This window comes from Camarhynchus parvulus, chromosome 11 (assembly GCF_901933205.1).
Source record: "Camarhynchus parvulus chromosome 11, STF_HiC, whole genome shotgun sequence".
Lineage (NCBI taxonomy): Eukaryota > Metazoa > Chordata > Aves > Passeriformes > Thraupidae > Camarhynchus > Camarhynchus parvulus.
The window spans coordinates 8,817,696-8,884,997 of NC_044581.1; the positions used below are offsets into that span (position 1 = coordinate 8,817,696).

At 39.8% G+C, this 67,302-nt stretch overlaps 3 protein-coding genes across 10 annotated transcripts; 2 read left to right on the top strand and 1 right to left on the bottom strand.

Annotated features, from left to right (window-relative positions):
* The first annotated feature begins 9,931 nt into the window (after nt 1-9,931).
* On the top strand, nt 9,932-36,827 carry SLC7A6 (solute carrier family 7 member 6). Of its 3 annotated transcripts, none has more exons than XM_030955751.1 (10): nt 9,932-10,165; nt 15,788-16,349; nt 20,174-20,299; nt 22,035-22,179; nt 24,640-24,763; nt 31,462-31,565; nt 32,615-32,801; nt 33,365-33,514; nt 34,221-34,404; nt 35,568-36,827. In XM_030955751.1, exons 1-10 carry the CDS (start codon nt 10,157-10,159, stop codon nt 35,660-35,662), a joined length of 1,686 nt encoding a protein of 561 aa, XP_030811611.1. In that variant the 5' UTR covers nt 9,932-10,156; the 3' UTR covers nt 35,663-36,827. The 3 variants fall into 3 exon arrangements, with proteins under 3 accessions (XP_030811611.1, XP_030811614.1, XP_030811612.1); XM_030955754.1 differs by having other exon boundaries at nt 9,934-10,165; nt 32,615-32,711; XM_030955752.1 differs by lacking the exon at nt 9,932-10,165 and adding an exon at nt 10,305-10,395.
* On the bottom strand, nt 36,574-41,174 carry SLC7A6OS (solute carrier family 7 member 6 opposite strand). Of its 2 annotated transcripts, none has more exons than XM_030955755.1 (5): nt 40,793-41,174; nt 39,644-40,021; nt 39,109-39,309; nt 38,127-38,250; nt 36,574-37,665 (listed from the first exon to the last, which is right to left on the bottom strand). In XM_030955755.1, the coding sequence occupies exons 1-5, from the start codon at nt 41,105-41,107 to the stop codon at nt 37,544-37,546; spliced, it is 1,140 nt and encodes a 379-aa protein (XP_030811615.1). In that variant the 5' UTR covers nt 41,108-41,174; the 3' UTR covers nt 36,574-37,543. The 2 variants fall into 2 exon arrangements, with proteins under 2 accessions (XP_030811615.1, XP_030811616.1); XM_030955756.1 differs by having other exon boundaries at nt 36,576-37,665; nt 39,109-39,306; nt 40,793-41,169.
* On the top strand, nt 40,400-58,265 carry PRMT7 (protein arginine methyltransferase 7). 5 transcript variants are annotated; one of them, XM_030955749.1, is made up of 18 exons: nt 40,400-40,937; nt 41,636-41,811; nt 42,561-42,597; nt 43,909-44,058; nt 44,612-44,720; nt 45,400-45,512; nt 46,725-46,966; nt 47,126-47,303; nt 48,376-48,503; nt 49,295-49,454; nt 49,872-49,955; nt 50,957-51,004; nt 51,802-51,891; nt 52,485-52,646; nt 55,541-55,615; nt 56,025-56,185; nt 57,384-57,480; nt 58,048-58,265. In XM_030955749.1, the coding sequence occupies exons 2-18, from the start codon at nt 41,717-41,719 to the stop codon at nt 58,201-58,203; spliced, it is 2,085 nt and encodes a 694-aa protein (XP_030811609.1). In that variant the 5' UTR covers nt 40,400-40,937; nt 41,636-41,716; the 3' UTR covers nt 58,204-58,265. The 5 variants fall into 5 exon arrangements, with proteins under 5 accessions (XP_030811609.1, XP_030811608.1, XP_030811610.1 ...); XM_030955748.1 differs by having other exon boundaries at nt 40,400-40,825; XM_030955750.1 differs by having other exon boundaries at nt 40,937-41,018.
* The last annotated feature ends 9,037 nt before the right edge of the window (nt 58,266-67,302 follow it).

The window sequence follows — 67,302 nt, forward strand, 5'->3', positions numbered from 1 at the left end:
CTGCAGTGTAAGAATGTCTGCACTAGAATTTGTCTGAAGTTGATTTGTGGAAAATTAATCAGAGGTACTGGAATGAAATGTTTAAGAGATTAGTCCTTCCAGTGGAGAGCAAGGCAAACAAAGCTATAAATACCACTCAAATGTTCTTACCAGTGCCTGTTAAAAACAGTTCCAGAGAACATCAGAGGAAGATAACAAGTGCATATTCACAAAATACTAATTTACAAAATTTCAAAAAATGCATTAATGGACTGCTAACATATACAGAAGAACTTTACACCACATAAGTAGTCTAAAATGCATAAAACCTAAAGCACTAATGAAAACATGCTAAACCTCAAGGGTTCTTAGTTTATTGTTTCAAGTCTGAGTCCTACATAACCTTGTAAAATTCTCATGCTTGACCAGGCTTAGTCACTTGAGCATCACATGTGAAGATTTTTAAGGAAGGTTAAGTGCATAAATAAATACTTGTGGGCCTGATATGTTAGGGAAGGACCCAAACATCATCAAGACAGGCACAGGAAATTTAGATTTCTTTATTGCTATTTATTGATTTCAGAGCTATACAGATATTAACTATGCTCTCCTCCAGTAATACATATTGTCTCAAGGATTGCTGGGGTCTTCTATGCCTAAGGAAATCGTGCCTTGCACTGTATTCCCTTTCATTCCTTTCCTGCACACAGCCATGCCCGGCCCTCTCTGCCTTTGCAAAATACTTTACTGGTGCTCAAAAGGCCCTAGCACAGTTTGATTTTGTTCCTTTTCTAGAGAAGCAATTCCTTCATTGCCTGCCTGGAACTACATTCCCTTAAGTGAGCACATGCTTGACTTGACAGATGGTATGTCAGCTGAGTTAAACAAAACTCCTGGATTTTGAAGGTAAATCCACCATAAATTAAACTACCTGACAAGGTCTGAAAAGAACTTATTTAATGAATTAATTGGGCAACATTACATTCAGCACAGCTGCAAGAACATACTAATTGCAAGCATTTTGCTTAACCCCAGCAAAAATGGTAGATCAGAAGCTTAGACATAGTATTTCCAGCTTTTGTGCTGATACAATTTGTGATCAGTATTTTATTTCCTGCCTTCATTTCTCTTTGCCAAGAATACATGCCAAGTAATATTATAGAAATCTGTAGCCTCAAACTGCCATTTTCCCTGGGCTTTAAGAATGACCTTTCTTCTTTCAGAGAAGACATGCATTGGTAAAGAACTTTTGGACTCCTTCAACCAGGGTGAATTAAATGGCAGTAATTTAGAATAAGAACTTACCCCTTAAAATGTGCTAACATGCCAAAGTATCTCAACACCTATTGTTAGGGACCAGCTGATAAAATTGTGTGTGTTCAGTCTAGCAAACAGGAGATGAAGGGCACACAACAGAGTCTGGAGCAGAGGCACTGAACATGCAGTGAGGAAATAGAGTACCTGGTCTGTTCTTGTGCTTTGTCAATCTGGCCTGGCTTTCAAGCAGGGGCTTAAAAAATATTTAAAGGCCTTCATGAATACAGGCTCCTTCCCCATACCCAGAGAAATTAGCAAGATTCATGGAACTTTCTCTTGATCAAGAGTTCTTTAGTTGACAAAATTCATGCAAACAACAGAGATTTACTAAACCTTTTCCCTCAGCCTGTTCAGTTTATTTATGCAAGCTATAAACATTTGAAGTGATTTAAGGGAAAAATTAACTTGTTTTTGCTTGGAGCTAAACAACATGGATATTTATAACTGCCTGTAACTCAATCACTATTCACTCCACTAACACCCACCTATCAAGGCATGGGTCTGTTATCAGGTCAGCTGTTGGGACAATGGAATAGAGATAACTTGAACTGAAGAGCCCTGGAGATTATTTCCACCCTTTACAGTGTTGTTATGAATTCTTAAAAGAAAAGAAGGCTCTTCTACATTTTTTGCTTTGCAGCAGATCATAGTTGGTCATCTTCTCTCAAATACAATGAAAATGTTTCCATTTTTATTAAATTGCAATCTTTATCCAGCAAGATTTCTGTCCAGTCCCTTAAATGTTTGCTGAGAGAGCTACTTCACATTCATGTATTTTCTTCCCTCTTTTCACATGAAACCACAGGAACATTTAAAAAGAACCCCTTATGACACACAATATCAAAATGCAAACAAACAGAAAAAAATAGGTTGTTACTTGTGCTGAACAGGTATGAGCTCACAGAGAAATTCAGTTGTTTTTCTGATAGACTGCATGTCTTGGACAGGTTTTATTAAACACCGTATGAGACTAAAAGATTTACAGCCAAAGAAATATTTCAACTCAGGGAGGCTTTCTGCAAAACAAGGCATTGCTCTGCTCTCCTCCCTTCTGCTCTGACTCCTGCAGAGCTGGTTCAAATGCAGTCTGGCAACTCTGGCTAAAACCTTTTCTCTCCACTGCAATCGATCATGTACTGGTATTCCAACCTGCAGATTTATTTGTTTACAGAAAACTTTCCCTTACACAGAGAATTCATGACATGAACAAGAGAGGAGAGATTTGGATGCTGTTTTATATTATGTCTTTCAAAACTCAAGTTACATTTAATTTTCTGTAAGATACATAATAGCATTTTAACTCCTCAGCTGTTGCATTTTGATGTGTTTAGTAAGAATGTTTCCCTGTATTCCACTTACTAGCACATCAATATAGCAATTTAATTAATTCTTAAAATCAGAGAAGCACTTAGATTGAAAAGACCTTTACGATCACTAAGTATAAACCTAACACTGCCAAGTCCACTGCATTCTTAGGTGGTCTGAGGCTATTTATTTTGGTTTAAATCTTATGGTAACTGTCAGCTTCTTCACCCAAATTAGACCCTATCAGTGGAAGCTGTCATTTCTTGTTCAGTGTTCTTTATGTCCATCTTCAGTAGCAAGAGAAGGAGCACTGGCCTGTGGCCAGGCCTCTCCTGCTTGTTACAGTGCCAAGGAACTCTCCCAGTCTCTGTGCACAGACACAGCTGCAGAGGAAAAGGTGCACTCAGCATTTGAGACATCAAGATACGCTTGGGCATGTAGACGGGATTATTCTTGTTTGTTTTTGCAGCTGGCTATTTAATCACAGGTGTTTTTCTTGGACAAAGGTAGCCTTTTTAAGGAACAAAATAAGAGGCAATTATCAGGATTTCACAGCTGTAATTTTACTGTATGCTATACATTGGATTGAACTCCAACAGCATGCAATGTAGCTGCCTCCCAATTGTTTCAGTACAACCACCTAATCTAAATCTTTGGGTTTTGTTTTAATGACACAGCCTCATTTTTATCTACAATGTATGTCATTCTAGCATAGAATAATACAAAATAACAATTTCCCCAATGATACAACATTTCAGCAATAAAATTTGTCCTTTTTAGTAAGGATAAATACAGAGTTGTTTGCGGAGTGTGACACTGAGCACGCTACATGGCGAAGTGACCAATGTGTGGGGTGAGGACACTTGCAGGACTCCAGCCATAAGGTTTGTTGCAGGAGATTACACTGATGACACATTTTAGCAAATAACTTGGCCATCTCCTATAGTTTCCACTTAAGCTGAGGTGTTCCACATTTTCCCATAGTAGTGACACTGAGGTAAAAATAGCTCCCTGACCTCCAGAGTGTAATGTGACACATGAGGTTTAGTTTCCTTTATCCTCCTACCTAAGCTCTAACAGTAAAGCCCAAGTGTTTGCTCTCACTTCACTTTGTCTTCCAGACTCATGTAAAAGTAAAGACGACCATGTCACCAACGTCACCAATATGTGATAATGTGTTATTAAATCAATGTTACTGGTATTCAGAATGTTCATAGCCTGTGGGATTTCAGCTGAGAAAAAACAGTACTAAAAAACCTAGTAGAAAACTTTAACAAAAGTAAGCACTTTCTTCTGGAACTAAAGTATACCTGTGAGTGTCTGAAGCACAGCTTTCAGTGTTTTCAAAAGTTTGATTTATGGCACTTCACAGTGTGTGACTGGGAATCTGAAAAGGCTTTTCATAGTTCTGGGGATCTTGCATAACTTGAGAAACTCTTGGTAGTTCTTAATTAGTCCACTACGATTTGCTCTGTGGGACACTGTACACACCAAGTAATCACGAGCCAAGTGGGGAACAAAGGAGCAAAGTGCAAAACACTCACAAATAGCCTGCTGAGAAATCATTTCTGAAAAGTTAGCAAAGTCAACCATAATTTTAATTTTAGGGCTGGATGCCTTCTAATAATAGCAAAGAATGGATTTGAAATTGGAACAACTATGCTGGCAGACAAAAGACTAATAAACCCATTAATAGGGCTATCCTATTTACTGCAAAGGTAAATGGACTGGCAATAAATCCCTACTCTTAAAGGTTCTTTTAGCATTAAGATATTATACATCTCAGTTCTTAAGGTGTACTTTTAAATAGTGAGACATTCTGAAAATCTTGCTCATGGAACATGAAGTTCTTTGGGCAAGAATTGGAGTGAAAACTTCAAAGGTGTTCTGATCTTATTTTGTGAAACAACATGGTTTTTGTTCTTTTACAAAGCTTGCTAATTAGAACTTACTTGTCACTCTTACCACATGTACACACTAGTCTGTTCCTCTTAGAGGCAAAATGTATGAGATCAACATGCATTGGCATATTTGATTAGCACACACTGTGCAGAATCTATACAGAGAGGTCTTTGAGATTATTTTTTTGAAAACTTTACTTTTGGATCAAATACAACTACAGAATCTCCCAGAAGTCTGAAAGTTTAGGGAATAAAGGTTGTCTTTACTTCTGTTCATCCAACAACTGTTCCTACACTGTAAAGTATTGAGTTATTATAAGGTCTCTAAATAAAATAGCAGAGAACTTTTACTAAAGGCCCAAATTTATTTGTATTGTATAAACATTTCGGGGTAATTCAGTAAGTAAGAGAAAAGTAACAGGAGTGCACTAAAAGCAATGATGGAAGAGTGGGATCAGCACTGATGCGGTTGTACTGTAATATTCTGCATTCAAAATGGCTCTGCTAAGGAACATCTGGTTGTATTTAAATGGCAAAGTTTGGACTCAGCATGATAATACAAACAAAATGATGACATTGGCTTCAGCCTCTAGTAACCAGCTGCTTGCAAACAGAGTGTCAATGCAACTACTGCTGAGTAGGGTCAGAATCTCAGAATACTCCTGCTTTTAATCAGAGAGAGAGACAGGTACCACAAGTATATCAACAAAGGACTGACAATAACACAGGGGAATCTATAACAGAGAGGAACTTTACTGTTTTGAAGAAAGTCTGAGCAGTTGCATTAGAAGGCCAGAGTTACTTAAGATAAAAGAACAACCCAACCCAACAGATGTCTTTTAACTGTCTCATCCAGAAGAAATGTATTTAAATGCTGTTGAACTCGGTTACAAACATTATAGCTAAGGACTTCATATTCTTCAGTCATAGTACCCACATGCTAATTTGGGACCTGAAACAAGAAAAAAATACTTATCCTTAAGATGCTATTTTTTACAGCTACAAACCCTCCTTAGTTTGTTTTTATACATAATTACTTTTAATAGCCTTCAAATTAGACATGGACAAAGAGCATTATCTTAAAATATCCCTGCAGTGTTATAAGACTTGTGAAACAATGATTCTAACTCCCATGTTGTTTTCCAGGAAAACAAAGACTGTGATTCATTCATTCTCATTAATAAATAGCCAGATGCTCATGAAGTAATTCAACATAGATAAAACAATTTGTATAATCAAAGGGTAGGGTCTCAAAGCTGAATGGTTTCATTGTCTAAAACATTAAGTCAAACCATATGTTTTAAAACAAGTATTATGTACAAGGGACTATTTTTTCCAAATAAACTCCCAAAATTGACTGGGAAAAATTTTATGGACTGCTCATTTCCCTTTTAATAGAGAAGATTACACAAGCAAGAGAAATGTAAAATTAAAATACAAAGTTTGTGGCATTAATCAAAATAGTGATAAAAAAGTCCTAGAGATTTTTGAAGTTTACCTGAAGATAGACATATTTTTGCTGGTGTTTTTTGCCCTCCTAGCAAAGTTAACATTTGAAAACTTGTCCATGTTTTAGAAGACATCTATTCCCACTTCTGCATTGCAGCAGGGACAGCACTGAACAAAACCAGCTTGCTATAATGTGCAACAAAGATATGTGTAAGCAAATAATAAACTTTGGTGAGAGTAGATAAGGCAGTGAAAACAAAAAGGCACCTGAAAGGCAACAGAACCAGATAGGACAAATGAAATTAAAAGATGGGATGTCAAAGCTCATTTTACAATCTGTTTTTAAAAACTTTAGTATATAGAAGCTAAGTTTTCCATAAAAGAAGGACTAATGTTAATCTTCAGAGTATTAAATAACTGCAGTTGGAAAAGACAGAGACATCCCACTGTTTCTGTTCCTTAAAGGGATATTTTCTACTACCTCCTCCTCTGCTCCTAGCCTACTCCATGTTTGTACTTATGTGATTTTGATACTAGAAAACCAACCTTCATAAAAGTATTGTTTTCTGCCAGCTTAGTGAGCAGAACTGCCTTACAGAGGGGGCTGGGCAAGTGCCAGCACCAGTCAATTGCTGAAGGCCGCTGGAGTAGGAGGAGACATGCTGCTCGGAGCAGGAGAAGGTAAATAGAAAGCTAAATTTAGACCTTTACCTTTAATTGCATAGCACTTTGGTGCTTATAGTCACTCTCATCTGTAAGTCACACTTACCCTGCTTAAACCACCTCCTGCAGAAATTTGTGTGATAGAAAGGTGAAGGTAAAAACAAAGGGCAAAGGATCAGTGAATTTGTTTTTGTAAACAAAGTCACAGCTTTAGCCAAAGAAAAGAAACAGGTGCACTTACATTTGTTTTTGAACTGATTCTGTTCCCTGAAATACATGGTTGATACTGTGTTTGTTGTTTGAAATGATTAGGGTCGAAAAACTAACAAAAATAATGTTTGCTTTTAAGTGATTATAAAAATTGTCATTTGCTGGAATCTGGCTAAACTTACAGATTTACTGTCCTGAATAATTTCATGACCCCTGTGAATAACTCCTGTGTCAACAGAATGTACATTTCAAAACGAACATCAAAGTAGTTGCAGGACTCAATCTGTATGGTAGAATTTCTAAAGGAACCAGCATAAACCATCAGACACATGGCTGGAAGCAATATTTCCATCATAAACTCCAAGCTGCAATGAATACTGCTTACATTTACACAGCACCCCTTCAGTGCTGACCCTTAAGGAGCTCAGTGCACTCTCATTCCATTAATTAAGTGCATGAGCAACACATTCTTGGGGGACTTATGCTGTGAGGATATGCTTGAACTCACCAGAATGACCTTGTGAACAAGCACAAAGCTGATGTATAAGGTTCAAAACTCACTCCGATTTAATAGCAATTTTTACCTTGGTTTTGTTTCATGTTCTAAAACCATTTCATGAATATTGTGTGGATTTGGTTTCCCATAATCTGATGCTATTTCAATTTGGTTTGTTCAGGGGTATTTAATTGGTTTATTCTTCAAGCTTTTTGATTTGAATTACACTTTCTAAGATGTATCTAGTGGCAATATTAGTCAGAAACAAAAAAGCAGATAGGGCAAAACTCACAGACTTAACCAAACTCAGTCTGACTTTGTTCTCATTAACTGAAGGAGATAAGATCTTAACTTGATTAAATTAGTATCAGATAAAACTCTAGTGGAAACAAAATCTTTTTTAGCTGTTTTTGGTCTAGCACTTAGAGAATACACACTCCTGTATAAACATAACTTACCAGTGGCCATTTATGGAGCATCAAGGAAGAGCCACACAATTGATGTAATCTGTAACAAGAGAAGAAATAAAGGAGTCCAGACTTACATTTCACTTCCATAGTAAAATGGAAAAAGTAATTTATAAAATATGAACCTTACCAAAATGAACAAAAATATCTACCTGCATGATTATTCTGAGATTTGCTTCTGCTCACATGCAAACATTTCAGAAGCATTGTCTAGCCTTATGATACTGTCCTAACTTGGATCTCTCATATCAACCTCTACCGTGTTTTAAGTTCTCATAATCCAGGTGGTGAACTTCTATTTTGAAACCCCCAAATGGACACTTTTTCTAATAAGTATTTTTCAAAGTTCTAAGGTAAAATGTAATTTTCTATACTTCCAGCATATGCCTAATAATTTGTTTCCTATGCCTTGTCTATTCTCATCTATTTCTTGTTTCTAAAGGCAATTTTATAATTAGCTCACATTTTATGAGTCCATTTTTTTTGAGGAGTCATTGCTGTCTACAGTAGATTCAGTCATGGGAGAGCTTAAAATGCAGCCTACCAACAACTGAAATCAGCTGCATTTTTTACATTCACACACAATCCACCTTTTGATTAACGTGTGAGACTGTTTCAAACACCCTGAAAATCCTGCACTACAGAACACAGGGCACCAGCACATTTGTAAATCACTTAGCACTATTACCATCTAATGTCTGCTTTCTGGTTCATATTATCTTTGGAACAACAATCAGTTTCATATTGTAAGGATTTGATTATATTCTGGGGATGTCATCTATGTTTTTATCTTCTATCAGTGTTGTATAACTGGCTTAAAAACAAAGATGTCACCTATCAGGGCTGTTAAGCTCCCAGAAGGCAGCAGACTGGTTTTGTTTGCTGCTTTGCAACACTGTCAGTAGCTTCAGCAGGTAATAGATTTAGAATAGTTTGTGTTTGACAAAAGCCAAACAAAGAGTTGAGACAAACATAATTAAAGAGCTGAGAAGATCAAGCTCCTGCAAATGAGAGTTTGTTTTGCTATGGTGCTTTATAGTTTAGAAATAAAGTCTAATGGTATTATCTTCTTTGTGTGCACTTAAAAAGCAAACTTTAAACAAAAATAAACCCAAACAACTTTCTTAATTCATTTTTATCCAAACACGGTGTAATGAATATCTGGAGATCTAGATGAGTGCAGCAGTTGCTTGGTAGCTAGATTGTGACAACGAAGGAAAACAACTCCTTGATAAAACACACAAACTTTGAGAGAGGAAACATAATGGAAATCAGAAACGTAAGCCTTGTGGCAATAAAACTGGGCTCCACTATTGCATTTACTAGCACATTTATGGGTATGACAGTGAGTCCATAGTTCGCGTTTCTCTTTTTTCTTACAGCCTTTTAATTTTCATTTGCCCCTAAGATTTTTTTACCCTCTTGAAAAACTTCATGTCTTACTTATCTGTGTCAGAGGGTAGATAATAACCGTGGACCAGGGAAGGGACGAATAATTAAATCATTTAGAGTGAGACTACCCTGGTTCTGTTGTCCTTCTAGGCACTGAACCATCCCTTTGCCTCGCAGGGAGCAGAAAAAAGGCAATCACAGAACATTAAAAGGGGGCTGCGGCCTGGGGTTCACTCGCTTAGACGGTAGAACTATTAATCTGCTAGTGGAAGCCAAGGAAGCTTTCATTACACCCCAGATAAATCTGCTGAATGGCCAATTCCTTACTATTATAATCAAGGCACCTTGGATCACTTTTAATCACGATTCTGGGAAGTCCATTACTATTTTAACAAAGCCAAATTTTGGGTGTAGCTATGCCCCTCTTGGAGGCTGGAACACACCAATGCTACCGTTTTATTTTCATTTCCATATCCGGTATGACTGGCGCATAGGACCTATGGGCAGAAACCCAAAACATCACCAGATTTTAGGGTTTCCACCCTCTCAGGCCCCTCAGTCTCAAGCCTGAGGGTCTTTCAGACGTAACTAATGCGGGTGTAAGTCGTGTGGATGTAACTTTGTGCGGCGGCCGCCGGGGCTCCACGAGAGCTCCGCGCCCCCGGGGCCCTCAGGGAGCGCGGGGTGAGGGCAGGGCCCCCAGCCCGGCTGGCAGTGCCGTACCGTCAGCGCTAGGGCTCCTCTCCATCCTGCCCCCGCGGGGAAGGGGGAGCCTGGTCCCCCGCTCCGGCTGCGGCGGGGGAGGCGATCGCGGCTCCCCTCACCCACCGGTAGCGGAGGGGCCGACGCGAACTCCGCGGGGCGGGGGGGAGCTCCGGCCCGGCAAACACTTCCCTGCGCACCAGCGGGTGCCGGAGGGTCCCGCGCAACCCCCGCGGAGCCGGTGGGCGCCTTGCGGCTTCTCCCTCGGGGCGACCATGCGGGAGGTAGCGGATTTCTGCCGGGGAAGGGCGAGGAGGAGACGGAGGAGGCGACGGAGGCGGTGACGGAGGCGGCGGGGCCGGGGCGGCGGGGCGGCGCGGCGGCGACGGCGATGCCGGCGCGGGGGGGCGGGGTTGAGGGGCCGCCATCGCGTGTCGGGTGGCAACGGGCGGGGAGCATCCCGAGACAGCTCCGCGGGAGCGGAGGTAACGCGGTTCCGGCCAGCACGCCCCGGGTGAGGTTTTGGCTTCTTTTCCCGCTTTCCTTCAGCTCCCTTCACTTGAGGGAAGGCGGGCAGGGAGCGGCCTCAGTGCAGGGGCTGCGGCGGCAGCGCCTGCCCTGCGGAGCATCTGGGGCGGCGGCTTTGGCGATCCGGGCTGCCGAAGTGTGCGGTGGGAGCCGGATGAATGCCGTGTGTGTTTCTGTACTGTCCTTAAAGGGCGCCCCGACTCTGACAGCCCCCGTCTGAGGCGAGTGCCTGCAGCTACTTCCTCCCCGGGGCTGTGTGAACCTCGCTAATTTTATAAGGATAAAGAGGGCCACCACCGCTTGTGGGGAGCGGAGCGGCCTCCGAGGGTGGCGATGACACCTCGGGAAATGCCACCCCTGCTGCAGGAGCCCTCAGGCCGGCGGCCACAGCCCTGGGGTCACGCTTATGGCGACTCGAGGGTGGCTTTGTCAAGCCACGTGTTCCTGTAGTGCCTTTGGTGATGGGTGCAGAGAGCCGGCACACCTTTTCTTGCAGACGTTTAGTAGTGATTTTGGTTGTTTTGTGTTTTTAAACGGAGGGTATTAACTACAATCTGATCAGGTGCCACCTAAAGAGTACACATGGGTGTAGCGTGTGTCTTTTGGCGTTATTTTTCCTCCTTTGAAGAGGTTTCCGCTTTTCTGCCCCAGCATGAAAAATAGTGAAAAAAAGGTGAATTACTTTAACAAACTCTACGATTGTTCCTTCTGTCTTTACCTGGGGCTTATTGTATAAATTTCACCAGATGTTCCTCTCACTGCAGCAGCCTCGTGCAGTCCCAGCCTAAATCAAGACTGATCAAAGTCCCTGTTGTGAGCTTCTGATTTTTTCCTTGGAAGTATGAAAATAATTAAAAATACGAAAAATATGAAAATATTACTTAATTACCATACTGATAAACTATCAAGTGAAAAGACTGTCATAGTCCTTTTTTTACATGATAAAAATACCTTGTCCTTTTTTTTTTAAAGGATGTTACAACCAATTCTATTTGATCAAATGTTTATTGGTAGGATTTCTTTTTTATTGTGCTAAAGATGGTGTGTTTGTATTTGCAAGCATAAAATACTTGGTTGAACAAATCTTTACAGTGGGAATTGTTTTTGTTGCACGGGCTTCCTGTCTGTTAAGTGTATATATGGTAGGGCAGTGATTCTTCTCTCAGCAGAAAAAGAAAAACATGTCCTAGACAAACTCTAAGCCTTTCCCATGTAAATGTTCAGACTGTGAGGTGCCTAAATATATACAGTGCAATGAATAAGCATTTGCTCTGTTGGAGCTTTACTCCCTGAAGACTTTGATGCTGTTTGCTTGTATAGAGTAATCTTGAATATTGCTTATGGGGCCAGTCATTGTGTTCAGGAATAGTAGTCTTACATCTGGTATATGTGAGCAGCCAATGTAAAGCTGTGTTACTGTGGGAGTTGTTTTATGCAATCAAGAGCTAAGGAAGACAGAATCAAGAGCACCAGAAATCTTTGCTAATGACCAGGTATTGTATAAAAGCACAGCAAACACAGTAAGCTTTTAGCAGTTTGATACTTCACCTTGGTCATTAAATCACTTGCAGGTTCATCCCAGGTCAAACAACTAACGGGTCTTCTGCTCAGCGGGAGAAAGGGGATCTTGGCAGATGGTTCCTCTTTCCCTCCCCTTGAAGGAGGGCCACCCTGTAATGCAGTGTTAGTACACTGCTAATTGCATGTTAACCTTCATCTGCTCCTCGGGTACCTGGCTGCAGTGTGCTAGGCCTCACCAGAAGATACATTTTTGGTGAAACAGTGAAGCGATCCTAGTTTCAGGTCACTCTGCCCTGGTTTCATACCATAGCTTTCGATACCAACAGCAGAGTCATTTCAGTAAAAAAAAAATCTACATATATCAGCAAAAAGATTCCTCACAGCTGCAGTGATCAGCAAAAAAAAAAAAGAAAAAAAGAGTTGAAGACACTGTGTTGCACAAGGGTGAGCGATGAGGAAATCTGTGTTGGTTAGCTTGTGTGGAGGCAGAACTCTGTGTTAACCATAGCACTCCTGTGGTCTCCCGTTGGAGATTGTTCTGAAAGTATTTTTAGCTGCTGTATATTAGGATTATTGTATGTTAGAAGATGTATACTATTTGTCTCTGGTTCTCCTCCTCCAAGCCTCTTTTCTGTTTCCACTGAAATAATTATCTTGGGACAGAATAATGGATTTTGATACATGTGTTTTTTCTCTGACATAGCTTCAGTTTTCTGTAGTCTCTGCTTTGCCTCTTTCTTGGTAAGTTTTTTCCAAGTGGTCAAAGTTGCAGATTCTAATTCCACTTAAAATTAAGTGAAGTACTTGAGAGAAAAACCTGCCAACAGTTTTGATTTTGTCCGAGGTGGTGGTAAGGCAAACAAGCAATTCTGCCCTAAAGGCTTTAAAAGGCATATAAAACAAACAAGACTAGGGAGGAGAATGAAGTATCAAATCTCCATTGAGCTGCTGTACACACCCTCAGGCAAATCCTAGTTTCCAAAATTGGGAATAACAAAAGAGACAAAACTGGAAGAAAAGAGTCTAGGTTGAGAGATACTGCGATTGCTCTTTCCTGGGTGGAGATAGTAGGGCAAGAAACAGTCAAGGTCGTGGGTAACAAAACTGTATAGAACTGCAGTCATGTGCTGCTGGTTGAGGTGGATGCATTTGAAGGGTGACTGAATCTGCAGTTGCAAGTAATTAAATGCACCTCTGAACTCCAGACCATGAGGTAAATCAATCATGGTTACTCTGTGCAAAACTGGCTATAAATTAACACACCAGGTTTAAATGGGATTTGAATTATTAATTGACTTAAATCATCAAAATGCCTGAGTATTCCAAGTAATGTGGATGCTGCTGATGAATTTGTACTTTGGAAGGTGTTTAGGAGGAAACAGAAATGATGCTTAGGATACGTGAGCAAGAAACCCTAAAGCTGTGTAGTTACCACCAAAATGGTGTTTTACATTCATGATCAGTTCTTAACATATTTATGCAGTTTTGTCCTTTGGCTGTAAGAGCTGAAAAGAACATGGCATGTTTTCAAATGGCAGCTGGATGTCATAATAATAGCTGTAGTATTCTTGTTTCTTCTGCTGACATTTGTTCAGGGTGAATTGCCTTCTAAAAAACATTTGCAACTAGTGTCCTGTCCCGAGTTCTTTTCATGGAAATTAAAAGACTCGGTTTGGAGTTGAATTATATTTTTATGGGTCACAAGTGTTTTTTTAAATCCAGTTCTTACAGCCAAATTAGTCATGAAAACATCTTTGATTATTTGTTCTGCTGTTTTGCAGAACTTTCTGATGATTGCACCATATCTATAATTGCTTAATGATTATATGCATTTACAGATAATAACTTCCTCTTGTAAAGCAAACAAATAATCTTGTGAATTTATAGAGCACATATATTTTTGAAAACTTTGGTCTACTAGACCACTAACGCAAAGTCAGGCTATAAGTGGTTGCAGATGAATTTGGCACAAGGTAGATGGAAGAATAAATAACAAGAGAAACAGGTAACAACTGCTGCGATCAATTTACTTTGCTTTTCCTTTGCAGTTTTGCTGACACTCATCTGTAGCAACTGTGGGGATGCCTCTCTTCTAGTTAATTTTGTTGGTGGAGGTGCCTCATTATAATAGTCAAGCTTTTAAGTTCTGAAATGGCAGTGATTAGTTTCTAGAAGTTTGAAAAAAAATTGTTTGATTATAAGTGTGAAATTTGATGTCTTCTGATGTATCTGTGATATTTGATGTTGACTCATATAAATGATAAAATGTGTATTTAGTAATTAAGCATCTTTAACGTGTTTATTTGGAGTATTGAGGGGAAAATAAACCAGAAGGCATCCAACTAAACAGATTGAGGGTCTCACTTTGCATTATTTAAAAGAACACACTCTCTAAAGATTAATGAGTTGAAGATGAATGATGTAATATTTTTCAATAAAAAATTTGTACTCCATTTCAGTAGAAGTTACTTCTGTAATTGATTGAAAAGAATCTTTGTAATTTTCACATCTTCATTCTAGTTTAGGGATGTCTGGTCAGATTCTCTGTGCTTTAGTATACAGGTGTTGGCATTATCACAGAGGAGGAGTATTCTCTCCAAAAAGGTGTGCCTGCAAGAGCTTGTATGTTCATATGTACTAGATACACATGTAGTTTGGGTGACTGCATGTTGACCTTTCAAAATTCCCATATTCAGGTTTTTTGTTGTCACAGTTGACAAGTTTATTGTTGCATTTAGAAAACCTTTTGTAAAATTAGTGTTACCCCCAAAGAAGCATAAAATCTACACCACACTAGATAAGCTGGTCATTGACGCAGATTTATTCTAATTGACACAGATTTTCATTTTTTTTCCTATTCTATAGTAAATAGCTGAAATATACACTAAAGATTTAATCAGGGACAGGAGAAACGAATAGTTATGAGAATAATTCTGGTAGATATGTAAAGCTTGTTTTTTCATGCAGCTAATAAGGTATTGATCTTGTGTAAAATGGGTCTTATTCAGAATTATCAATGTCTTCTTGAGCTGACTGATTTTATTAGCAGTAACTGGCTTTTGGAAGGTATGGGAGCATTTTCTGGAGACTTCAGAAGAAGGGGGCTCTTTTCCAGTCAGTCAGTTCTGAAGCAGAGGAAAAAAAGTGGATTTCTGTGTCCTTATATACAGATAATACAACTGCTAATGGAGGGATTTGGATTGAAACTACTGTGAGTTTTTATATACAGACTGTACTTTTAGATAGGTGAGTGATGAGGCAGTGAGATCTGGATAAAGAGTTCTGCAGAGGGAGGGAAGAGCTTGGTGTCAGTCAGAGGTTAAGGCTTGGATCAAGGGCACAGTGGAGTGAATAGCTCTGCCTGTGGCCCTCAGCAATTGATAACATGTTGCTGGATCCCTCATAAATTACCTGTGTAGGCACAGTACTTGCATTGGTAGTTTTAGTGTTGCAATGCATCTGTGCTCATGCTTACAACTTCCATCTTGGTCTTGTGGTGCTTCCTTATCTATAACATCTCACTGCTCTTCTTTCTGGTATTTCTTCTGGTCTTCTCAAGATAGGAGACCTTTAATTCTGTCCTTCCTACAGTTTTGTTTGTTTGTAGCAGTTTTGGTAGCAGTTCCTCTTTCATTCTAAGTTATATAGGAATTTGTCTCTTGGTTTGTCTGGGTTGGTTCTGCTGTTTAACTGCGCATGAATTTGAATTTGTGTAAAAAGAACCAAACATGAAGCAACAAAAGGAAATATCTTAATTTATATTTGTAAATCATTGGGTAAAAAGGTGGAAAGAAGATTTTGCAAGAAACTCCTGGGATAAAAAAAAAATAATTTCAGCTGTCTATATTTTGTTTTAGATTGTGATTTGGAGTCGTGGAGAATTCAGTCTTTCCACAATGGCAGAAAGGACAGATTATACAAAATCACAAATTTCACTGGCTGAATACAGGCCCGTCAAGAAATCAAAAAGGACAGATCGAAGTCGAAAACGGGATGGAGACCAAACTACATTGCAACTGAAGAAAGAAATATCTTTAATAAATGGGATAAGCCTCATAGTAGGCAACATGATTGGTTCAGGTATCTTTGTCTCGCCCAAAGGAGTTCTCATCTACAGCAAATCTTATGGATTGTCTTTAATAATTTGGGCAGTTGGAGGGATATTTTCAGTCTTTGGAGCTCTCTGCTATGCTGAACTTGGAACCACTATTACTAAGTCAGGAGCCAGCTATGCATATATCTTGGAGTCTTTTGGGAGCTTCATTGCTTTTATTCGTTTGTGGACCTCACTCCTGATTGTTGAACCAACTAGTCAGGCAATCATTGCCATCACCTTTGCTAACTACATAGTCCAGCCTTTCTTCCCTTCTTGTGACCCTCCATATGTGGCTTGTCGTCTCATAGCAGCTGCTTGTGAATGTAAGTATTTATTGAAATTTACTATGGTAAGTTTTTATCCAGGGTACGTTTTATTAAAACATCTTACCCACACTCAGAGTTGGTGCATAATGGATGTGCAATGGTTTGAGTTACAGTGGGGAAAAGAACAATTCCAGCCAGAGAAACTTGCAGGTGTTAGTCAGTGATGGACCATTTTCTCATTTGGAAGCAGAACAAGGTGTTGAACTCTTCCAGGCTTACTTACCTGGCAAAAATGGGGGTAAAAATTGTTTTCTCTTGAGAGAGGTATTTTAAATCAGACCTTGGGGTACTCTTGGTGTGGTCTTAAGAACTACTGTAGAATAGCTCTTATGCTATAAATTCTGATGTATTTTGGTTTGCAATAATTTCTCAATAGTTACATGGTTCGGTTAGTACTCTGGTTTCAAAAAATCATTCATTCAAGATTATTCTTTATACTTGGGTTTAACTGTATGATCAGTAGAGCAGTATGTGTGGTAAAGCTGTTTGGAAAAGTGGAAATTTTGTATGTACATAAAATTGAAATATTTGTATTCATATAATCAGCTCTGTTAGTCAATACAGAGGAACAGCTGCCCACACCGTTCTGCTGTATCAAAAGAATGAAACTGTATGATTGAATTGTGTGTCTTATTTAATTTTAGGTGTTTCCTATTAAAAGTGTTTATATACATATTTTACATTTCCAGTAAACAGTGAAAACTGTATTTCAGCAAGTGTGTAGGACAATGCTTTGTGATGTACTGATCCATAGCTGTGTACTCTGGAGCCTGTTACCTGTATTGACATGATTTTGTATCAAAATGCTATCACAGAACTTGGACTCTCTTACTGCCAACAATATGCTCTAAGGATATGTGCTGCTTCTAGCTGGTTCCTGTTTGAGGCTTTTTTTTTGGAAGAGCTCTAATGTTCTTATTGTCTATAAAGGATAAAGAAAGGGAAATGACAGAGCATGTACTTTGGATATTTGATCTCTGTAATTGGTTATGATGATTGCAGCTTCCCCTTCCTTTTTGTTATTTTTTACTGCTGTGGAAGCATTAATTGAGGACCAGGTAGGGGGGAAAATAATCACAAACTTTTTCCAGGAAGTCTGTCCATTTAATCAGTTCTGTTCCCTCCTTCTTGCAAATGAGTGAAGGGCCTGTAGTGTCATGTTCACATTCCTTAAACAGGTATTGTCCCAAGGTACCTTGGCACAAATTGAGGAGTGTGGGACAATCTGCTCTTCCATTTAAGGTATCCCCTCACTCTGAGGGCAGTTAGCCCTTATAAAAAGGAGTTGGTTAAAAAGCAATAAATTAAGACAAAGTGATTAAATTATTATATAGTAGGTATAGACAAACACTGTGATGTCCTCTACATATGCCGATAATCACGAGGATTTAACACGTCTTTTTTTAGTGGAGACACATGACAGCAGGATCACTCTCAGGCAAGTGGAACAATTTACTTTAACAGTCTGTTTTATGGTTTAAATGCTTGTTCTGCCCTGCTCTGAGTGTCAGTGCTCTACAGCTTCATTTAGCTGTTAAAGCTTAGACTTCTCCTTGTCTTGGCACTGCTCAGGTTGTTTGTCACATCCCTAGCTCTGGATATGATTAATCCCTTAATAATGAAGCAGCTGGGAGTGGAAGTCTGCACATTGGTTAGGTGCAGATTGTATGTGAGACTGGGTGGGTTTGTTGAGGGATTTACTTTTAGTTTTGTTTGTTGGGGTTTTTTTATTTTTTATCTAGTAATAGCAATACTAGAGCTAGTGTGAGAACAGTCTTTGTGTTATACAGCTTTACTTTGACAATCATTTTGGCAGTGGGGTGTCATCTGGTGCTACAGAACTAAACTTGATAGTTCTCAGAAGCCCTAAGTGGCTAAACAATAATTAAATTGAAGAAAACAGTATTTTTAGCAAAAGAGAAGTGTTGCTTATTTAGAATATTGATAACCTTTCTTTTTTTTTCCCTTATAAGGTATCAGAGTATCATTTCACCTGAAGTAGAGACCAAGCCCTAACTCAATAATTAATCCCAATGAAAGTTGCTTTAAAAAATGGCAGAAATAAATCCAGCAAGCAAATACTCCAATCCCTAATGCTGAAGAGCAGAGACTGAGCAGAGTTGTTTTTTTTCCTGAAGGCTCTTTGGGAGCTTCAGCAGTCCTGACTTTTGAAATTTGATACGACTGGGTTGTTTTTCCCTCCTCATCTTGCCACACTCAGTTGAAGCTCATCCAGCTTGTCCAGACTGTGTAACATACTAGTGCTGTACTTATCTGATTATTACCTTTCTTTTGTTAGCTTCTAAAAGTTACTGTTTTCAATTTGGTAGCTGTGCTAAGGTCATTTTTATCTCAATAGTATCATGGTATTCTTGGATTATGGGAAAGGAAATAATATATCACATCTTCTTATATAATTTTTATTTACTGCTACCTTACTCCTGAAACAATCAAGTTTTATTTACATGCATATTTAAAAGTACAAGAAGATTCTATGGAGATAAAAAGTACAGTAGTATATAAACATTTTTTCACTAGCTAGAGAGAAGACTGAGATTTGGGAGAAACACTATTTCCAATACAGAAGTTTCAATTATGTAGTAATAATTTAGCTATGAAAAATATGTACCAAATTAGGATTTTGTTGAATAAAGAATCCTGAAGATACTGAATCCTATTTAATAGGAGTTCAGGCAAAGGTTGCCCGGCTCTCCACTCCAGAGAAAGGTAATGAATGCATAAGCAAAATGTTGAGAGTCATGAGAACTGTCTTGGGGAAGTTGATCATGTGAGTAAGTTTAGTCAGCAACTACAAACTATTTGTGAGATCTGAAAGTCTCATTTCAAGTTTCATTGCAACCTTATGAAATTGGTCTGACTAATTTATTTTGGGATAGAGGACTAAAGGCGTTTGGAATACTCATTACTTCCTGCCATTTTGTAAAAATGCAGACTACTGTTGTATTAGCTGTAAGGCTGATGCCCTTTAGAGCCACAGAATGGTTTAGGTTGGAAGGGACCTTGAAGATCATCTCATGCCAACTTCCTGCCATGGGCAGGGGCACCTTCTACTATCACAGGTTGCTCCAAGCCCCATCTAAGCTGGCCTTGAACACTTCCAGGAATGGGGCACCCCCAGCTTCTCTTGGCAACCTGTGCCAGTGCTTCATGACCCTCACATGGAGCAAGTTCCTCATGACACCTACTCTAATCCAATCCAATCCAATCTAATCTACCTTCCTTCTGGTAAAGCCATTACCCCTTGTCCTCTCAGTACATGCCCTTGTAAAATCGGTATGTTCTCTCTCCATAATACAGTTCAGTAGAACTGGGAAAGAGTATTGAATCACCTGTAAGCATACTCAGCATTGCAGCTACTCCATGGATGTTGAACTCAACCTAATGATGAAGCATAAAGAAACCTTTTCAAACACTCTTTTAATATGTTTGCCCGAAGGAATTTCTAGATAATCTTTCATTTATTACAATATTGGTACATTGAATTTAATTATTTCATGTAGCAGTTTCTTTAGTTTCAGGGTAGTTGCAGAGTACAGTTGATGAGAGGTAACATTAGGAAAATCGGCAGAAAACAGGAAGATATTTCCTTCCACTGTTGAAACAGTGTTTAAAACATCTGTTTCCTGCTGTTTGTTGGAACCAGTGTGTTTTCAGTACCAGTGTATTTGGCTTAGTTTAACCTAAGTAATAGTATAGCAAGTCAGTGCATATTTAGATGACAATTAAAACCTTTGAAAAGGGACTTAAACTGAGCATTGCTCAAATAGTCTTTTAATTTTTCTTTTTTCTTCCTTCCCTAGGTCTTTTAACATTTATAAATTGTGCCTATGTTAAGTGGGGCACACGTGTGCAGGATATATTTACTTATGCTAAAGTCGCTGCTCTTATCGCCATCATCATCGCTGGACTTGTTCAAATCTGCCAGGGTAAGCTTGTAAAATTGTAGCAAAGGTTTGTGCTTATCAATTAAGCTGAGTGACTGATCTAAGGACTGTGAACTACCTCTGTATGTTTTATGAAATTCCTCAGTAAAAAAAGTGTAATACAGCCACCTTGAAGATACCCATAATATCAATGTTAAGCATTATCATGATACTGTATCATGGGATATCCATCTTATCTCAGTTGACTTTGAACTTGGTAAAAGAAGATAATTGACTGCTCAGCAATGTTGTGTTATTTACAGCCTGCAATACAGAATTAAAAAGGAACTGCAATACACAGAGACAGCAAAATACAGTGGGAGTGGTGAAAGTTACAAATTTCTCTAAGGAACATCCCTACTTTACAGTGAGATCAATTGAATATTTTTTTTTTTACAAAATGAATCTGTGGCCTGAAAGTGTCTGAATTTAAGGCACAAATGTGCTAAGAATATGTAGGTAGACTTGTGAAGCTACAGCTCTGTTTTTGCTCAAAGCCTGAGTTCTGTTATAGCTGTTGAGAATTAGAAAGTGTGTGTGTTGGGCATTGTGCCTTCAAGTTAAGAGAAATTCTGAACTTAGCTTTGTTCTTAGCCCTTCCTTTGGGAACAATTTGTTGGCGTGTGAGCTTAAGAAAATTACCATGTGTTCAAAGCTGCCATAAAGGGCTGTCTTTCCTTGGCAATCTGACAGTTTATGTCCTTTGCTCTAACTGGTTATTGTTGAAAGTTCATGAGCAAGATAATTACTGTGAACCAATCAAGAATATGCATATGTGAGCACCATAGTCCTTAGCACATCTGCCCATCCCTTGTTTCATAGATACCAAGCTTGTTCACATCTGATTTCTTTGACATTGTCTCCATTTTCTGTTCCTAAGTCAGCAGTTACTCCACCTATGTCTGTGCCAAGAGAGTAGCAATGTCTGATTGGGATAAAAAATAGAAAAGAAAAATAAGTAAAGATATTTTAGAGGCTTCAAATGTTACAGTTTTAATGGAGTCTAAACACTTCAGGATGCATAGTATAGGGCACGTTTTGAAGTTGCACAATAACTTGCCTTTCTGTTTTTGGTGGTTTTGTGTGTGTTTATATATAGAGAGAGTCTTAATATTAAACTGTGATTGATGAACTTGTCTTGACTTGCTTACAGTCAAAAGATGGCATAAGTTTTCACAAGTACTGGTCCAAAAACCACATATACACTTTAGCTTAGGAAAATTTTATCTTAACAGGAATACTTTATTCTCTGTTAATTTTTCTCAGTTTTCTATTATTAGTAGTAAAACCTTAAACATCCCTGTAGGTGTTTGTGTTTGTCGTAGTTATCTAAGTCAGTTGTAATCTTTGTTTTCTGCATAGGCAAAATGTTTGAAAATTTAAAAGGATAAAGAAGAATTGAGTGGGTTATAAACCCCCACACTTAACCTGAGTACTGTCATTGCCAATTGTTTATATCTTAGTCTGAACTTAATGTTCCTGAACTTCTTGAGCTACTGTGGACAAACCAGGTGTTTAGTTGTAGAACAGTATCATACACACAGAATAATTCATAGTAATTTGAAATGCCATGCTTATTCTCATAACTAAAACTTGGAGTAGAATTGGAAAAACGTTCTTAATAAGCAGATTTGAAGGGATTAGGGTTTCTGAGGTGTTTTTGTAATTGTGTGGCACATGGAAAATATTACTTATTGTATTTTATTATCCTATTTTTCATTGCATCTTTTCCACATAGGACACACAGGGCACTTTAAGAACTCTTTTGAGGGATCCTCTATTGATATTGGAGAAATCTCCCTTGCATTATATTCCGCCTTGTTTTCTTACTCTGGTTGGGATACGCTCAATTATGTAACAGAAGAAATCAAAAACCCAGAAAGGTAAATGATTTGAGCTTTCTAAATGTGGATGGTCCCAGGTTGGTGGGTTTGTGGCTGTTATTCACTAACAAATTCTGAGCTTATACAGAAATGAGTGGAACTGCTGTACTGGTGAGGCTGTGGATGGCCAAGGGCAAAGATTTACTAAACTCCATTAAAAGTGAACAACAAATTAAAAAACAAGAACAATTAAGTGTAGATGGTTGCAGGAGGCTGTATTCAGTGCTAGACAACCTTCAGTTCAAGATGTTGTTACAATTTATTATAATAGGTGTCATTGTTGCAGTGGCACGTAAATGTTGTCTGTGTTTACCTGTGCAATCAATCTGATTTCATATTTAAGAATATTCATATTTTCCATTAATTTATACTCTAAAAGTGTGACTGGCTAATCTTGCCCAGTTGTGAGTCTGTAAGCAGACACCTTTATGTAGAATAGATTCCCTTTGATAATTTTTGCATCCAGATTGCTACAGCTGAATGATAAAGAAGAATGAGATTTTTTTTTTAGTTCTTCTGACTGATTTCGACATTTGCAGTTTATTCCCTTCTGTGTTGGATGTTGAGTTTTATGCTGGGCATTCACCTAACCAGGAAAGCTATCTATTAAAATAGTGGATAAGTACTTTAAAGAAAACCTAGCTATTTTTAGTTAGATTGAATTCCAGATTTACAGTTTGTTTCTTTAAATCCTCTTGCAAAGCTTTGATACACATATTCGGAAGACACACATTTTGTATTTTCATCAGTCATTTGGTCCTTCAAATAATGGGTTTTTTTCTGCTGAAAACTTCTTTTTTGAGTATTGTTGCAATGCCTTTTCTTTTTAAGTTAGTATAGTGTACTCTGTTATCAGTTTGATAGCTCTTCTATTAGATGCATTGTTTTGAAAAACAGTTTTTCTCACAGGATATTTAGCTGATGAAAATTTCTTCATCATCATTTGCTCTAGATAGGCATCAGTGTCTAATACAACCTTCATTCTTGGTAGAATGGTAGCTGGTAAAGTGAACATCAAATTTCAGCTTTCTGCATTGACAGTTATTGGCAATCATGAGCTATTTCAGACTTTACAAAATTACTACAAGAATTACATATTTTTCATGTTCACTTGATTGGTAGTGCCTTCATGCTTGTCCACCCAAAAGTTGCAATGCACAAATTACGTTTGACATCATCCCTTGGCGTTAATCTTGGATGATGCAAAGTCCTTAAAATGCTATTTCAGATTTTTGTTACATTGTGTAATATTTCTGAATTAAATTCACAGTTTTTTGCTTCTTTTTCTTCTCTGTGCTGGGATTCATGGGTCTCTTACTGTGAGTGTGCAACCTTATAGAAGAGTCAAAACTCCCAGTTACTAATTTACTCATTTATATGGAAAATTGTGGCCTCTGTTTGTTTTTCTGCTTCCATGGCAGCAGACAGAAACAGCTGGACTTCTGGGCCTCAGGAAGTTTTTGAGGAAACTTGCGAAGTTTTAGTCAGACTGATAATTTTTATGCTTTGGGGTTTTGTTTTTTGGAGGTTTTTTATTGTTGTTACTGAAAACAATGTTCCTGGCAAATGCACATCAATGTCACCCTGCTGTGTTTGATTTCAAACTGGGCAAATGTGAGAGTAACACTCTCAATTCTGCTTCCCTCTTTAAAGCATTTGAATAGTCCTGTGAGGTTTGAGGAAAGAATAAGACTGAGAAAAGCCAAAGCCACACATTAAAAATGTGTTTCTGTGGAGCTGCACACTCAGGGCAGTGAGTTTATCTCACAGTTAACTCTTACCTGCTCACATCTAAAGGTTAGCAGTTTCCTGTTACTCTTTGCTTGTTTTTGTGTAGCTTTCTAGGCCTGTGTTTGCTAGTAGGATACACCACATGCAGGGGCTCATGGCTGTTCAGCAATTTTAGATCTGCATCTCTGTTGTGCAGCCCAGTTAGTTTGTTCTCTGCAGTGATGAGTGCAGATATGAAGAACAGGGGTTGGGTTTAATAAATCTCCTTCCATCGGTTCCAGAAGTAAGTGCTGAAAGGACAACCCCATTCCCCAGGGAGAAGGAGTGCAGAACCTCAGCCCCTCTTTGGGTTCTAAATGTGGTAATTAACATGGACATTAGGAAATCATTTAAAGCATGTTAGTTTGAAGGCTGTTACTGCAGATGTGGAAACCTTGAAGTTAGAGTGTTTGAAGAGCAGTTGCAGAGAATCCCTTTTTACACATAATTTAGGTTCTAAGTTACTATAAAAATCTGATTTTTTCCAGTCTTCAATATTAGAATTTCTAGTTACAAAAGCAGCCAAACTGATTCCAGAGATACCGTTTTTGAAATATTTATGCTGTCTTCATTACTTTTCTCTGTATTGTAAATGATACAAATAAATAACTTTAATCTGTTACTAATGTAATTTTTCTTTTTCTTCAGTTGTGGGTTTTGGAGTTTTGGTTTTTTTTTTTTGTCTTACAGGAACTTGCCCCTGGCTATTGCAGTGTCTATGCCAATTGTGACTATTATCTATATTATGACCAATATAGCTTACTATACAGTGCTGGATGCTCATGCTGTTCTCTCTAGTGATGCTGTGGCAGTGGTAAGTTGACCAAGTGTTACAAGTGAGTGTTTGAGATGCTTAAAAAATCATTGTAAGGGTATGAACAAAAACCAGATTCTCTGGCTGGTGGAAGAGAGTTCTATCCTCAGTGGAATCTTTAAGAAGACTTAGAGCATTGTATTCAGTGGATGAATGATAAAAGGAGGTGAGAATTAAGCTATTCAAAGAAATCTGATGAAAATGAGGCACTTTGATCTGCTCATATATTCTACATGTGACACAAGATACAGATTGCTTGTTGCCCTTTATGTAGTTGGTGCAAGTTGGTGTAGGTTGAAAATTACATCAATGAATTTTTAAAGAAACATGGTAGTAATATTGCTTCATTTTAGAATCTCTGGTGTAATCAAGCAGCAGCTACATTTCAGCCTCCTTGTTGCTATTTTGGGAAAAAGTGAAGTGGCTTTCTCCTTTTCAGTGAAGAGACTTTGAGCTGGAAATTGATGGAGTGAAGCTATTTCTGGTTTCTGAATTGACTGAAAGTTCTGAGTAAAAGAAGTATGAAAGGATCTTTCCAGATCACATTGTGTGCTGTTTTTCTTGGGGGCAAAAGAAATCATACCAAGGGGTTATATGGGAAAAGAAATTATAAAATGCCCCCCTTTTACAACACAATTGGTGTCATGTGGTATAGCCCCAGTGTTGGGGCTAAGAAATGGATTTTTTGAAACTTTTTTGTTGAAGAAATTTAAGTGATATAGCAACAGCCACCTTAAAAGTTCTGCAAATGCTCTTCAGATGGTTGCTGATTGTGTCAAATCACTCACTTTTTCAGTGATTCCTGTCAGAGTTTCACAGTTGACTTCTGTTTTACCTCCTTATAGAAACCATTACAACCTTTGCTATTAACTTTTATGGAGATGAAAATTACTCTGTAGCACAAACACAAATAAAGAAGAACAGACATTTTACCTCTTCTTTCACTATTACTGAACAACCTTTTTTATGTCTTTTGAGACTACTATTGTGCTTTTGTCTGTGAAAGAGGCAGCTGGCTCCACAGGCACTTTCTGGGCTGTTTTGTCTCCTGACTGGAAGCATACTGGCTGCACAACCTGATACCTGCTTCCTGTGTTTGGTCATGCCTGTGGGCCTTGATTGAGTTCCTATGATAGGTGGTGTTTGGCAGCTTACTTCATTTACTTGGAAGAGCTAAAACTGGTTGGAGCAAACAGTTGTCCTGCATAGCCAGCTGTCATCTTTCTTGCAGCTGTACAGCTTTGTCAGTAAACTGTGGATAAAGAGGATGACTTCAATTGCATCTTTGAACATCACCCCGTGAGTGCAGTGTAGATCCATCAGTTCACCCTGGTGCTCTCATATTCTAGAGCAGGCTTGCTTTGCTTTGCCATGCTGCCTCAATGAACTGGAATGTGGGAGGCTGTGTGTTTTAGCTGTTTTATTCTTCTTTGCTGTATTTAATAAATATTGACTGTTCTCAACTAACCACAAAGATATCAGGACCCTATACCTAATTTTCGGTGCCTGAGCCGGAATAGTGGGTACTGCCCTAAGCCTCCTCATCTGAGCAGAACCTTGCCAACCTGGAGCTCTTCTTTTTTCTAACTGAATTCAGACAGAAATTTTTAAGTTCTTCTTAGACCTTTTGGGTATTACTTCTCTTCCTTCATTGGCTTCACTGGCTTCTTTTCTGAAAAGGAAAATCCGCTTGTCCTTAGCCATCAGTGTCATGTTCCTCTTCTTTGCTTGCACAGGCACTTCCCAGTAAGGTTTCTTTGGATGAAGAGCACATCCCATACCTTTGCTTTTAGAAGGACAGTTGTTCAGTAAGTTATTTGCCTTCTTTCTTGGAGCTAGCTGTAATTCACTGCCAATGCAACACTCCTGATGGCAGCTGCATGGAAGTTCTCTGGCTTTGGAGTCCAAGCTGAAAAGCTGAGCTGAACTTGAGAATGATATATTATATTTTCAGTATGAGATGGGTAAGAGACTTGGGAAACACTGAACCATTGTTCTACAGCTAGCTATGAAAGATGCTAAGAAGAGGATAAACACCTGGGAAGGTTTAGGTCAAATATCTTCAGCACCTACATGAAAATATAAATGGAACTGTTTTACTGTTGGAGCTGACACTGGAAATTTTAATGTGGGCTGTACAGAAGAGATAACTTACATGCAAGTAGGAATGCAGTGTATTCATACAGCAGAGTAGTGCTGGTTCTCTTGCCATAAGATTGTATTCAGTGACCTAAAAATGAAGTGGGAATTTTATGCTGGACTTCTTACTGCACTGGTACCTTTTTCTCCCAGTAAAGGTGTTGCCAATAATACAACGAGAGGATTATGTCTGTTGAGTAGAATTGATCAACAGCATGGTAATTGAAACAAGAATTACAGGAAACACATTTAAATTGTTTTCTTTTGCACCTTTACAATTTTCTGGGTTTGGTTGATGGGCACTCTTTGTTTTAATATATGTGACAATAAATCTAATTTGGTCAGTGGGGAGAGATGTCATACAGTATCCTGACAATGTAATCTATGGCAGTGGGAGAAAACTTCTGCTCAGGTGCTTTTTTTTGCATGTGCAACTTCCTGATTGCCATATATCAGGAGTTTGTTTTTGTTAGGCAATAGCACCTTAGAGTCCTCAGAAGCTCAAAATTAAGAAAACTTACTGTAGTTCTGACTGCCAGATCTTCCTATAATGTGGGAATGTATTTATACTTCGCCTCAAGAGAAAATTCAAAGCAGAATTAATTGTGTTTCCAAAATACCAGTTAGTACTATATATACACACACACATATATCTCCTTACTGGTCTGTATGATTTTCATGTCAGAATGTTAATAGAACTTGGTCTGGAAAAGCTCCTGGGCAATAGGATCTTGAAATGAGTTGATGTGAAGAGGCTCTGTGGATGCCTTTTAAACTTTCCTAATAGAAACACCCAATAATCTTTGGGTATTTTTTTGGTATAAGTTTCTTATTCACGTTAGGCTACATTCTTGTTGCATTTCTCCGTTTGTCCCTCCAATCAATACTGTGTGCTGCTCTGCCAGCCTCACACGTGCTTGTGGCTCCATATGATCTCAGTGTAGTCTGACATTTCTCCTGTGCCTCTAAGTACACTTCTAATGTGCAGCTAAGTGTGATGAAACAGTTCTCATCTTGTGATTTGTAATATGAATGTGGGTCTTGCTACTCATCTGTGTGCCTGAATTACTGAGTGTGAGGCAATATCCTGTGTGTTTTGCTGTGGCAGCTCTTGATGCTGGAATTTCTGCTGCTTTTAGTTCAACCTGTTTGTACAGAACTGTTGTTTGGACCTTTTAAAGGACAAAAAAGTTTTCTTGCAAACCATTTCAAACTTACCAGCTGATGATCATGAGATCAAACTAACCCAAGACAAAAATAAAATGTAGTTTATTCAGTCATTCATGCCTTGAAACAAAGCTGCAATTCAGTTTTTGACCATTCTTCTGGGAGTAATGTAACATTTTAGTTATGATTAAATAAGGGCAGCTCAGCTGAGAAGTGCATGGCTAGAAAGCCTCTTCCTTCATTATTATTCCCTGATGTTTGAAAAAAAAATCAAAACTGAAGGGGACAATTCCAGCTGCATGTCCTACAGTGTGCATGTATCCATGTATACCTTACATATTCAGTGGATGGGAGGGCATAAAAGAACCGTATCTGTAATTGCAAGGGTTACATCAGCACTTCTCTGAATTCTCTGTTTCCAAGCTGTTAGAAGCAGTTATAATTCAAGTCTGGACTACAGGATTTGTCAGACTATAGCAGAGATGACAATTTAATCTCTTAATCCTTCTTGCTCTTTAGACTTTCTCAGAAGAACCCTGAGATGATATCCTTCCTCATAGTGGTGGTTTTCTCCTGTTATGGTGGACTAAATGTTTCTGCTTATAGCTACCTCCAGGTAGGCTCCCCTGTCATCCTCCACATACCTTTGTGAATGCTCTATTCTTTCCTCCATTGCCAGCTCATTTGTTTTTATACATGCACTTCACAACTCCCAGAAGTAGTGGTAGTTAAAGTAGAATTGGTGAGGAGCTCAGCTCAGAGCCCAGGTCTGGCTCATTTCTGGAGGATCCATGATTGTACAGTTGTGGTTTTAGCAGAAAGCAACCACTAACTCTTCTACTTTTCCCTCCTCCTTTTCCTTCTTGGTGCAGTGCACTCAGTGGGCATGCTTGATAACTTGATTTTGTGTTGTACTTTCCTCTACCCTGCCTTCTTATGCAAAATAATCCTCTGATATGCATGCAGTGAATGTTTCTTGTGGCTGATTTTACTTAGACTTCAGTAACTCTTTTAGCAAGAAATGCTGTGGAGATCTTTGGGTTTGTCTTTGTTCACAAGAGACTATAGCTGAGCTTTGAAGAAGACATTTCTTGGCATCTGTTGAAAGGAGGGTGTTGAAGGATTTATAAATTTATATTCAAGTGTCTGAGTAGTAGTAATGAACTTGGCTGATTTTTGTTATAAATAAAGGTGAAACCCTGTCAGAAAACACCTGCCTAAAGGCAGATGAGTCTTTATGTTCATGTTAAGCTGGTGAATATCAATAGATAGATTAGACAAACTTCAGGTACCTTTCAACTTTGTTTTGCTGAAAGATCATTTTGCAGGCAGATAGATCTACTTGACAAACCAAGCTGAACTTTTTTTAGATTATTCTCAATTAGTCTTTTGTATTGCCTCACCTCAAGTTTAGCTCTTGAAGTTTCTCTACCCTTTGCTCTGTGATGAATCCCAACTACAGCGTTAGAAAGTAGATTGGAAATGACAGTGTTTGGTATAGGTTGTCACTACATTACTCTTTTTTTTAAGAGTCTGACTTGTACAGCTCTAGGGAAATCACTTATTTAGACTTTGAGCTGGATCAACAATTGAGGTAGAACATAGCCTGCATCCAGAATACAGTGAATCTGTAGCATTTTGGTCTGTATATAATTTGTGGGTTTTACTGTTTATATGAATTAAATGTTTTTTTCCAAGATGTGGAACAGTATTAGCATCTCCTAGAACAATTGGATACACATTACAGGATGGAAATAGCCTTTGAGTTAGTCCTGCACCTGTCATTCACACTGGCCCATTTCCAGATGTTTCAAAAGGAAATAGAAAAGAACATCATTGGAAAGAACATCTTTAGAGGGAAAAAATTTCTCAAAAATGTTATATTAGCTAATTTGCATCCTTCAGCATAAGATTGCATTAATAGGTTTTTTTCTCTCTTCTTTAGCTTCAGCTGTTAATATTACTTATCTAAATGCTTATCCTTTAGGCAGTTTTACTAAACTTCTTAATTCTCTAACATCTTGTTCTGTAGCTTAACTTAATATATTAGAACAAAAAATCCTCGAGGAGTTTTGTGTCTGGTAATTTCACTTATTGTTTGGTTTCAGAAATCGGCAGTTCAGGTTTAAATATTCCTTTAAAATATTACAACAATTGCTTAGTAGAGTTTTCTTCTTGTCCTCATTCTTGTTCTGGAAGAGTTGTCTTAATTCATTGACTGGATCATAACAAATTACATTCTGCTTCAGGGGACTGCTGCTTGCTAAGATGTAAAATGTTCAAATCTTTGTTTGAATACTTATACATGAGTATGTACCTTTCTGTTTCCTTAAATAGTGACTTCATGCTGTCTGATGTAGACATGATTCTTTTGCTACTATGACTGTTAGTTTGCTTCTGTAAAAGAAATGCTGGAAGTGATTTAGTTATGTGTAGGTAGGACTTGGGATGGTAGGATGGCTTCCACCCACATCCTCTGAACACAGTGTGAGGGCATTTCTGCCTCACTTCATGCTAGTGTCCAGATATGTACAATGTTCAGACCAGGATGGGAGGTGGAATACCTGTCAGTCTGCATGAATTAAATTTCTTCATGTTTCAAATGTGTTGTCTGGTACTTTAGGTCTCTCTGACTTTTTTCTCCATCCAGGAGGTTGAACGGAATAGACCAGGACAGTATTTTGCAAAGTATTACCCATTTTTGTTTTAGATCCAAGATTGCTGGCAATCAGTGGCTCTTACCACTTGCTGTGAAACTTTGATGCTCCTGACTTCTTGGTTTCAGAGCTCTGCCATGGACAGTCACCACAGTTTCTTGCAGTATTGTCTAGCAACACCAAGTATTGAGCAGTTGATAAGATCACTTGCTCTGTTATTTGCCAGGTTGTGAGAGTAGAGTCCAGAGGCCCTGCCAGTGGAGCTAAAGAAAAAGACGCTGCTTAGGAAACTGAAAAAAAAAAAAAGTAAATTAAAGTAGATTCCTACAATAGAATCTATCAACAGTAGCTGTGATGTTGGCAGTGGTTATTCACTGCAATATGGCACTTCCCTGTTTGGTTAGGTAATATTTTTAGTAATCCAAAGAATGTTCACTTGTGTTCTGTAGGCCAGATAATAAAATATAGTAGGATTGGGAAGAAAATGCTCAAAACATTTTTTTTCCCTTGTGAGCAGAAAATATGACTTCACATGCTTGGCTAAAGAAGTTTGTGTTTATTTAGAATCCATAAATAAATAAAAGATCTGTGTGATTCCTTGTTCTGCATTATAAACTGTCCTTACTGTGTTACTATTTTTCCATACAAGTGTATTACAAAAGCTCTGATGTCTTATTTTTACATATTCTTTTTTGCAGATATTTTCATGTTTCCTTTTCTTTTCCCTTTCATCAGACATTTGCTGACAGGATATTTGGTGTATTCAGCTGGACAATTCCCATGGCTGTAGCCTTTTCTTGCTTTGGAGGACTTAATGCTTCAATTCTAGCATCATCAAGGTAGTGCATACCTCTTTCAGCTTGACAAATGTTCATAAGTCCTTTTACATGCTGCTGTTATGCTGATCTATGAGAGAGGCAAAAATACTTTTAAAACTCAACCTATAATGAATAGCCACAATAAAACCACAGATCTAAATAAACCTCTGTGTGTGTTTGTACATACACCCTTAACACTGCCTTGTTTCCCCAAAGCATTCCTGAGTGTATGCAGAGCATAATTATAAGATCAAATGAACTTTGTCTGGTGAAAATGAATCAAATGAATTTTGTGTGGTGAGTCCTCAGGCCTTCTGATTGTTTGCATTACCTTCCATTTTAATTGATAGAATAATTCTAGCAAGTTTTTGTTTTCAAATGTATTTATCTAAAACTTACTGATCTTTTAATATCAGTATTTTAAATCTTTGTACTTGGAAAAACCCTAAAAAACTTGCTACTGCTATGAAGCTGCAATCAGAAAGCTTAGGATACTTTGTGGAACCTTTTCTTTGAGCACTGATTGTGGATGTAACTAGCAAAAGTTTTAAATAGATTTATTCAGGCATTTTAATATTCTTCCTATCCATTGAATGAATTTGCAATGTCTCTACTGAGAAGAAATATGATCATTTGGTGAAGCAGTCAATATAGAACAGTTGGTAATAAAATTGTGTGTTTGTTTTTTGAGCATGTGGTTGAGTGACATCATTTTAGTGACCTGGCAATCTCTTCTGGTTGGCATTGAAAACTATTCTTCCCTAAGCTGGAATGATTTCAGTGCTAGCTTTTAGAATTTTGTGAAACAATAGAAATTTGTTTCAGTTACTGTAGATATTGCCTATTTTACCTGTAGGATGATTTTTAAAAAAAGGTTAACAGCTTGTTTCTAGAAGCTTACCTATCTCTCAATGGTTGTTGTACAGTACATCTTTATAAGAAGGTTCCAGTTTAAAGGACAGAAATTCAGTGTTGTAAACATTTATTTTGACTGGTGTTGTTATTTGATTTTCTGTAATATATTCTCTCTTGCCTGTGGTCTCAACATGTGTTTTACTGCTTTTTTTCAGGCTATTTTTTGTAGGATCTCGGGAAGGTCACCTTCCTGATCTGTTGTCTATGATCCACATAAAGAGGTTCACACCTGTGCCAGCTCTGCTCTTCAATGCAAGTTATTGCTTTTCTTTTCAACTAATTAGATGGGACACACAGCACAGCTTCCCTCAAAATGGAGCTTCAACACAGGGCTATAAAAATGTACACAAATATATATGTATAAAAAATAACATGAGAAAAGTATAAAAGAACTAGTCCGTGTACGTATTGTATTTCATGCTGAAGTCAGAACATCAGTTTAGCAGAAGGCCATGCCATAGGAAATGTGTTCTGTTTACAATGGATTGCATTTTCAGTCAGTTGAAACTGCAACTAATAATTGACCTATTGTGTATAAAAGATTTCTGCTGCTCAAGACTGAATAATTCCTAGAGCTCAAAGTGCTTCTCTCAAATCCTTATTGCATCTAAATGCAGCTGAGAAACCCAGTCCCCTGAAAAAGAATGTAATTTATTGTGATTCAGTTAATGAATTAAGGCAACTTTTTCAGAATAAGAATATGAATTATTGAAAGGAAAACTTAAAAAAAATTCACAAGAGATAAAATATACTATCAATCAAGTTGATTGCTGAGGGAGTAATTTTTTGAGGCACAAAATTATGCCAGACAGGAGTAAAAGGTGTTACTTAAAGGCAAAAACCAGAATAAACAGTAAGTTTCAAACCTTTGGGATTAGATTCTTACTCTTGTTCTTTTCTGACAGTGTTTTATGACCCTTATTTACCTGGCTGTGGAAGATGTTTTCAAGCTGATTAATTACTTCAGCTTCAGTTACTGGTTTTTTGTTGGTCTGTCTATTGCTGGGCAGTTATATCTACGTTGGAAAGAACCGGATCGGCCAAGACCTCTTAAGGTAATACTTATTACACAATTGTTAAAAATCCCTGACTTCCATATAATATAAAAGTACTGTCTAAAATCTGGACCATACATGTTAAGTCTAAAGGTTACAGATTGATCAGGACATAAAGTGTGGTTTCCCTTTGATATTGTACCATGAAAGTTAGCTTGTCTGCTAGGTAAGAAGAAGAAGAAGAGATTGTTGTGTCAGTGTACTCTAGTATTATATGGTCGTTCAATAAGTACCCCTTCTGTCTGCCCACTGGAGAATGTCTCAAGAGCCTAACATCATAGTTAGCCTTTTATCTAGCAGCAGAAATCTCTGGTTGGAATTGCTCAAGTTAAGTAACTCTGTGGATCACCTTTAGCTCTGATGGTATCTGGTCCTCTAACCTCATGTTTTGATACTCTACTCAAAAAAGTCAGTGATTCTTGTTTCCCAAGTTTTACTGATTTTGTCTAAAAACATTTCATGCCACTATGCACTTTCTGTCAGCACAGCAGAGTTACCATACTTGATTACTTTTGCAATATTTAGCAACAGTTCTGTTAAGAATAATTCTGCAATTTGCTTATCATCCTAAATAGCCAGATGTATGAGAGGAAGAGCAGAGAATTCTACAGAGGGGGTTTCAGAGAGAAAAGACTGTATCATAATGTTTGTAACTATAGATAGTGAATATTTCATTAACATTGTGTTCTCTTTTTTCTGTCTACAGCTGAGTCTGGCTTTCCCAATAATATTCTGTATATGCACAATATTTCTGGTGGTAGTGCCACTCTATAGTGACTTTATAAATTCAGTGATTGGAATTGGCATTGCTTTATCTGGAATTCCATTCTTTTTCTTGGGAGTCTATTTACCTGCATCAAGGAGACCTCAATTTATTAACAAGATTATGGGTAAGTTTCTTTGTTTGCTGGAGATGTTGTTAGAAAAGAGGAAAAGTAAGTAAGTGACTCTTGATCTGTTCATGGAAAGGGTTGTGGTGGGCTGACCCAGCTCGGTAGCCAGGGCTGGCTCATCAGCACCCCCAGCAGCACGAGGGACAGAACAGAAGAACAAAGGTGGGAAGACCTGCTGGTCAAGTTAAAGAAAGTTTAGTGAGTGAAGAGGGGAAAAAGCCCTGCTGCTGCAAGAGCAATCAGTCACACATCTCACAGGCAGCCCAGGGTGCAGCCAGTCTGCAAGCAACAGCTGTGTGGGGAAACACTCCCACAGGCAAACACTTCTTGCTCAGCCCTCTTGTATTGCTGGACATGATACCAGATAGCATGAAATAGCCTTTGCATAGCTTGGGTGAGCTGTTCTGGACATCTTCCTGCCAGACTTCCTGCCCTCTCCCATCCTGCCAGCTGCAGGAAGAGCTGAGTAAGAGGAAAGAAAAGAATCATTGATACTGTTCAGCAATAGCCAAAACATCAGGAAAAAGTCTTTAATTTGAACCAAGATTGATGATTGTAAAAAGTTTGAACATTCTTGGTAGCACAAACTGTCCAGATTTACTGAATCAGTTATTTGAAAATAGATAGATTTTATGTGAGTAAGAATGGAATTCTGCCTTCTGTTCAATTACAGCAGTTAAATTACACAAATTTCAATTTTTCTCCATCGGTGCTCTTTTGTTATTGTCATATGTGAGACAGCCATGATGAGGGATGTGGTAAGGAAGGTTTATAGCATAACCTGACCCTGAAAGCAGGATGTGGTGCTGCAGTAGTAGAATGTGTGTAAATACTCAGTAATCTTGTAGCTTTCCCTGTGTGCTATTACGTTTTACTCTCTTTATTCCACAAATTTTACACCCTTAATTATAGAGAAAAAAGATTTTACTTCAGTTACTTGGCAAGGTGTCTAAGAAGCAGAACACCCTAGGATATCAACAGAACAGTTTAAAATTCTGTTAAAAATGAGTGGGACACTGTTATTGTACTAGCTTTTATTGTTTGTTTCCCTAAAGAGAGGTGAGACAGCATTCCTGACAGCTTTCATTAGTCAGATGTGTTTTGTAATTAGAGTTGAGATAGGTGGCTGTTGTTCTAATCTGTCTCCAATTTCTCTGCAGGTGCAGTCACACGAAACATGCAGCTGCTCTGTTACTGTGTTTTAACAGAGACGGACCCAAATGAAGAAAAGAAACCAGAAATCAAATCCAAGTAAAGTTTAAAGCCATTACAAGAAGTAGGAGAGAGGATAAAATAATTACACAAATGAAAGGGACAATCTGGAACTGGAAGACACAGAAAAACTGTTTTTTGTGGTCTTTCAGAAATGCTGAAAATATTCTTACTTGCAGATGGATTCCAACGTGGGTCATGCCCTTGTGTCATCCTGCTAAACTGTGGCATGTTTTCAGGGCAGGTTTTCATTGGATAATGATTACCTACTCATTAGCTACTCACACAAGCTGTGTGTCAATACTGTTTCTTCTTCAGAATTGGTACAAAAATGGTAAGAGCTAATGGATCAAATTAGATTTCAGCAGAACCAGGTGGTGAAGTAATGCATTATTACATCAGACTAAAACCCACTTTGACTCCGAAGACTAAGTAATTTCCAGCTTAATTCTGAGGGATGCTTGCATGAAATGATTTGCTGTACTGTCTCAGTTATTTTCCCAGAAGAAAACTGGTCACAACAAACTACTTCATTTGTTTTTCTGCCCATAATGATAAATTAAGTTCTGCTCCGTTATTTATAGACTGAACCAACCTTTCTCCCTTGAAGATTTTATTCTGTATGCTACATGGAAATGTATGTGACTGTGGCAAGGATTTAATCAACTAAGCATCTTGCCACTGAAGATTTGATTAATGCTTGATTTTTTTTCTTTTCAACTCGTTGGTACTTTTGTGTTGTATTGTGTTCTCATATGTTTTAGCTGTATAAAGTTTTACTTTGGTTTATCCCAGTTTCCCCGTTATAATGGTTCTGCCCCTGCTGCCTCCTCCCTCCTTTTTATGTCAATCTCCCTACCTCCTCCCCCTGTTCCCCAAAAGTGGCTGAATCCTTCCCTTAACCCCTCCCTGGTGTCCTGTCCATCACTCGACAGCCCATCCCCTCCCTCTAGAAACTTCTACCAAGGGCGTTGAGTGATGCTCAGCCCTGCACAGGGAAAGAAACTCTTATGCATATGCAGGGTTACAAAAGAAATCGGGGTGCCTCTGGCTCAGGCATGAAAAACTGTATAAAATAGCCTTGCTGGAAGCGGCACTCGTGAACAGAGGGAGGTCTGATGCGATAGAGGTCAGATCCAGGTTCACCGAGCGCCGACCCCAGGCTCAACGCTGTCTCTTTGGCTGTGGTTTTTGAGGACTGTATTTGGTCGCAGAAAATTAAATCTTTTGCATTTTGATAATTTGGCTTTTCGATTGATCATTTATAACACGCCTGTTATGAATATGAACGAGGTCAAATTTTCTCTGGAAAAAGAGGTGTCATTTATTAAAACAGCTGCAAGGAACAGAATACCTAGGATAAGGCCAAGCACCCACACAGCGAGCCAAAAACACTATCCCCAAGTGCACTGGGTTCTCCCCAAAAAGCAAGTTTCCAAAAAGAAGAACCCCATCCCCACCAAACTCCCCCCATTTATAGTCCCCTTCGAGTCCAGGATTGGTCCATTATGGATCCCATGGTGATTGGTCCATTTCCAGGCTCCTCACTGGTCTTGTACATTTCCTCCACTACACACGCTGTTCATTCTGGACCAATCGTTTCTGCAGGGCTTCGAATGATTGGTCAGATCTTCCATCCAAACCCTCTTCAACCTCACCTTGCCACACCGGACCTCCATTCCACCCAACCCTGGACCCTTCTCATAGAACATTCTAATAACCCCCCCAAACTCTTAACATAATACAATTAGTATTACATAATATATACAATATAATTGAACTATACACTAATCTAACATAACTTAACTTTTACCTGTAACACACCCATCTGTTTAATGTCCATCAGTTGAAGGTGGCTGCTCCGATTCTCTTACAGCAGCAAATGTTCACCTTCAGTGTGCATTTCATCTCCAAAACCAGGCTGTTAGTCAGAACCCAAATCTTCAATCTGATCGTATCCAAATTCCTGCAAAACCTCCTGTCGATATTTGTCCCATGTTCTTCTTCTGTAACATTGGTCCTCATCACTGAAGCTCTCTTCAGAATCTGCAGAGAAAGCATCAACACTTCTAGATTATCCCTTCTTTTTACTTAAAAAATTAAGTTAATCAGACTAGTTTAAACTTCTTGAGAAACTAATGAAGTCTGAACAACTTCTGTATGAGCAGGGGTTTGAACTGTGCTTGAAGGACTCTGGAGTAGGGACTTCAGAAGGCAGAGGCAGTGTTTCACAAGCATGTGGACCCAAGTCATGGATTCCTTCTGTAAGCAAGCAAACCTTTGCAATTCCAGCAGCCTCAAATTGACTTCTCAATTTTGTCTTTTCACAAACACTAATTTCTCTTCTAGTTCCAAGAAAGAGAATCCTCTTCTGCATGCATTTCACCATTTTAAGAGCAGAATCCTACCCCAGCAGTGCTCAGTTAAGTTGCTTTTCTAGGGATAGCATGTAAAAAAGAGGGGATGCATACATGCAGGAAAGCAAACAGCATTTATGACAGGTGTACCTTTTTCTCCATCTTCCTCAGGCAAGAATTCATCTTCCTCAGGATAATCATTACGCCAGTTATTTTCATCATTTTCATCATCTTCATCGTCATACACTTCCTCTGGACCAGGATCATCGTTTACCTGCACGTCAACACAAATCACAATGCTGAGTGTCTGTATTTTCATCCAGCTGTGCAATACTGTACAGCTCAGAAATAGCCAGGAAATACTTATTGATGGCAGGCAGAAGGAATCTGTGCAGTGACACAGGGCACACTGCAGGAGAATTTGGAATTGTCACTGCATTCACCACACCACTTCAAATCTGCTTGAGGTGAAAAATGAGTGAAGTCCCACACGTATGTGTTCCACTCCAGCATTTCAATGCTAATGTCTAGCTTAATCCTATTCACTTCAGCAGTAGTGTAATAGATGAAGGAAGACAGAAGATCATTTCAGGCCCCCAATATACAAGTCTGTTGATCACAGGAACTATACAACACAAGACTAAAGCTTACATTAAACTTCCTAACTCCACAGTCACGGAAGAAGAATTGATTATGAAAAAATCTCTGATATGAAGATTAAAGTCAAGTCCTCAAATAGTGTAAAAGTTGTGTGTTCCCCCTTGCTCTTGTTTTCATTCAGTCCTATTTACAATGCCATTTTAAGGGCTGTCTCCTAATTGCAAGCAAGACATAAATGACTCAAGTTTCCTGTGCCAAAATTGAATTGTCAGTTTGAAACCAGACAGATTCTTCTCATGACTTGAGCAGCATCCCTTCCAGTTTGTCATATGATGCCCTGGGATCAAGAGTAACCTGCAGGAACGCGAGACTGGCAGTTACAAAAGGCCTAACACAGAAGTCACTGAACATACATGTAGTGTCTACCTTAAAGGGCCTTTCTTGGCATGGCAGCTTCCAAGAGCAGAATTTTAAACATCTTTTATTTGTGGTCTTTCTAATTGAGAAAAGATTGTTTTTTCTGCACTCTTACCCATTCATATTCTTCTCTATAGGGCTGTACAGAGAGGATATTTTCAATCCAGTCAGGGGCTGATGTTTCTTTATAGTAGATGTCATAAACATACTCATCTTCTTTGTGACCATGTTGTTCTTTACCATCTTCAGAAATGTTTAAACGCTCACGGATCATCTCTACTGCATTGCAGAGGATTGCATCTGGATTGGTCTTCTGCTGAGAAAAAATGAAAAATATTTCCACTAAAGTCATACACAGTCTCATTTACAGCCAACAGTTTTCAGATGAAAAGAGAACTTATCCATCAGACCAGGGCAAAGGAAAATAGGGCGGTACAAGCCCTTCCTTAAGCAGCAGCTCTGCACACTGTCTGTTTCAACATTAGTGCACTCAGGATCCTCATGAAACATTCCAACTTGCAATCTAGTTAAAGTTCCTATTAAATAGTGGAATATTTAAGAGTGCAAGAAAACTCCCACAGCAGTCTGCCCACATGTGCCACTCAACAGCCATACCAAAGTACTTTAAGTACCCCAAGTTCATAGCTGACCTGTGGGTTTGCAGTGGTAACACTGGAATCTCCCACTGTCTCCTCTTCTTGTATAATATCAAACAGCTGGAATTTCCCACAGCAGTCTGAACTTTTATCCCCAGCACCGCTCTCCTCTGGTGAAGCATCCTGCAGTGCTTCAGACCCCGACCTGTCCCCGTGGGGCACGGCCTGTCCGTCTGTGGCAGGTGCAGCTGTGTGGGCGCAGTGGGGCCGGTGGCTGGAAATGACCCGGTACCGCTTCTCCTTCCTTTCCGCCTGCTTGGCACAGCGCAGCTCCTGAAGGATTTGCTGGGCGCTTCCCAAAGGGGGCCGCAGGCTCTGAGCTGCCTTGTCCCGCGTGATGGCATCTTTAACATACTTCTGAACTGGTTCGTTCTGGGGGAAAGGAACAAAGAGGAGGAGGAATCTAATGATAACATCAATATAGCAAGTCATCCTCCTTCCTAGAAGGGATGAAGAACCGCAGTAACAGTAATCCTAACAACATTCAAGTAACTTCTGCTATGACTTTAAGCAACATAATCATAATGTTCTCTTGTTATGAGGGGAGAAAAGCACAAGATATAGAAGTCCTGAGACTATTTCAATTTGATTTTTAAACAACTTTGTGGTATAGAATAGCTCTCCAGACAAAAACACATGCCTTTGGAAGACTGCAACAGACCTAAATGTAGGGCATAATATCCTTTACTTTATCCTAAGAAGACCATTTCCCAAGAGGGACAAGTCTTACTCAATAGAAAAGGCTGGATGGCAGCTCTTATCCTTGTAGGGCGGAGCTTCAGCATCTCTCTAGGCAGAAATTCAAGCTTCACTTATTGACTGTTGTGTAGCTTCCAAGTGAGGAAGAGTGTAGAAAAGTTTAGAGAAGGGAGTGCTGGGCACAGCTGGTCACGGGGGTCAGTGCGTGCTGGGAGCCGGAGCTGTGCTCCTGCCGTGCCCCGGCCGTGCCCGCGGCTGTCACAGCGCGGGAGGAGCCCCCGTGCCCTCGGTTACCGGCAGCGGAAGGCGCTGCCCGGGGCCGGGCTACTCTGCAGAGCACCGCACCCACGGCGGAGCCCCGAAAGGCCGCGAGGAGCAGCCAGAGAGAGCCGCTGCTTTGCAAACCCCTCCAGGAGCACCAGCCCGCTCCGCCCGGCCCGATACCTTGGAGGACACGGTCGCCACCAGTTTGAAGAGGTTGTTCTCTACGGGCTCGGCCCGGCGCCGCTTGCAGGCCAGGAGCAGCGCCTCGGCCGGCTCGGGGCCGCCGCGCTTCCGCCGCACACGCAGCACGGCCGCGCCCGCCATGGTGACTGCGAGAGAGGGCGGAGCGCCCGCACAGCGCCGGCCCCGCGGCTCGGGCTCAGCGGCAGCGGGGAGAAACCGCCGTGTGCGGGACAGGGACACGCGGGGCCGGGGCGGGCACGAGCGGCGCTCGGGGCGGGCAGACGCGGTGTCCGGGGCGAGCACACGCAGCATCCGGGGCGGGCACACCCACGGGGCTCAAGGTGGGCACACGCGGCATGTGGGGAGCTGCCGGCCTGGGGCTCTGAGGAGGGACGAGCCCGCGGCTTCTCGGGCCCGCTGCGCTGGTTCCGGCCTGGGGATGGCGGAGAACGCTCTGGCCGTGCCCCATCGCAGCTCGTTCCTGAGGCGGGGAAGAGCCGGGCCTGTACCAGTTGCCCCCTTGGGGACTCCGGGAGAGGGGCAGCCGCCGGCCTGATCCCCTTAAGGGATGCTCTTCCATGAGGATTTACTGCTGTCTTGGTTTCTTTCCTGCGTTGCGTTCTCAGGGGTTATATCTTAATGATCTTCAGGGTCCCCTTTCAGTGTAGGGCTAGGTGACAGATTTTAGCTTAAAACGTCCTTACGAAAAAAGCATAAAGCGGTCACCAGTGCTTCTGGCCAAGACAGGTGTAGTGGAGGAAATGTACAAGAGCTAAAGTGATACTTGTGTTTACCGAAAATTTTATGGTTGTTTTATTTTGTTTTGGTTTTTTTTCACAGCCGGTATTTGGTGTATTCTATTGAAGCGAAAGCCAAGCTGCACACAATACATAAATAATACAATACGGCTTGAGATTGATCATGAAGACCTTTTGTGGAAGAGCCAATCCAACCACCGGCTCGATGGAGTGGCTGGAAGAGGGTGAGGACTATGACTACCACCAGGAGATTGCAAGGTATGCTTGGAAAAGTAGCTTGTTCTGTTAAAGGACACCGAAAAATGAGCAAATCCAACAATTTTTAAGGGCAGTTTGGGGGTTCCAAGGGCATTAGGTGAACAGACTGTAGAAGAGTTTAAATGTCAGTAAATGTGCCCAGTGGTGTACAGAGCAGAGCTGTCAATGTAAAATGTTGTAAACCATTCCCCAAGTAGTTTCCTTCTCACTTTTTAAAAATGTTTTCTGTGGAGCTGATCCTGATACTGACAGTGACTGAGCTGGGACAAAATGCATTTACCAAATTGCTTTTAAATGGCAGTGCAACATGTCACTGCCAGTTGTCTGTTCTTGTTCTAGCTTTTTAAGAGCTTAGTGTAATAGCCAGAGAAGGTAAGAAGATATATTTTGGGGTATTTTTGAGTAGTGCAACCCATGAAGAAATGGGAACCAAAGAAGTTTAAGTCTTAGTAAAAAAAGGTCTGTCTTTCATTGCTGTGTATGACTCTATGTGTGTCTCAGGTGCTACTTCACAGCTCTTTGTCCGTAGATCTGTCTGTGCCTTGGGTCCATTGCTGTGGAGAGGATTTGTGCCAGTGGTTCATGAGTTGATTTGTATGCTGATGGCCAGATCACTGAAATTACACTATCCCTTAGATTAGAGAAACGCTTTCGGTTCTCAAAGAGTGTGTCAGTTTGTACATTTGTGGAGCACAGGCACCAGTTCTTTGCAGAATGCAGTATTTTAACTGGAATATCTTTTATTGCAGGTCACGCTATGCAGACATGCTTCATGATAAGGACAGAGTAAGTACAGAACCAAAACCCTTTTGAATGGTGGGAAAAGAGCCATTGCATTTCTCTTGAATGGCTTCACTGCGTGATTGTATGGGTTTCTCTGAAAGATTAAATGATCACATTTTTGTACTCTGTAAGGTACCAGACCTGCTCTTAGATCAACAGATGCCTTCTTACATCTGACTTTAGTGGTCTATTGTTTACTGCAGAACATTTTTATGTTCAGTAGCCAATTTTGCTGTACTGTGTTTGACATTTTTGACAGAGAGCTCATTAGATGAAATTTCAAAGGTTGTAAAAGTGGACCTGGGCTTCTTAGTTTTTATAGGAGTATAAGTAAAGTCTGTTCTTCTGTGGTATATCTACCATATGTACAGGCATGATGAAGTCTACCTGAAGTGAATAGTTCAAATGTTCATTTTCTTCTAGCTATTAAGTCAGCCTTCCATCAATAACATTTTGAAAGATTTTTTTGGTGCCTCCACAATGAATACTGAGTTCATATTGAATTAAAACTTGTCAGTGGGATAAGGCATTTAATAAACTTTGTAGAGGCAGCAGGTTGTGTCTGAGTGATAAAAAGAGCTACTGGAATTACATGTATCAAAGTTGTTGACTAGAATTGTTCAGAAGGGGGTCCAGCAGACCTTCCAAATGTATAATGTTCAAAGGTTGTGTATTCCTTGGAAAGGCTTGATAAATCATTTGGAAAGGAATGTCTTACAGGAGGTTGTTATAAAGAAAATATAACCATATATATCAATCTGTATCTTGTGGCTGACAGCATTTATTTTCTTCCTGTTGTTGATGCTGATGTGCTTATAGCTCCATTTAATGGCCTGTAACTAAAAACCAGGATTTACACTGGCTTAATTCTCATGTATGAACCTTTTTGAGTAGATGAAGAGAGGAATCTAAACCAAGATACTTCAGCTTTTGTATTGCCATAGGGAGAATATGACTATTTGAGTGGTCCTGCAGGGGAAAATTAATCAGAAAACCTGTAGTATCTCCCATGGATCTAATTATTATTTGCTCAGGAAAATATATCGCATTTGGAAATCATGTATATGTTATGAATAGCTGATTGACCAATGGTAATATGGACATTGTGATAAATATTGATGTACTTTAAATGAGCTGATTCTGCCAGGTACACTTGTTATTGCTGAAAATGGCTTTGGTGTGACTGTTGGTGTGAGGAGTGTCTGTAGGACTTTTTCTGGTTATAAACTCACAGTCAAAGAGTGCAAGATTTCTGCACAAAAATTAAAAACATAAATGGATAAAAGGTTGCTGATTTTTTTTTCTTTTCCACAGAATGTGAAATACTACCAAGGTATTCGTGCTGCAGTGAGCAGAGTAAAAGAGAGAGGTGAGAAAGCAATTGTGCTGGACATAGGGACTGGCACAGGACTCCTGTCCATGATGGCAGCTTCAGCTGGGGCAGATTTCTGCTATGCCATTGAGGTGAGTGTTTGTTAGGGGTTGCACATACTCCACATGTTCTTTGTGATGCTCTTATTTTCAGGCTGTGTACTATCTCTGTTATTTTTGTTCTGAATGAAACAGAAATTCTTTTCACAATTACACTGTTAATATAAAGCAGGTTTTTGGCATCCTTCAGTGAGTATTTCAGTGCTGGGTGTTTTGGTTTCATTGACATAGTGTCTTGAGCACATGTAAGTCTTTAGGGGCTTCTGTTGATGCATGTATAAATATCTTAATTTTTACAAAGAAATTAATTTGTTTAATGTAAATGCTATAGTATTAATGTATATTCTTATGTTTCAGAAGTTAAATTGGGGTAGCTTGTGGAGGCAGCTGATAACTAACAGTGAAGCTCTGAATTTTTCAAGTGAGGCTCATTGCCTTGTTTCATGATAGTGAACTTCAAACATAGGAAAAGATAAGAAGATGTTAATTTTTTTTCAGAACTAAATATATTGCATTTTGTGTTGGTGCCCTTCCATTTTTGAAAGCTGACTTGAGGGGTACATTTTGTTACACTTGCTGTTCACAGGTGTTCAAACCCATGGCTAATGCTGCTGTGAAGATAGTGGAGAAAAATGGTTTTTCTGACAAGATCAAAGTAATCAACAAGCATTCTACTGAAGTCACAGTTGGCCCAGGTGAGAAGAATAGGCTAGGCTTGAAAAAATTAGCAAGTACCTGAAAACCACGAAGGAATAGGTCATACTCTTCTTTCTTAAACATTTTTTGTTAAAATAAGTGCGTTGAGTACACTGAGGGAGCTGGGATGGGTTCAGCTTATAGAAGAGGAGGCTTAGGGGAGACCTCATCTCTACAACTGTCTGAAAAGAGTTATTGGGTGAGAAAGGTGAGGGTTGGCCTCTTCTCCCAGGTGACAGGGTGACAGGAAATAGCCTCAAGTTGCGCCAGGGAAGGTTTTTAGACTGGAGATTAGCAAAAGTTCTTTTCACAGGAAGGGTTGTAAAGCATTGAAAAGACTGCCTAGGAAAAGGGTAGAGTCAGCATCCCTGGAAGTGTTCAAAAACATGAGGACATGGGTTAGTGGTGAACATGGTGATGGTGCTGGGTTAGTGGTTGGACTTGATCTTAAAGGTCTTGTCCAACCTTAGGGGTTCAGTGATACTTTACATTCTAGAAAGTAACACTGGCAATCTACTTCAGAAGAAAGTGTTCTGGTAGTATCTCAGTAGCCATTTGTATTTCAAATGGAAAATAATTTTCAGTCTTCAGCAGACTCTTTAACAGGAATAAGTTTTTTAATTACTTGTGTATTCAGATAAAAGATTTAACATTACAGTGAGAATTTGTGTCTTTCAGATGGGGATATGCAGTGTCGGGCGAACATCCTTGTAACAGAATTATTTGATACAGAGCTGATTGGAGAAGGAGCTTTACCAACCTATGAGCATGCACACAAATATCTTGTACAGGTAAGAAAATGGGGAGTGTGTCCCATCTATCACTAGAGAAATTCTTCTGCCTATTTTTGAAGCTGGATAAAGATTATACAGAACTTAGGCTTCTGTATCCCTTGGTAAATACACCATCAGCTCTGCTAGTTTCTTATTCAGTCATTAATTTATTAGATTCATTCTTAGAATAAAGCTATTTGAGTTAATTTGTAAGTCACAGGCTCTGAAATTACACCTAGTTGCTTTGTGTTGAAACCAATAACTTGCTGGTTAACAAATGTCTTTCAGAAAGGCATCCAGTTCTGATTTGAAGCTCTCCTTAATAATAACTTTGTCCCAAAATACTTTAAAAAATTCTCCTAAATTTGATGAGCTTCACCTCCCAGGCACTGATACAGTTTTAGTTGGATATTCTTTTCTATTGTGTTCTTACTGCTCCATATGCATTTTGCATGTGAAAATATTTTAAACAGTGTATTTAAATAACATTCTTTTTTTGGACTTATAATCTATGGGTATAATTTTGGGGTTTTCTCTTTTACATTTTCTAATATTTTCCCTTCATTAAAATGTGGATGGCACAACTTTGTTTACGTTTCCAAGTTTCCATTCACCAGTTTAAAAGACACCATATAAAGACAATAGCACTCCATAACTTTGTACTGCTCTCTATATAGAACTCTTATTTGCAATTAGTCTTTTTTCTGTTAAAGCATTGTTTTTAGACTTCATGGTTGGCTCTTAGTTCTTAGTGGGACTTTTAGGACAACTTGTATGTTTTCTACTCTTTAAACATGGATATAAAGTTGTCCTTGCATAAATATTTGAGCCATTATTTTTCTTATTTTCTCATTACAATCAGCAACTCTCTTTTATTATTCATAGCTTAGTAGTTTTCTGCCCGGAGAAGCTCAAGGTTGATCTCTTATTTCAGAACAAGAATGGAAATGCAAGTTTAACTGAGGCTAGTAAACTGATAATGTTGCATGGTTAATGAAGTAATCTGGCCTTGCTGAACCACACTGAACAGGATAGATATGTGTATTCTGTTTCACAGAGAGACAAATTGCTCTAATGTTACAAAAGTCTCTAAAATAACTTGTATTTTAGATTTCAAAGCTCCCAGTCCAACTTTTCTTTAAATGGGTTTGCATTTCAATTGATTTAATTCTCACTTATGTTAATAAGTGAAACTTGTTGAATGTGTTTACCTTTGTTTTGAACACTCAGGAAGGATGTGAGGCAGTGCCTCACAAGGCAACAGTCTATGTCCAGCTAGTGGAATCCAGAAGAATGTGGTCCTGGAAGAAACTCTTTCCTGTTCATGTTGAAGCAGAGGATGGTGAAAAAATACTTGTTCCACCTTCAGAAATGGAGAACTGTCCAGGTCTTCCTTCTGTTTGTGATATCCAACTGAACCAGATGCCTTCAAGTGACTTCAGTACCCTTAGCGATGTGGTGAAAATGTTCAGGTAAGGGAGACATTGTTTTGTTCAAAACAAAGTTATCCTGTTATGCCTTTCATATAAGCTGTGTATTGAGCTTAAGAAACTGGTGAGAATTTCTGAGGAATTCTTTTTTATGATTTCCTTTCTAATATTTACTTTTACAATTTTCATGCTTCCCTGCAGTGTGGATTTCAGTAAGCCAGTACAGAGTGCTTCTACCTGCTACAGAGTGCAGCTGGAGCCTGTGAAATCTGGCAAGGCACAAATTGTACTCTCCTGGTGGGATATTGACATGGACCCTTCTGGGATGATAAATTGCTCAATGGCTCCCTACTGGGTAAAACCCACTTCTGCTTTGCAGGTAAAATACTGAGCCTTCAGATACCATTGTCAGATGACTGAGCAACTCTTTCGAGTACTGGGGGGTTTAGCAGCTCTGCCTGAAATTGCTTAGGAACTTTGCTAATATTTAATGTATTGGAAGATGCTAAATAAGCAAATTGTAGAAATTTTAGCTATGGTATATGCCCATTTGAGGTTTTCTTTAATGTTAAACATTAAGGGTCATCTTTTATGTAAAACTTAAAGACTGAAGCTCTCCTTCCACATATTATTATTTCTTTTATGTTCAAGAAATAAAGATGTCTGTATTTTTTTCCTAAATAGTCTCTATCCCTGCTTAGTCTGTAGTTTGCTTCCTTGTAGTTCTTCTCTTAAATTTCCAAGTAAGTGTTATGTTGATGGTAGTATATTTATACTGTAATTTAAAAAAAGAGGCTGGTGTAGGAAAGTGCTGGATTGATACACATAATTACAGAAATGCTGTCACTATCAGATTCCTGTGTTTTGTGTGAATGTATTTACCAGTAGGAAGAAATTAGTGAAAAGGAAGTTAAAAAATGATTGATTGTCTACACTTAGCATGTTTGAGAATAAAATCTGAAATTACCAAATTGGGGATGTTCAGTCAGTTTAGAGTGAGTGATCAGCATAGGATATTTGCAGTGCAAAAACCAGCTTTTTGAAACACAGAGTAGTTGTGCTGTGACCAGGATGACACTAAGTGACATAATTCTGGGTGCATGAGGCTGTCAGCAGTTCAATACAGGTTTCTAACACAGGTTAACTGTGGAGGGTAAACAGCATTAATAAATGCAAAGCAATTTTGGGTTGTTTTTCATTTGGTTGCAATAGAAGCTTGCCCAGTGAGCAAGCCAATGGTCTTGGGCTTATTCTATTGCAAGAAATCAATATTATTAAATCTGTGATATTGGTCTTTATTCAGCCTTGCTAAATTGTACAAAATTCTATAAATTAATCATGCATTTTCAAAATTGTGCCCATTCTTCCTAATTGATTTCCTGCTATTTGTTTGCTTTCCATTTGCTATTTATGAGTGAGTTTCTGAGGTTTTGTATATCAACCTTTTTCAGTGGAGGGATCACTGGATGCAGTGTGTTTATTTTCTTCCACGTGAGGAGCCAGTTCTGCAGGGTGAGAAGTTGTACCTGACTGCGTGTCGTGATGAGTACTCTGTGTGGTACAACCTGCAGAAAGCCAGGTAACAATCTGGGTGTGAAAAAGGCTGCTCTCTTGCTCCAGGCTGGAGTATTTGCTGCTCTTAGAGCATCTCCTTTTGTAGAAGAGCAAGATAACCTAAAGGGTAGAAAAACATTAAAGGCTGCATGGGCAATGCACAGGTGGAAAATACACATTATGCTTAAAAACTCAGTTGGACTGCAAGGTCCTGCCTCCTACCTGGTTCCATTCTTTGAAAAGAAGCATAAAACAATCATGGTTGACTCCTGGAAATCGTAAAATACAGCACAGCTCAAGTGGCATACAGGTAAAGAAGTGAAATAATTGCCATTCCATTTCCATTTTCTATTTTCCTAGTCAGCACTGTCTTTTTGAGATTACTGCTTTTTATTCAGATTAAAAAGGAGCTGAATCATGTTGGTTGTCATGGCAATTGCAGCAAACATTTTTAAAACCAGTGCTAGCTTTAAAATGTCTGAATCTGCTATGCCTTTTCTACTTTGGAATCCAAAATCCAAACAAGTAACTGTTTGCTGAAAGGGCAAAGCCTAAAGTACCTAACCATCACAGTTAATGGTGAAGTGGGGGATGGTTCTTGGTTTTGTCTTTCAAAGAAGGTGAAAATTCTTTTTGACCCCTCTTCATTTTGAAATGCAGAGTTACACAAATGTCTCTGGAGAACCAGTAGCTTCAGAAAAGTGACAGCAGAGTTCAAATTCATTACTGTGTCTATCAGCCAAAATGCATCAATGTGTTGTTTACAAAAATGTCTTACTGATGCTGTGGTTGATACTACACTGAAATTTTTTCCAGAGAAGGGGAGAGCAGAGCAGATGAAGAGGAGCACAAAGCAGATGTCTGTGTGGAGAGTCCTGTCTGTAGGTGTCGTGCGCATCTGCTGTGGAACAGGCCCCGCTTTGGGGAGCTGAATGATCAGAGCCGGACACGCCAGTACATCAAGTCCTTGAGGAAAGTGAGTGCTTGCTGCCTGCAGGTTTTATTGCCTCCTCCGAGGGATGCACATCCTGGTTTATTTATGTAATTATTTATGGCATTTGTTTGTCCCCTGCAAAGGACTTTGCTCACAAAGTGTATTTTTCTTCCATCAGCAGATGGAAGTTACAGTTTTGTCTTGAAAACTTTACTAATAAATTTATAAATGGTAAGCAGCCATTTTTGTAGAGGATTTGTAGTAGCTCTGTGTGTTTGTTAGACATGGTATTGGCAGTTGAATAAAGACATCCATTACATTTTTGAGCAAACTTTTTCAGACCTAAGCTAAAGGCATTACATGAGAATTTTTTTACAGTTATTCAATATGAAAGTGTATAAAGTGTGGAAAGCTTTTTCCTCTGCAATAAGAATAACAATGACTATTTGTTTTCTGTAGGTTCTGAAAACAGATAGTGTTTGCCTTTGTATCAGTGATGGCAGTCTGCTGCCTGTGCTGGCTCATTATCTTGGAGCAAAGCAGGTACAGTGCTTTGTCCTGTTTTTCAGATCTTTACATTCTAGCTTGCTATTTTTCTCTCATGTAGTTAATTTCCAACTGATTATTTAACTATTTGCAGTGTCTCTTCAGGGACAAGGGAGGAATAGGCTCACATGGTGCTGAAGGGAAGGTTAAATTCATCTCTGATCAAGCTGAAGTCTAGGAAGATAATAATGACCTGATTTGACATTTACCAATTTGTAGTTTTGAGGGAAAGTGCTGTTCCTTATTCCCCACTGCTTCCTGTATGCCATCTTGTTTCTTGTTTCTCTGAAGAAACTCTATGGACCTAAATGTCTGGGAGGGTGTTTTTCTTTTATGTTTGCAATTCCATAATTACATTTATTATCTAGTCTGGAGTGGAAGATCTGTAAGGAAGCAGTAGGAATACTGGGTCTGTGTGTAACTGAGAGCTGCCTGGCTGTCTCACACACATAAATGCCCTACTTGATGGGGGGCTCTTTAAACTAAATCTGTTAGAGTTGAACTGAATACCTGGGAATGTGTAATGTAATATAATCCTGAGGAATGTAGCATATTGCCTAACAGTTCATCAATTTTGCATAAAAACTAATTTTTTTTCTTACTGCAAAAGGCTTCTGAGCACTTTCCAGCTGATATACTCAGGTCATGTTAAGCAGTATTTACAATTTGGCACACTGGTGATATGCCTTCATTTGTTCATGAATAAATATGTGCTTAGGACAAATGTTAATATGTTGTGTGCAACTTAAAAATGGAAAATAAGTATTTGCATTCTGTTGAGGTTTTTATTTTTTCTTGTATAGCTGTGGAAACAGAAGTATTTAGTCTGTAGTTCTGGAGGTTGTTTTGTTCTTTAAAAAGTTCATTGTAGTGGGAATATATGCATAGTTCTTATGAACTGTGCTCACTAGGGCATCAAAATGTTGCTTCATTCTTCAGTTACATATACTTTTAATTAAAAACTATAAAGCTAATTTGACTAACTGTATTTTCATTAGGTGTTTACCTTAGAGAACTCTGGAGTGTCCTGTTCTGTCATGGAAAAGGTGAGTATTCCATTTTCTGTTAAAGCTGGGTCTCTCCTTGCAGATACCTCTTGGCTTGTCTGCTTGAGCTGCTGCTTTGCTGCTGCCATTGCCTTGGTGATGAAAGCCAGGCTGTTTGTTTCTGAGGGTTAGTGAGAGCATCCCAAAGCTTGCACCAGTCTCAACTGGCAAGCAGCATCCAGCACTTCTGTCTCCAGCTGGGACAGGTTGGGAATGTTTGCTGTGCCTTGGGGAAGGGCAGGAAGGCTCTGCCAGTGCAGTGGAGGCTGTTCAGGAGAGGCAGCTGCTGCCTGAGGAGTGACTGGAAGCAGCTTCCTGGAGTCATCCCTGGGCTGTGGCTCCTTTAGTTGGCCTTGTGTATTTGAAAGAGATCTGGCTCAGCCTGTGGCTCTGAAGTACAGAACCAGGAATGGTGGGCAAGGGAGGGCTGGAACCTGGTCTCAAAGAAAAGCCAAATCTGCAGTGTATTCATAGGTGAAGTGATTCTTACCTTACTTGATTATCCTTCTCATATGCTTCAAAGTACAAATGAATGAAGATGAGGCAACTTTTGTGTTATCTGCCTTTTTAGATAGATAAGGGCACATGCTTTAGTTCCCTAGAGTTGACATGTTGGCTCTAGGTGCATGCAGCCTTCAAGAAGAGACTTGTTTCATCGTCATGAGTTATGGCAGGCAGTTTTGTTAAAATTTCTTATGACTGCTGGGGTTTTTTTCCTAATTTATTTTCAATGAAATTGTTATTTTGGACTCAACTGTGGCTTTTGAAAAAGACAGTGTGTTACTTTTTGATTTTAGTTTTTTAAAGCAAATAATCTTGAAGATAAAATTAAAATAATAGAAGCTCGACCTGAGTTGCTGAAGCCTTCTCATTTGGAAGATAAAAAGGTATGTTACAGTTGTCCATTACACTGAATTTCAGGGGTTGGTAGGGAGCAGAAAGTAATGAATTGTAACCACAGTGAATTCTGTTATATCCCAATTAATCTAAGATTAAAATGGTTCACACCATGTGCCACTAAAATTAGAGACTAAAGACTGTGGGAGGGTTGTTGCTTTGTTTTTGAAGGGTCTGACTTTCCCTGCTGTATAATTGCCCCAGTAGTTAAGGCAGTTTAGCTGGTTCTACAAGGCTGTAACTCTTTCACAGGCCACTCAAGATTACAATCTGTTTGGAAGTAATAACATATTTCAAAACTTCAGAATTCTATGACTCCTTACAAAGCCTTCCACACTCAGACTGCAATATTTTCTCTCAAACTTCGTTGCAGGAAAATTCAATTTAAAATGTGGTAGCTAAACCCACAGAACAATGTCCAGCGTGCTGTACATGCAGTGTACAATAATTAAATCCCTATGGAACAATCTAGGTGATTTCACTTAATATATTGCACTGGCAGCTCTTGAAGATCTAAACAGCCTGTGCTGTGAGTTGTTGTTCTTTATTATAATGCTTTTTATCTCTTCCCTCCTTTGCCAAGATTTCTGTCCTTGTGGGAGAGCCGTTTTTCACGACAAGTTTGTTGCCATGGCATAACCTGTATTTCTGGTATGCCAGGACAGCTGTGAGCTCTCACCTTGCCAGCAATGTCACTGTCCTACCTCAGTCTGCTTCTTTGCACATGATGATTGTGGAGTTCCAGGTGAGATTGTTCAGATATTTACACAAATCTGTTTAAAACTGAGTACTCTGCAATTTGCTGCATCTTAATACTGTGCAGTACACCACCTGAGAAAAGAGTATTTGCTATCTTGAAGGGTGAATTTTGCTATTTCAGCCATCTCTTGTCAGCAAATTAACTCAAGTAATTTTGCCATTTAAAATGAAAGGGCTGCATGCTTTAAGATACTTATTTAGATTAGAGATTAGTAAAGCATGTGCCAGTTGTGGTTATTTATAAAATTAGTTATTTTATTATGTATATTATATATAAATATGTTTATAAAGTAGATATTCTGCAACATATCAGGTTTTGAAATGAGGCTTTATAAGACTGTAAGGCAGGATTCCCAATTGCATGTGGATTTTTTTAACTGCCTGAGGCTGGGCATAGTTCTGAATATGAGCACATCTTAAAAATACTTCGAAAAGTCATTTTTCAGATATTTTACAAAGTCATGAGTGTAGTTTTTTCATTTATTGAGGATTTTGTAACAAAAGATTGAACTGTTTGCCTGCCATGAAAATGGAAATTAAGTACTTTCATCATTAACATGCAAAGTCCAGTAGCTTTAGTGAGGGAACTCTGTAGTCTGGCATTGTGTGAAGGAATGTGCATACTTTAAATAAAAACACCTATAATCTAATGAATTTTCACATAAACACAGCCTTCAGTTTATCTGTTAAAAATACCAGGTCTTTTTTGTAGTTTTTTTCTCCCCTCTGGCTCACCAGCTGTGTAGTTTCTGTGTCTGAGCCTTCTCTCCCTTAACAGTTTTTTTATTCGAATGCTCTTTAACCTTGTTCTCTTACTCCTGCCATTGATTTGTGTATGGAAGAATGGGTTTGTTCTTTTTCCCCTCTGGGACTAATCAACTGCAGTGGACCTTTTTTTAGTTTTCTGCAAAAGTGTACAAAGTTTAACCATATACTGAGTAAATAATGTAAATCTTGACCCTGTAATAGGGAGCAGATATTTAGAGTAATCAGCAGTAATCAGATTGAAATAAGCAGTGAATTTTCATTCCATGCTTTCTTATCTAGAGGATTTACTTCCCTAGAATTCACAGCATTTTCTAAGTAAGTAAGCATTATTCTCTTCATGTTTTGGATGAGGATACCAAAGTATGCAGAGTGACTGAAGATTATTCAGCAGTCAGCAGAATGTGGAGTAACATTCATGTCACCGAAGTCTCAATTTTATACTTTCACGTACAGGGTTTGTTTAGAGATCATTCCACGTAAAATTTTTGGTAGAACGTTTAACTTCTGTTTTGTTGCTCTAGGCTACCCCGAAGCTATTGCTTTAATTTTACATTACCTTCTTTCAGTGGTGAATCTTAAACTCAAAAGACTAGAATCTGTGGGATTTAAAAACAACCTCTGCATTTAGAGAGAGGGAACAGACAGAGTGTTGCAAGGTTTCCTGCAAATCCAGTTCTCTAGGCTGTTCTGTCATCTCAGAATGGATATGTCATCGTGGTTAAGCAATTAACAGAACCTGGATCCAGGAGAAAAATGATGGAATTAGCATTTAGGGAGCAGGGTGCTGCCTGTCTTTTTTGGTAGTTCTGCTGAGTGCACCAGTCAGAGACTCTTGATAAGTCACTCTAGTTCATGCTGTAGTCAGGTAGAAATTATATTGGTTCGGCACAGGAGCAAAAAAGGCAGCAGCATGAGTCTTGGGGATGAAACAGTCATGATTTATTTCATGACCAGCACCCAAGACAAAGACTTGAGGCAAACCAAAGCTTTTATAGCATCACTCGGGAGGCGGGGTTTAGGGTAGCAAACCAATAGGGGTATGGTTGGGGAGGGGTTGAAGGTGGGACATTTTACACTTGAACCAATAAGGGAGCATAACTTGGGTAAGCCAATAGGGTTCTAAAAGATACAGAATAGACAGGGAATTCTCCAGAAGAAAGGGCAGGTTTGGGGGAGGATTGATACTGAATGGGAGGGGAAAGCAAGGAGGGTTCTGGGGAAAAAGGGCAGGGATAGGAGGGATTGACAACTGGGAAGGTTGGGGATTAAAATTTGGTGGGGAGTGGCTAGGTGACAAACAAAAAGACTGACATCTAACTGAACTGAATAACAATGAGGGAGTATGTCTAATTTCAGAAATACAAGACACAAAATGAGGAGCCTATGACCCTCTGAAGACAGGGGCAGGACAATACAGGGGGATTACAAAACCACAGATTAAGCAAAGAACAAAACCACAAATTGAGCAGTGAGCCTGCCAAAGAAAGAAAATTCACTACAACAATGTGGAATGGTCCTGCTGCCAGCTTGTAAAGCAGGAGCATTTGAGATTTAAGTGTGACTATGAGCAGGTAATAAAATGTATCCACAGCTAATGAATGTTTGTTCTAGTAAGAGACCATTAATGAGGTCTTAGAAAAGGCAGATGTTGAACTGAGCTAATCTGTCCAGTGGGTTGCTAAAGTCAATGAGAGGCATGGGATGAAGTGGCTAAAATGATCTCACTCCACTCTGTGGGGCTAAAGGGAAGTGTGGTTCTCTGGTAGGCTGTGAGATGTTTGGTACTACTGAGAGCACTTACCTGTGCTGGATAGTGAAAGTGGAGGGGCTGTGAGGGTTAGATCTTGGCAGATCCATAGCTGCTCTAAACTAAACTACACACAGAAATGGTAAGAAATGTTCTTTAGAGGAGCTGAAAATAGTGATTAAATTATTAACTGACTTACAAAAACCTTTTCCTAGAATTACCTTCTGATTCTTGCAGTAGTTGTAATGGTTTAGCAATATATACATAGTATGTGGTTTGCTATTGAATGTCTAAGCTACAGCTAAAATTATTGCAAGATTTCCCATTTCCTTTGATAAAGCCAAACAAAATGCTGTTTCTTCCAGGACTTGTGGAGAATCCGGAGTCCCTGTGGCATCTGTGAAGGTTTTGATGTCCGGACTATGGATGATATGATTAAAGTAAGAAAGTCACTTTCACCACAAGTCTTAGCAAAATAAAAATTCAGTTTGGCTTAAACAAGCATTTAGTGACTGTAGAACAACTTGTGCATTAGGCAGAACACCATTGTTTGAGATTCATTTGTATCAGTTTCTAGAGCTTTGTTCTAGATTAATTTGGAGGAGTACAGGCAGTTGTAGAATGGAATTCATGGTGAGGGAAAAGAAAATTTCACTGCATTGTATTTTGAAAGTGCCCATTTCTGTTTCAGGGCTGAGGGCCCCAGTCACAGCATTTGGTTTCATGCATGTAGGACATTTTCTCCCTTGTGACTAAGTGCAGTCCTGCCCTCTTGCAGCTCTTTTGCTTGAATACTCTGGGTTTGCATTTATGTTGTTTTCAGTTAATTTTATTCCTTCCCTTTTTCAGGATTCTCTGAATTTTAGGGAATCCAAGGAAGCAGAACCTCACCCACTGTGGGAATATCCCTGCAAGTCACTCTCAGAGCCCCAGGAAGTTTTGACATTTGACTTCACAAAGACTGTCCCAGAGCACTGTCTCAGCACACAGGGCTCTGTGAAGCTCTTAAGGTCAGTTTTCTCACTGCAATAAATACTCTTGTCATCATCCATTTCTTTACCTCCCAGTCAAGCTTTTTAGAGGAGTTGAGTTTAGAGCTCCTTTAAGTGTATTACACTAAACTGGTGCAAATGTACTTGGCAGTTTTTAATAATGTGACCTAAGATTGTGGAAGTTGCCCGGACACAAGCTTCCTGTGGGTATCACAGTAGGCTAAAGCAATAATACAATAATGTTTGATATTATTAGATTAGATAATATACCTCTGTTTAAAAAAACAACATTTTAATAGCTCTCACCATGATTTAAAATTTAAATAGATTAATTTATATTTTAGAGAAAATAAAATATTACCTGGATGTTTTTTAGTGTTCCTGTTTGTTGGCTATTGCTGAGTTCTTGCAGAAAAAGCTTCTACTTAGCTTGTCAAATTATGTTTAATAATTAATAACTTATTATGTTTAATAGCTTTAAAATTATATGCTAGAAGCATATAATTGTTGTATATATGTTAATAGCTTTTAATGTATATGTTATTCTTCCTTCTAACTATAATCCTGGCAGTCTTTATATTTTGCCACATCTTCTGAGATACTTTCCACTATAACTGGATTGTACTTAATTCTGTTCAAACTTGAAATGCTGTAAAGAATTTCAAAACAAGAAAGTTTTATTTTTTAACTATCTAGAGCTTACATAGCTCAAACACTGCTGTGTTTCTCATTAAACAAAAGTCAAGCTTTCATAGACTGCAGAGCCATCTGTGGGGTCTCTGTGCCTTTGCAGCAGTTGTGTTTACAGGCAGCACAGGGACATGGCCTCTGCTTCTTGTGGAGCAGGCACTTGAAGTGACACCGTGTGTCTGGTAAATATTTCCTCTAAATTCAGAGTCAGTAGAAACTGGGGTCTCTAAAGGAAGTTCTCAGCTTATGCTGTGTAATTCATGCCATGTTACTCAGTGCTGGTTAAGTGGCTGTGCTGCTGAGCAGATGTAGTTATGACATGTTCTCTTCCTTGCCTTTTTTTGGATTTCATATCTGCAAATACTTTAAAGTTTCTGCCCCCAATTACCAACTCAGTCAGCTGTTCAGCTTTCTTTCAAGGAAGGAAGTTGTTCATGCTTTGGTAGCTCTCACTTAAGCACTAGTGCAGTGTTTAAGCTGCCAGGATTGTGGAAAGTGACAGTTTCTATCCTGCATCTCTCCCCAGGAAAGGCAAGAGCCACGGAGCAGTTCTGTGGATGGAATATCATCTTACTGCTGATATCTCTGTTAGTACAGGACTGATGCAACTGTCCAATGAAAAGGTATATCTTCATTTTAATTCATTATGTCAAAGTCTGTAGCATTGCAGAGGGTCTCTGCTGGCCATGCTTGGGTTGTGTAGTAGCTCTTCTCACACTGTTGGAACACTGTGTCATCAGAATTACTAAAAATACCTGTTCATGTTTTTATGGGGAGCAAGGGATGTAACTTAAAGTGGGAGAGTCTGATTTGCATCCAAATGCTCCCTAGTTCGGAATCAAATTCAGAATTTAAATGTGATGCTAGGTCAAAGCAGAGTTTTTTCATACAAATAACCTCAGTTTAACAAAAGCAGAAATTTGGAGAGGAAGGAGTAAGTATTTTTAGTATTCTACCTCAGTATTCTTTGACCAAATCCATTTTTAGGTCTGTGACTTCAGTGTGTGGTGTAGCAGATGGGATTTCAAGTTATGTGTTCCATAGTGGAGTGGATAGCAGTGTAAATGATAACTGTTGATGATTGTGAGTTCAGCTGCGAACAAGAACTCTTACTGCATTGTTACTGTATAATAATAATAATAATAATATTCTAGATTTTGACTTCTTTCACTTTTAACTCTCTCCTTTAGGGAAACTGTGAATGGAATCCCCACTGCAAGCAAGGTGTTTATTTCTTCAGCTCTGTTATTGAATCAGAAATTCTGTCAGACCCTAGTGCTGTAGAATATGCTATGAATTTTGACACAAAGACAGGAGAGATTGCCATGGATTTTAAGCTATTATAAAATTCTTTCCTCCTGCTCATGTTCCTAAATTATAATAAACATACAGTATTTCCCTTTTTTTGTACAGCAGAGAGTTTCTTTCATTGTGTTCCCAGAGCAAACTTCTATTTACATACTTCTAACCTTTTTGGGTTTGTTTTCAAAATACAGTTAGTGAGGTAGAGAGGAACCATTTCTTAGGGGCAGGTATTTTTGTCAGGGATTATATACATATATACACACATGCTTTTCATCATCTCTTTCAGGGTTTTACATGGTGTTAAGGAGGTACAGAACAGTTACTTGACAATAGCAGCTGGTTATTGCTTGGCATATCATTGGATGAGGACACCAGGCCTTACACTCACACTAGAGAAAAGTGAGTTGAACACATCTATTTCTAGGCTGTGCTCTTGTCACTGTAAAATGGGAAATAATCTCCAGACTGCACAAAAATAAATCCCAAGTCAAGCTACATATGTATATTAATACATTTAAAAGCGAGAAGGAAACAGCTGAGCTGCTCTCATTCTAAGTTGTGGCTGGTTCTAAGCTGAAATGGCCAGGGAAGTAAACTGTGGTGCACTGATGTTCTGCTGCAGCTGATGATCCGAGATGCTGCATTTCTGAAGAGTCCTGTGCCAAAAAGTGACCAAAATCTGGAAAGCTGTGACTGGAAATTAGAAAGTATATATTCAAATTATTGGAAGTGACAAACTGATGGTAGTCTGACCAGAAACTGAAGAAAAAAGAGTCATGGGCAAAAAGCAAATCTTTATGATATGTAATATTCAATATATGATTAAAAATTACTCATTCCATCAGAGGTGTAAATAAAACTTGCCAGTCTGGCTGAGTTTTGAGCTGCTCTGCAGTAGCACATGTCCACTACTGAGGTTTTCTTAGTTGCTCTCCAGATCACATTGGCTGCAGTGGTATTATGTGAAGTGAGTTCTGCTGTAGATGAAGAATCAATTGATATCTGGTTTGTATGTGTGACCTATTAAAGTTTTGATAGAAAATCAATGTTCTGCCAGTCCCAAATTATGTCAGCCATCCACAGGGATGACAGTTACCAAAGCTACTCCTATTTCTCTGAGCAGCAGCTTTAGCAAAGTGAAAGGAATATCATAAAGAAGCCATGAGGCAGCAGGAGCCTCCCCTACTCTGCTTTCCTGGTCACCATACTGAATCATTCTTGTGAGTAAAAATTCTTTTTTTTTTCCCTGATGCTGTGATCATATTTATAGACCCACAAGCCATCTGCAATATTCCCAAATTTTAGATCCATTTTCCTAATGAACACAAGCCTTGCAGCTCCTGCTGATGTGTGTGAATTTCACTTTTCAAAACTGCACTTTTAAGATGCTCAGGGGTGAGTGCAGTGAAAGGGAAGGGAAGAGGCTGGATGCAGTAGCAGCCACCTGCAGAACTGTGTTTTCAGGGCTGAGCTGTGTGCTGTGTGCATATAAGGAAGAACATCTTAAATTTCAGTGCACCTGGAGCAGAAATTGCTTTGCTGCTATCCAAAAAAACCCCAAAAAAAACCTAGAAGGGTGGATTGCTGAGCATATTTTAGCACCTGTGGTTTCCTTAGAAGAGCAAAATCTGATGGATATGCTCAAGAAACCTTGTGCATGTTCTAATTCACTGTGAGTGTTACCAGCATCTCTAATGCTTGCTGGTTTGCCTTGTGCATTTAGACAGGCACTGCAAGTGCTGTAAGTATTTAAAATTAAAATTGTTAAAATTGCTGGGAGCTGTTAAGTTGAGGCAAGCCCTTACACAAGTGTGTGTTATCAGGACTATTTATTGTATGTAACAGTCTTTCTTGACTTATGTGAATTCTTCAGGTTGGGCTTGAAAACCTGATGTGATCTGTCAATTGTGTGGAAAACAGCTGCTTATGGAGGGACATTGGCCATTTCTTCCATATGTGTGCAAGAACAAAATAAGAGACTGTTTCTATCTCTGTCCTCTTCCACAGGGCATTTTACTGCAGGCACACACTTGGGGGAAGAAAGGCACTTTATCAAACAAAGTCACTTTATCACATTCCCCAGAGCAGCAGTCAGCCTCCCATTTGTTCCGAGACCTGACAGCAGCATTGCAGTGATGTTCAGAGTTGGAAGAGCTGCTGGCTATGGGCATCCTAATAAGCAGAGCAAGAATCCTATTTTCTCTTGGAAGGAACTTATTTGGTGCTGCCAGCACGGGCAATTTTTTTTGTAAATGACAATGGCTTTGATTCTGACTAAGCCTGCAGGCACAGATGCACGTTCTAATAGAAACAGGATCTTCTGCCATCACTGAACTAACAGCATTACAGTTCAGATATTGCAATAGAGCTAGTGTATAGCTGGGCAGCTTTTTTAATACAAGACACAGGTTTTCGTCAGGTATTAAAAGTCAATAAACTACCAAGTGTTGCCATTCACATTTAACTTCCCAGTTTTGGCTTTACTGCAGAAGTAAGTGTTCTGTAGTTCTGAATTGCAATGAGATTTTACTAAGGTGTGGTGGTTACCACAGCACAGCTCCACAAGAGGGTGCTGAGAACCCGCTTCTGAATTTCTAGCACATTATAAATCAGGAAAATGCAGAGACTTGCAATGCAGCTGTCTGATGCAAGTCACACTTGTGCTATGAGATACACTGTACATACCTGCATGGAAGTGGAAAACTAGTGCAAAAAGTGGCAACTGCTAGTAGATGTAACCCAGACCTGCACCTACTATTTAAGCAGGCAGACAAGAAACTGTTTCATGCTGAATACAGAGTGAATAGTGCTCCTTGGACAGTGACGTTGTCATGGCCCTAATGGAGGACAAGTCTTGCATTTTAAGGGGTGTTTTCTAAATCATGGCAGGTGCAAGCTTTGCTCCTTTATTTGCAGAACTGGTACCTTTTGTCTGAAAGCTGGGCACTTCAAGGACTGAGATCCTGGAGCTTGCTTTTCTCCTTCATTAGTCCCTTTGAAACTGCTCTGTGTGGGCTTCCTGCATTTAACAAGATAGAGGATGCAGTTCAGGACTAATTCATTTAGTCACTCATCTTTTGTATTCTATTTGTAGTTACAGCTGGTTGTTAGGGGGAGAAGAGACTATTAGAGCTTCCTAGAGTTGGATTTTTCCAGTGATGATTGTGAGCTGAATACAACAGGTGCTTGTGTTGTCATTCTACCTTATTGACTCTGATAGCATTGCAAAATGTTAATTTGGCTTGGTACTTAATCATTGTAATACTTCACATTTCCAAGCATTTAATGCAGATTAGTGATTAAGATGCTTCTCAGAGAGGTATGTGTTGTCATCTCTATTTTTTGGATGAGAAAAAAACTAAGTGTGGTTTGTGTGGGTGTGTGAGTGTTTCATCTGCCCCAGGCTCACTATAAGATTAGAGCCTCAGAGCTAAAAATGACTTGCTCAAGGCCATGCAGAATAGACTAATCCCCTGACTCCCTAGCTCTGCTTTAATCATTTGTTTTCTTAGCACAGTGTGATTTCACATGCAGCCTTATGAGGTTTGACCGAGATGCAGCAGATAAAGACTCGGAGGCAGTAAATCCTTGGATAGCTCAGTAATTAAAACCACCTGGGTTTTAATGACATGTAAAATATATTTATATTATATAGAAGTTACATATTTATATATATATGTGTGTGTGTATATATATATATTTACAAAGCTACAGAGCATTGGTTTTGCTTTCAAAAGCTGTCATGAAGATGACCCACTTTTTTTCCCCCAGCAGGATTCTGTCTAGGATCTGAGAGCCCCGAAGATGCCTCTTTGTAGCCAAGGGCACTAATGAATGAATGAATGGATGAGAGCTGATGATCTTCCTGTGTGCCAAGGGAAGGCCCTGCAGTTGCAGGCCTGGCTGCTCTTCACAGAGGTGTGGGCACAGTCCCAGGGTGTCTTGGCCTTAAGTTGCACAAGATTGGCTGTGTAACCTCTGGTTCTTCCTCAAGGTTTTGCTGAAGTGCAGCTGCATGATGAGCTGCAGCAGCCCCTTTGCTGTGGATGTGCCTCTCACTCCTGTCATTTTCCCCAGCCTCTGCTCCCTCTTGCCTTGCACACCACTCCCTTGGGGAAGTGATGTACTCGTGCTTTGGGAGAAGGAGTGGGTGCTGCAGGTTGCTGAGTGTGCTGCTGCTTCTGCAGGGTGGTGGATCCTGCTGGATCTGTCCTCACTTAAGGTGCCTTCTGGCTTCCTGACAGGGTATCTAAGAAACCAATTACTCACACTCCTGACAATCAGCAAATAAATCAAGCTGTGGAGATGAATGAGGTGGGAGGGAGAGACAAGCAGCCTTCACTGCAGCACTCCAAAATGCCCTGTCCCTGCTGCTGTGTGTTTCTAGGAATGCTGGAGGGACTGTACAGTACATCTGAATGTCTGCATCTCGTGCCTGCCTGACAGGCAGCAGCAAAGTCACTTGTGCCCAGGAGCTGCTGATAGAGGATGAGGCTCCCTCACAGGGGTGGAAAGGCTGGGAGTGCCTCCAGCCTGGGAATGAACTGGCTGCTCTGCAGGAGTGGCACCCGGGGGACACTGGGCCAGGGATGTCCCCGAGCTGCCCTCGTGCCCCTTCCTGCTGGGCTCCTGAGGGGCTGAGCTGCAGGGGGGGATGGACACACTCTCCTTACCCCTCCCTGTGCATCCCAGGGCCCTGGGCTGTCTCCTACCCAAAATAAGATGTGTCAGCTCCTGCTGCCAGCCCACAGGGAGAGAGCAGCTGTCCAGGAGGCTTGCTGTGTTCTGTGAGCAACTGTGGGACTTGAGAATCCAAAGTTCATGTGTTGAGTTTGTATCTGTGTGACTGCCAGCCTGAGGGGACCAAGAACACACGGGGTAATGAACTGGTGTGAAGAGAATATTCAGACCATATAATTTTGCTGGCTGTTCTGCCATGTGTGTGTCCTGGCATGCTGGGACATGGTACTGAGGCCAAGGCAGTGGCTTTAATATTGGCTGCTCATGTCCCTGCTGTTTTAAATCAGCACTGGTGTTTGTGTCTCTGAGCTCCTGAGTTGATGCTGTTTAAGGGTTTCCCATAATGCTTCTCATTGCCTGGTTCTATTGAGTAGCAATCATCTTTGGACCCCAACTGAAGTAGTTTCGTTCTGTCAGTGGAGTTTAGGTGATGGGCCCTTAAGTGACCCTTTTGGCATTGCTGGAAATCAGTGCCCACCTCTCCTTCCTGCAGCTCCTGTGTCCCTGTTGGCCAGGCTGGTCCTGAGAGCAAAGCAGAGCTCAGAGGCAATGGAGAACAAGCCAGGAAGTCTCTCAGGATGAGATACTTGAACCTCTCTTGAGCAAAAGTTCTTTCTGCCTAGAAGTACATTTCATGTTTACACGTCTGGAATTGATGGAGAAACTCAAAGCTTTATCTGAATGCCCTGGAGAGGCCTTAGCTGTAGGAGGGTGTGGTACAGCAGTTACAGCAGTTCTCTCATGTGTGTCGCTGGAGTCACTGTGTCACTAATGCTGAGAGGCCAGGACTGCATGCCAGAGGAGGGAGGGCTTGCTGGAAGCAATGGGTTAATACCCGATGACCCTGTGCTGAAAACTGTGCTGCCATATTGCATTATAATGGCTTAGTATGTGTTTGTGTTTTGTATGAAACTGTTAGGGAAGCTACATCTCTCTCCTTCATGCATTAAATAAATTGCTTTATAGATTTCAGGGCTTAGATTCCTGCCTTGCCATGGCTCTTCATTTTTTGCTAATACTGACTGGTGCTCAACAAAAACTAGCAGTTCCTTCTGTGTTGCACAGCAGAATAAATTAACTATGAAGTCAACTTCTGTGTTAAATGTTAGGTTTTTATCTTTTCTTGCATTATCTTGACACATACCCTGCAATATAAATGAAAAAAAGTCTTCAAAAAGGGAAGTAGGAAGAGAAATATCTAGAAAAAAACTATGTCTTCATATTTCAATACAAAACAGTCTTTATGTCTGTTGTAGCAGGGTCTCTGCTCCACAGGTTTCATGGGTCTGTGCTGTCAAAACATTTAATTTTTGTGTTTTCTTTTGTGCTTGTCACAGACACGAGGCACTTCAAGGCCATTCTCATCCGTGTGTGGTGCTGCCAGGCTGAGGGGTTTGTTTCATGCTCACAGCTGACATGGATGCAGCAGCAGGGCAGAGGCATAAGCAGCATTTCCTTTCCAGGAGGGGCACCAGCACCTCAGACCATCTGAGCAGTGCTTCCCAAAGCAGGTTAGTGCCCAGGCTGGGCTCCTGGTGCCCCAGTGTGGATGTGTTCGTGTACAGCAATGGCTGGCAGTGTGTACTTGTTCCAGAGTAGCAGGGGGAGGTTTTGGTGAGGATGTGAGGTGGCCCGTTCAGGTGCTGTTTATCCCACTCTCTTTGAGGGCACCCTTGATGGCAGATGTGTCCCCATTTAGATTGGTGCCATTTTTGTTGTGTCCCTGTGCCAGCCAGGCAGGCTCTGAATGAATACTGGGATTTTCTCACAGGAGATCATCTGTTCAGATTGATGCAGTGCCTTACATCCAGTGCCAGCTTCCTGCTGCTTTCTTGGATGCTGCTGCCCATATCCTTTTGCTTGCAGGGAGAGTATTCCACTTGTGTCCCTGCCTCTGGCTGGGAATGAGATACACTGCTCCATTGTTTACCTCCGCAGAAGCTGAGAGCTGTGACTCTCTTTATGAGACAGTCTGTATTTGCATTCCCTGGGTTGGCTGGGCAACAGCTAATCAAATAATTACATTTAAAATAAGATTTAACAAAAAAAGCATGTCTAAAAATAAAGGCAAGGTGTAGTCATGCTTGTCACCAACAGAACTAGTCAGCAGTGTGTGTTCTGGGGAATGTTTCCTGAGCAATTAAGGGCCATTTAATATTTCTTAATGTACTTAATCTTTCTTAATGTACTTAACTTTATTTGTTGCATTTAAAAAATATTTTTAGATGTTCTCCTATCCTTGCAGTATGTCTGCAGATCCGGTGTGACCTCCCATTCAATTTCCTTCCATTCCCCCTCCTCCCTGTGCTTTCAGTACAGTCTTCTGATAGAGAGCCTTGACAGGCACCTATTCATACTTCAAGAGTTTCTGCTTGTAAGCTCCAGTTCTGTCCACGTTTAAAACATGAGTAAAAATAGCAGTGATGGGGTTCTTTAAATAATAAACTGACAGTCCCAAACAGATAATTATGCTTCCCTTATAAATAAGCATAACCCAGAAGCAGAAGAAATTCTGTATTTTCCCCCTGTCCTCAAACCAAAGTGGGGACTGAGTGGGACCTTTGGGTTGTTCTGTATCATCCTTTCCTGCAGCTTGTCTCAAGCACAGACTCTCTGTAAATATACATTCAACTCTGTTTTAAAAGCATTGGGGTTTCAGAGTGGAATTTTTTTTTGCTTATTTTGCATTCCATTGTGGTCATTTGGAAGCTAGTTTTGAACTTTCCTGGTCTTGTGGTCAGAAACTTTCTAATTGTCAGCCCAGGCATCCAGGCCTGGACAAGGACCTGTTATACTGGGTGTGGAGCCACTGCCCAGCCCTTGACCAGACGCAGTGTTTCTTTCTGCCAGTGTGTAATAAATGCTGCATTTACAGCTTCTAATTTGCTCTGTCTTTGGAGCAGAGCTGCAGCATGGTGAGGCTTCTGCAGTGAGGTGAGAGGACACTCAAGGTCAGCTGTGGGCAGAAGGATCTCACCAGGTTAGCACTGTGGGTTCAAAAGTGGCACAGAGTTTCAGGAACACTTGTCATGAAGTGGCTGCAGCATGAAGACTTTCTTATGTGCTTACTGTGGACACAAGATAAGTTTGGTTAAAAGTCTGAGTTTGCTGTGGCTATAAAAACTTTGTTGGCAAGTGTGGGGGAGAGGAATTAAATGTAACCAAGGAATAACAGAAAATAGAGTTTTAAATACCTGTTTCATAACAGTCTGATTTTGGGGCTGAGATAATGGACCAGGTTGCATACTGAGAATTAGTTTGTCTTGTGTGTTACACCTTTCATTAGCAATATATTTAGCATAGTGCTTAGCAACATGCTAGGCCCAGGATTTTTGTTTGGTTGGTGTCCTGCAGACCTTGCATCTGCCTTTTGTTCCTTGATACCTTGATGTCCTTACTGAGCAATATAAAACATTCTGTGTTGGCTTTGCTGGAGCTGGTGGAAGTGTGGCAGTTGACCTCAGGAGCAGTGTTTTAAATATAAAGATCCAGCTGGATTTTGCTGGGTATTCGAGTTATGAATTGGCATTTAGAAGGTATTTAAGAACCTGTTACAAAGAAGGTAACAATTAGACCTAGGTTGGTCTGAAAAGATAGTGAGGGCATTACCCAAAGTATAGTAGGGCTGGGTGTTCAAACTCAGAATCTTCTGCTCATTTAGGAGTTCACAAACCTCTTTAAAGAGAAGAAAGGCACCTTGTTACTTTTGATGTGGAAAGATGTGATCTTCCCCTCATCATGCTCATCTCTTTCTGTTCACTGTGGTGAGATCAGATACACTGGGGAATTTCAGGTTCTGAACTCCCACATCACACCAAGGTGTTCAGAGGCTTCTGAGCAGACACTGCACCATGTGATGCTGTGTCAGACTGGAAACTCCTTCAGTTTGAATCCACAGAATCCCAGAAGTGGAATTTGGTTGGAATGTGAGAGACCATCAAGTTCCAGCCCCTCTGTCATGGGCAGGCTGTCATTCCTTGGATCAGGTTGCTCAGGGTCTCATCCAATATAGCCTGCAACACTTCCAGGGATGGGACATCCCTGAATCCAGAATCTTAAAATGGCAGTAGTATTGCTGTGGGATAAAGCAGTTCCTAGCACAGCTGCATCCTGAGCTCTGTGTGAATCATCCTGCTCAGCATCTGTGGGTCCCAGGTCACATCTGTGGGTCTGTCCCCCCTGCCCTGCAGCCTCTGTCCTTTTTTGCAGGCAGCTCTGGCTCCCTGGGCTGACACTGCAGTGTCTTGGCCACCATCCTCTGTTTGGTCTCATTGGGGCAGGAGGATTTATCAGCTAGTAGCTGATAGTGTTCAATGTGTGTATCTGGGAGGCAAATTCCATTTCAGCTGGGTGGGGAGCAGTCAGGGATATCAATATTCCATGTCCTAATGGCAGCCCAG

What these genes read in the sequence shown, in the direction of transcription:
- PRMT7 (XM_030955749.1), top strand. Translation starts at nt 41,717, where the DNA reads ATGAAGACCTTTTGTGGAAGAGCCAATCCAACCACCGGCTCGATGGAG. An exon ending in ATTTCTGCTATGCCATTGAG is followed by an intron (nt 44,059 to 44,611) that starts GTGAGTGTTTGT and finishes TGCTGTTCACAG; the next exon opens with GTGTTCAAACCCATGGCTAA. An exon ending in TGATGATTGTGGAGTTCCAG is followed by an intron (nt 52,647 to 55,540) that starts GTGAGATTGTTC and finishes TGTTTCTTCCAG; the next exon opens with GACTTGTGGAGAATCCGGAG.
- SLC7A6OS (XM_030955755.1), bottom strand. Translation starts at nt 41,107, where the DNA reads ATGCTGCGTGTGCTCGCCCCGGACACCGCGTCTGCCCGCCCCGAGCGC. An exon ending in TGGCGACCGTGTCCTCCAAG is followed by an intron (nt 40,022 to 40,792) that starts GTATCGGGCCGG and finishes CCTTTCCCCCAG; the next exon opens with AACGAACCAGTTCAGAAGTA. An exon ending in ATAGAGAAGAATATGAATGG is followed by an intron (nt 38,251 to 39,108) that starts GTAAGAGTGCAG and finishes GTTGACGTGCAG; the next exon opens with GTAAACGATGATCCTGGTCC.
- SLC7A6 (XM_030955751.1), top strand. An exon ending in ACTTGTTCAAATCTGCCAGG is followed by an intron (nt 20,300 to 22,034) that starts GTAAGCTTGTAA and finishes TTTTCCACATAG; the next exon opens with GACACACAGGGCACTTTAAG. An exon ending in GAAATCAAAAACCCAGAAAG is followed by an intron (nt 22,180 to 24,639) that starts GTAAATGATTTG and finishes TTTGTCTTACAG; the next exon opens with GAACTTGCCCCTGGCTATTG.